At 33.5% G+C, this 72,089-nt stretch overlaps 1 protein-coding gene across 4 annotated transcripts; it reads left to right on the top strand.

The window, feature by feature from the left end:
* The first annotated feature begins 21,492 nt into the window (after window positions 1-21,492).
* LOC149571452 (protein TPR1-like) lies at window positions 21,493-47,445 on the top strand. 4 transcript variants are annotated; one of them, XM_089812966.1, is made up of 26 exons: window positions 21,493-21,801; window positions 22,856-23,013; window positions 23,123-23,302; window positions 23,422-23,535; window positions 26,082-26,240; window positions 26,416-26,593; window positions 26,713-26,833; window positions 27,288-27,406; window positions 27,599-27,728; window positions 27,887-27,996; window positions 28,119-28,191; window positions 28,321-28,394; window positions 36,285-36,380; window positions 36,473-36,568; window positions 36,678-36,805; window positions 42,898-43,132; window positions 43,250-43,420; window positions 43,517-43,624; window positions 43,812-43,964; window positions 44,064-44,174; window positions 44,278-44,457; window positions 44,589-44,717; window positions 44,985-45,080; window positions 45,165-45,347; window positions 46,549-46,721; window positions 46,811-47,445. In XM_089812966.1, exons 2-26 carry the CDS (start codon window positions 22,934-22,936, stop codon window positions 47,019-47,021), a joined length of 3,408 nt encoding a protein of 1,135 aa, XP_089669092.1. In that variant the 5' UTR covers window positions 21,493-21,801; window positions 22,856-22,933; the 3' UTR covers window positions 47,022-47,445. The 4 variants fall into 4 exon arrangements, with proteins under 4 accessions (XP_089669092.1, XP_089669090.1, XP_089669093.1 ...); XM_089812964.1 differs by having other exon boundaries at window positions 21,503-21,801; window positions 26,404-26,593; XM_089812967.1 differs by having other exon boundaries at window positions 21,507-21,805.
* The last annotated feature ends 24,644 nt before the right edge of the window (window positions 47,446-72,089 follow it).

The raw sequence follows: 72,089 nt of genomic DNA, 5'->3' as shown, positions 1-72,089 counted from the left end.
GACTTGTATCTTTTGATTCGGTCCTCTCTTTATCATCATTTGGCATAATATATTTTCTCCTTTGTTTCTTTGTAGGTTTTCTCATCTCAGCCTCTTCTCTTGTGCTTCTCTTCTTTGTTAGCTTTCTACCTTAAGTAGACTTGATAACCTTTGCAACTACTTTCTTAGGCTCAACCATTAGCCTAATAGATGCCCTTGTCCTTTTTCTTGTGACAATTTGTGTTGAAGAGACATGTTTGGTGACCTTATTGGTGCTTTTTATTGTCTGTGGCATGGAAACCACTATCTAGTCTTTACCTTTTCCTTCCCCTTCTTCCTCATCACTAGGCATATATTTGCCTTTACCCTTGGTGATTTGCAATGGTAGTTGTTGTTCAGCTCCTTCTCCAAGCGCTCTCTCCAAGTTTTCTATCATTCTTTTCTTTTCCTCTATATTTTGGGAGCATTTATTTGTATAGTGATCTTCACTTTTGTGGTTTCATATCTATTGAATGGCTTAGTATCCTTATCAACAAGTTCATCCAGTAAAGTTATAATAGTTGTTATAGCTTCATCTATGTTTATCTCATACCGTAATGGTCTCATCCATGCAATCCTTGATATAATTTCTTGAACATATGTTCTATTAGTGTCTACTAAGAAACATATATAACCATATCATTTGTCCACTAAGGAGTGGGGAATCCTTGACCCTTTCTTCATCTTTTTCTTGAACTTGTCAAACTATCCATCCATAACTATCTCAAAATTGTCTCCCAATTGATTAATAGACTCATTGATTTATTAAGTTACTGGTTTCTTCTTACTCCATGTTACATTACCAATGGTAGGGAAAGAATTTTGAACATAAAAGAAAATATAAACAAGTAAAGATCCAAACTTACACATTTTGTTCTTCACTTTTATGATGCTCTCTAGATTCTCAACTAACTGCCTCAATTGTAAGTCGGTAAGATTGTAGTTGTGATATTTCTTTACAATTATCCATGTAATATCTACAACAACATAGGGTACACTATCCAATCAACTAGACTAGTAGAATTTATGTGCAATGACCTTTACAAAAAACTCAATCTCAACATTTGTAATGGTGAAAATCATCATTCCCCACTTGTTCCACACTACCAATGTGTCTGACTCAATAACATGCTTACTCTAGCAATGAATTGTCTTAACCTTGTCTATGACAGGGTATCCAATGACATGGTGAACAATTTTCTTGGTAATCTCCACTAGTCCTCCTTCCAACCATAGCTTCATGTCATGAACTTGACTAAGCACAATCTTTATCCATTCCATTTTCCAAACCCTAGAAAAATTTAGGGCATGTGTTAACCCTTTCTTGGTAAAGTGTTACCATCAATACACAACTTCTCATAAGCACTTCTCAACTTGAAATCTCCAACTTCTCCAATCTTACACATATAGCATGCTCAAACATCATGAATTAAAATAAATCTTGACATGATCAAGGATAGGGAACCCAATGTATCTCCCTCCACCACAATCTTTGGATATGCTTTGAACTTAGGTCGATTACACACTTCATTTCTAATCAATTGAACACTACTAACCTTTAATTCCATCTTCTTCTCTATTGCAGACAAACTAGATGTCATTATGTCACTTAGGGTTTAATCTTTCAAAAATTTGCTTCACTTGGGTGCAACACAAGTCTCATTAATTTACTTCCAATGCCAACAACACAAAATATATCTTCTCAAACTCACTCAAATTTTCTCAAGCTCTATATGCTCTTGAAAAATTGAATACAATGTGATCAATATGATTGAAAAAACTTTCTATATAGGTCAAAATTTTGATTTTAGGGCCTCATTAGTGCTCTGTACCCATAGAGTAGGTGCATAACAATTGTCTTAGTCAATTTTTCAAAGCTCGACAATAATACTTCACAAACTTTAGTTTGAACTCGGTCACTTAACAATTAGTTCAACCACTTAACACTTTTCAAACTTCAATACTAACACTTGACCATTACTAACTTTTCAACTTGGCATCCAAACACATCCACTTTGCAAATATATCCTTATGCTGGTTTGGACTTTTACACTTACAATCTTAGGAACTGATGTATGATTTGACAATTTGAAATACAATTCCATGTCAAAAAATACAATTGGAGTAATTGCTATGTTTTCATTGATGTCAAACCTATTGGTAAGATAGAGTGTTAAACCTACTAGAGATGATTTGAAAAGAAGATATTATGAGATGACCTAGTGAAAGGTTGAGTGGAGTTGAGTTGTGTTAAGTATCATAGAAATACAATGGGCACTTGATAAGTTAGTCCTTGACAAGATAATGTGTTGTTCAATCAATACATGAAGTGTAGAAGATAGTTGGATGAAGCTAAGAGTTGAAACAGGTCAAAAGGATAAGCTAGACTAAGTATCAAAGTTGCACGATCAATAAAGGAGCTGAAATAAAAGATTAAGGAATTTATGTAAAAGTTGAACGAATTAGTTCAAGTAGAGTGTTAGTTATTGCCAAGAAAATGTATGAAGAAGAGTAGTAATGACCAAGCATAGTAATGACCAAGCGAACATGTTGATACGAAGTGAGAAAGTATAGTGATTACTAAGTTATACAATGTTAACCAAGCTAAAGAACACAAATTGTTGAGTGACAACAAAAGTTAGAGTTTGAGAAAGATTTGATTTTGAGGCCGAAATGGTTGGAATTTTGAATTAGTTAAAACACATGGAAGATAAGGATTGATGATTTGGCATATTTAATGCATGAGGATATTTCATTATGAAATCAAAGGGAAGGAGTTGATTAGAAGTTTCTAGAAGGAGAAGGAGAACAAAAGGATGGAAGGATTTGATGAATCTAACTTAACCCTAAGATCAATGATGATGTTTAAGAAGCAAAAGGTCAAAATTACTTATTTAAGGAGGCATAAGGAATGAATTTTAAGCTTGGTTCATTTTTTATTGGTGATCTTGAAGAGAAGCTATGAAGAAGAGAACAATAGAGCTGAAGTGTGATTTCTTGAGGAGATGCCAAGCAGATTAGTGATGGAGATGTGTATGGAGGCCAATCAATGAACCAACATATGAGTGAATGGAGATCTGAATTTGTAAAAGTGAGTTGTACTTTATAGATCAAACCTATTGTTACATTCTAACCATTGTATCAATCCAAAATCCTTTAATCAAGTTTGATCTAACAATCATTTTGTAAATCCTTTAATCAAGGTGGCATTCTAATAGAATGTTCTAAAGTCCTCTAACAAGGAAACTCCCAAAAGGGTGATTAATTCATTTAACTAGGTCACATTTAACATTTTGTTGTATAACCTTTAATAGGGTTTCTCTTAACCAAGCTCACTTTAGAAGACTGAAAAAATTAATGGCATGTTACTTGATGATTTTTCCAAAATTGGGTTTCCACGTCAAATCATGATGTCAAAAGTATTATTTTCATGTGTGGATGTTATTTTTATGCATGCTATATTTTATAGTAGTTTATTTACTAGTAGTCAGCACACACAGAGATAGAGAGTTAAGTAATTGCATGAAATGTTAAATTGCTAATAATATGCTATAGAGGCCAAGTGGATATTTATGATTGATTAATCTGTATGAAATGATTAAAAGTTGAATTGGTACATCTAGACCTAAGGATAACTAATTCCACCCCTCCCCCAGTTATTCTAAATAATTATAACAATTGGTATCAGAGTATTGGTGCTTGTTAGTAAAATTTGAAGGGACTTTAGTTAAAGATCAAGAGAGAGGTACCTAAGTTGAACAAGGAGAACTTTGCAGCATGGAAATGACTTATGAGATTACACTTATCTAGAATTGGAGATTGCACATATTACTACTTGGACAATGAATACATTGAGGTTCCTAGACCTATTACAATTGAACAAATGAAAGAGAAGAAGGAACATAACCAAATGATGATTAAACTTTCAATAGCCCTCAAATTATACATAATTTGATTATGTGAAGGAATGCAATACTGCTAAGAAAATATGGGACAAGTTGGAAAATACACATGGAGGAGACAAGAATGTGTTAAGAGCTAAGGTAGAAAACTTAAGAGGAAAATTTTATTACATGAGAATGTAGGAAGGTGAGAATATTGCATAGTATTTTAACCAAATCAAAGAAGTGGTGAATACTATCATAGGAGATGGAGGACATATAACCGATGAGATTGTGATAAGTAAGGTATTGAGGACTTTAATTCCCATCTATGCAATCAAAGTATCTATAATTCAAGAACTGAGATGTACACCTAGTAATGATCTAACCTTGGGTAGTCTGATTGGTAGACTTTTTGCATTTGAACTATCAAATTTTGATAATTACTCCCTTGCAAGTGTTAAATCTACATTCAAAGTACAACTAACCCTTGATGCATCTAATAAAAAAAAAAAATCAAGCATGTAGAAAGAGACAACTAATTTGATGATGACCTTGATGAACATGAAGAATTGTTGGCAAGAAGACTTCCTAAAGGAAAAGGAAAATACAAAGGTAAACTTTCTATTATTTGTTTTATATGTAACGAAGTTGGCCATATTGCAACTAGATGCCCTCATAGAGATGACAAAGAGGATAGGAAATATTTCAAGTACAAAGGAAGAAGAGATGATAGAAGCAACAAATACAAAAGAGGCTACAAATACAAAGGTTATAAATCTTGTTATATTATTGAAGGGGATGGTTTTTATAGTAATTTTGATGATCATTATGAAGAATTTGTATATGTTAAAATGAAAGATGATTCTAATGAAGATGAGAAAGCCGCATTGATCTTACATGTGAGTAAGAATGATAGATGGATAATTGATAGTGGTTGTTCACATCATATGACTAGTGATACAAATAAGTTTGATAAGCTAGAATATTATGATGGAAGTAGTGTTAAGCTTGGTAATGATGCACCGTGTTATGTGAAAGGTAAATTATCAATTAAACTGAATGAAATATCATGCGTGACAATGCATATAGTGTTGATGTTTTAAAATATAACTTGTTGATTATAGCACAGTTGATAAGTTCAAGGTATAGAGTTGATTTCCAAAACAATAAGGCAAATGTTTATGATGATACTAGTGAACTACTTGGAAGTGGAGAGCAAAAAAGAGGTAACTAGTTCTATCTAGACCTATCTGAAGATACTTGTCTATTTGTACAATGTGAAGATTTTTATTTATGGCATAAGAGACTATGTCATGTAAATTTTAACAACTTGGTAAGCATTAGTAAAATGAAAAGAGTTAGAGGGTTACCAAGACTAAGTGAACCCAATAAAGTGATGTGAAAATAATGTCAAATGGGTAAAATGACAAAGTTTAGTTTCAAGAGCAAGCCCTATTCTTCTGATGGAATTTTGGAGTTGGTTCATATTGACTTATGTGGTCCTATTGGAATATGGATATATTATGGTGATAAATACTTTATTCTATTTGTTGATGATTTTTCAAGAATGATGATTGTGATATTTCTTAAAGAAAAATCCGGTGCATTAAGTGGTATTTTTCTAGAGTTAAGAAAGAAATAGGAAAGAGTCAGAAATACTTGAGATCAGGTAGAGGTGGTGAATTCATTTTAGATGAGTTCAACATATTTTGCAATGACAAAGGAATCAAAAGGAAAATGAGTGCACTAAGGACACCACCACAAAATGGTAGAGCTGAGAGATGGAATAGATCAATTATGGATTATGCAAGAACACTAGTGATGGAAAATGATATTTCACAAAAGTAATGGAGAGAGCCTTTCAGCAATGTAGTCTATACTCTAAATCGAGTTCAAGTAAAGAAAGGAACAAAAAAAACACCTTTTGAACTTTGGTAAGGATATGCACCAAATGCAAATTACTTTAAAGTATTTGGAAGAAATTTTTATTTATTGAAAGATGCAAGAAAAGGTAACTTGGTGCAAAAAGTGATGAAGGCATATTCTTAGGTTATTCCATTACAAGAAAATCTTATAAGTGTTTGAATTTTAACCCTAAAAAAATTTTGGACACTACAAATGTTAGAGTTGATGAATTTGCAGAGAAAAATGAAGAATAATGTAAGAAAGAACCCGAAGATTATAGAAAGTTTGTCTATATCTATGAAGGTGAACCTAACACCTTACTTGAAGTAGAAAAGGTGGTTATCGAGCATCAACGGCTTGGCACTACTAAGGTTCTACAGAAGAGTTCTATAGAGTATTAGTAGTCTGTCGAGCATTAGGCTATAGGAGTTGAGTCATAGATTGTGACTATTGACCAACAAATAGAGGAAGTCGAGTTGCAACCCTAGACAATACAAGATGTTGAACATGTAATATCCAGTGAACAACAACAAGAGGAACCAAGATCTAAACTTGCATTGGAAAAGTATCTGAGAAGACATCATGTATCATATAAAATTATTGGAGATAAAGATTCAAGAGTCATGACAAGAAGAACATTAAAGAATGACACATACTTATTTTGTGAGTTTGAGACTAAATCTGTAAAAGATGCTTTGGAAAATGAAGATTGGATCAAGGCAATGAATAAATAAATTGAACAAATTGAGAAGAACAAAACATGGACATTGGTACCTAGACCAAAAAATAAAAATGTGATTGGAACTAAGTGGGTGTTTAGAAACAAGCTAAATGAGAAAGGTGAAGTCACAAGGAATAAGGCAAGACTTGTTTGTAAAGGATATGCATAAGAGGAAGGGCTTGACCATGGTGAAACTTTCTTCCCTTGCAAGGTTGGAAGGGGTGAGAACTTTTCTTTCATATGATACTTACAAAGGATTCAAAGTGTACCAAATGGATGTAAAATTTGCATTTTTGAATGGAATTCTGGAGGAAGAAGTCTACATTGAACAACTTGAAGGTTGTTGATCCAAAAAAAAGGAATATGCTATGTAAGTTACACAAAGCTTTATATGGTTTAAAGAAAGCCCCTAGAGCATAGTATGAAAAGTTACACATTTACTTGGTGAAGATTGGTTTTATAAGAACTAATGACAATAACAATTTGTATCTAAAGAGTGAAGCTAAAAACACGATATTACTAGCTGAAAATTTTGTTGATGGCATCATTTTTGGAGGAAAGGATTCATTGAGAAAATCATTTACTGATCAAATGAAAAAAAGGAGTTTGAAATTTCAATGTTTGGAGAGATTAAATTATTTGTTGGTTTGCAAGTTTATTAGATGAACAAAGTTATTTTGATCACTCAACCAAAGTATATCAAAGAAAGCTTGAAGACTTTTGGTATGGAAGACTCAAGACCAATTGGAACACCAATGGTGATTGGACACAATTTGTCAAAGAATGCTGATTCTACTAAGGTGAATCAAACATTATATAGGTCAATGATTGGGAAACTACAATATGTTGTACATAGAAGACCTAACACAACATTAGCTATTATAATTGTTGCCAGATTCTCATCTAATCCTAAAGAGAGTCATATGATGGTAGTAAAGAGAATACTAAGATACTTGAAAGGAACAGAAGACTATGGTTTTTGGTACAAGAGAATTGACAAATGTGAACTAAAAGTTTACTTAGATGTTGACTAGGTAGGAAATGTTGATGACAGAAAGAGCACAAGTGGAGGAGCTTTCTTCTTGGGAAGAACATTGATTGCAAGGACAACCAAGAAGTAGATTTGTATTTCACAATCTACAATAGAGGTTGACTATGTTGTTGCAACATTAGATTGTTCAAACATTGTATGGATCAAGCAATTGTTGAAAGGCATAAAGGAAGATATCATTGAACTTTTTGTGATTTATTGTGATAACACAAGTGCTATAAACCTATCAAAGAACTATGTGATGCATACAAAGACTAAGCATATTGAGATCAAGTATCATTACTTGAGAGATTTGGTACAAGAAAAAGAAGTGGGACTAATATATGTGAACAAAGGAACAATTGGCTGATGCATTCACTAAGGCACTACCTAATGATGTTTTTGAGTATCTAAAAGGCAAGTTAGGGGTCATCCCCCTACCTAAGGAAAAATAAGTAGGGATGTTTCATTGCATCGAATGTTGTAAATTAGAATAATATAAACATTGATGCATGAGGTCACACTTTAGGAGCTGCCAAAAGTTGTAAAAAAGAGAAGCAAGGAACTAACATATGAGTAGAAGAAGCTACAAGGAGTTAATGTTGAGATGACATTGCTATATTAGTTAGAGCAGTGTCATGTAGATGATGCAATATGATATGTCTTTGGCATTTTTGTCAAAGAGGGAGAAGTGTACAAGTGGGTTATTATACAAGGATGGCTATAAAGAGTAAGAGTATTATTGACCTACCATACAACATTTATCAGTTTAAGAGATGAGAATGTATGAGTAAGAGGGATAAGTTATGCAAAAGAAAAAATGATTATTGTCAAGAGGGATATATATGTTGCTACTATAAAAGAGAATGCATTGAATTGATAGAGGGAGCATCCTAAGATTGATTGGATGGGAATCAAAATAAAACTAAGAAAGAGAGATCACAAACACAAAGGGAGCAAACATTATATAATGTTGAAGCTTTTTGGATTGCATAGTAACTAGTACAGTAAGTGAAGTATATTAGGTGTTGTCATAAATTCCAAAGAGGGAGATTGTTGGAAACTATAATTGGAGAAATTATTATGTTGTCATTAATGTCAAACCTATTGGTAAGACGGAGTGTTAAACCTATTAGAGAGAAATTTTATCAACAGTGTAGACTGTCATATCATTTGAATGATGAAGAGGATTTGAAAAGAAGATATTATGAGATGACCTAGTGAAAGGTTGAGTAGAGATGTGTTAAGTATCATGGAAATACAATGGGTACTTGATAATTTATTCCTTGATATGATAATATGTTGTTCAATCAATACATGAAGTGTAGAAGATAGTAGGATGAAGCTAAAAGTTGGAACAAGTCAAAAGGATAAGCTTGACCGAGTATTAGTGTTGCATAGTTAATGAAGGAGTTGAAGTAGAATATTAAGGAACTTATGTAGAAGCCAAGAAAAATAGTTCAAGCCAAGTGTTATTGCCAAAAAAATGTATGGAGAAATGTAGTAATGGCCAAGCGAGCATGTTCATACCGAGTGAGAAAGTATAGTGACTTTTGAGTTACATAGTGCTGACTGAGATGAAGAACACAATGATTTCCAAGTGACAACATAAGTTATAGTTTTTAGGTTGACAGAATTGGAATTTTGAATTAGTCAAATCACGTAGAAAATAAGGATTGATGAGTTGGCATATTTAATGCACAAGGAGAATTTGTTATGTGATCAAAGGAAAGGATTTGATCAGAAGTTTCTAGAAGGAGAAGGAGAACAAAAAGATGGAAGAATTCAATGAATCTAACCTAACCCTAAGATCAACAATGATGTTTAAGGAAAAAAAGATTGAAATTAATTATTTAAGGAGGCATAAGGAATGAATTTTTAGGTTAGTTCATTGTCAAGAAGAGAACAAAAGAGGTGAGGTGTGAATAGTTTATGAAGTGTGATTGCTTGAGAAGATTCCAAGTAGATCAATGATGGAAATGTGAATGGAGGCTAGTTAATGAACCAGTAGATGAGCAAATGGAGATCTGAATTTGCGAAAGTGAGTTGTACTTTACAAATCAAAGTTGCTATTAAATTATATCCATTTTATCAGTCTAAAATCCTTTAATCAAGGTTGACCTAACAATCATTTGTAAATCCTATAATCAAGGTGACATCCTAATGGAATATTCTAAAGTCCTCTAAAAAGGTCACTTATAATATGATTAAATCCTTTGATAGTGTCACATTTAATAGTGTGTTGTATAACCTTTAATAGGATTGGCTCTTAAATGAGCTCACTTCTGAAGAGTAAAAAAATTGATAACATGCTAATTGGTGGTTTTTCCCAAATTGGGTTTCCATGTTAAATCCTAGTATCAAAAGTGTTATTTTCTTGTGTGGATGTTATTGTTATGCATGTTATATTTTTATAGTAGTTTATTTACCAATAGTCAACACATATAAAGACATAGAGTTGAGTAATTGCATAAAATGTTAAATCATGATAATATGCTATAGAGATAGAGTGGATATTTATGATTGATTAATCTGTATGAAGTGATTAAAAGTACAATTGGTACAACCCACCCCCCACCCACCTCGCCCTCCCCTGGTTATTCTAAATCATTATAAAAATTCCATACATACCTCTTTATTTAGTTCGTAGTGTTGGAATCACCTGATCCATTAGATTAGGTGATCACAACTTCATCATTTGCATTGTTTCCTCCTTCATATTTCTTCTTCTACGTTTAATTCATTTGGCTTCTTACTTCTTTAGTATTGACTTTTTCTTTTCCTTTTTTCTCTTCATCATTGTATGTTGGTGCTCACTTCCCACTATCTCTCCTTACATGACTGATCTTCTGACAATGGAAGCATATTGGACCAAAGTTCTTCCATCGTCCATATCTTCCTCTACGATGTATCCTAATGTAGTTTGTTGCAATATGTCCATACTATCCACATAACTAATAAGTAACCCAAGTATCATAATCCCAATTTATTGTATTGCCTTGCCTAGTTTCATTAACCTAACCTTTAGGTGTTCAATTGTTTTTTGCATTTGATATGCAATCTTATGCCTTGTGACCATACTTTTGACATGTGTATCAATAACCTTTAGATCTAGATGCAACTGGTATCTTACTAATCTTTGATCTACACTCATATGCTTGATGTCCATGTTTGTTTTAATTAAAGCAATAACCATTAAACTTAGGCTTGGGATTGCACTTACCATTTTTGCTCCTGTAAACATTTTCCACAATGATAACATGTAGGCTTCTTGTTCTTTGGTTTTTCATTTCTTTGTTCTCCATTCTTTGATGAATCACCTTGCTCGATAGATGATATGGACTTGGTATAACCTAATCTAGTAGTTTCATGAGGTCTTCTTTGTGCTCTTAATTGTTCATCAAGTTGTCTCATGGCATCTCCAAATATGTTCATTCTTTTAATGATTTCTTTTTTAGTTCTCAATTATTATTTTAGTTGATTATTCTCTGATCTCATATCTTTAATCTCTTCCACCTTCCTATAAATTTCATGATTGACACTTAATAATTGATTGACTATGTCAAATTAATTGTGTGTAAACCTTTGTACTTCAATAATCCTTTCATCATGTCTTGTAGTCATTTGCCTCTTGTCTTCGTCATCCATTTCCTTATCTTCTTCAACCTTTTTTTTTTAAATGTGACCTCACATCATCTTACTGAGTGTATTTCATAATCTCTCTTCAATACTCTTACTTCTTCATTTAGGGTGTTCTTCTTCTCTAATAGATGTGTTGTTGCTCCATCAGTTTCACCGGATCTGCCTTCATCACATATGTCGTGAATTCTTTCTTCCTAGTATTGTGTGTCATTTTTCTAGATTTCCATCTCCCTCCTTCTTTTCAAGGATTTCTTCAATTCCTATTTTCTAACCTTAACTTGTTCCAATGTAATCTACAAATCAAGCTTCTAATTCTCAATCACCTTTTCCCAATTTGTAGGCTTTAAGACCTTTGACTCTGAAGTGGTTAGAATTATTTCTTAGAGATCTAAGCTATGATACCAATTGTTGGAAATTTAATGGGAAAGTGAGATGCTAAAGGGGGGGGGGGGGGGTGTTGTGGGGGGTAAATCAGGATCTCAAAAACTTTTACCACTTTAAACATAAACCTTATTAAACTTAATTCACCAACTCCTCAATAATCTTAATCATGTAGATCATGTAATAACATGTAATATCAGATCTAATATCTACTTGTATGAATAAAATACATAAACAAGTAATCAACAAATAACACAAGATTTGACAATGTAGAAACCCTCCAAGGTGAAGGTAAAACTATAGCAGAGATGACACCCACAAAATATTAATTACTATAGTAACAAAGTGCCTGTTAGGGCTACAATTTGATCACTTCTAATGATCTACCTTGTGATGGTTCTACTATGTTAAAAGTTAATAAGATTGTTAATTCTACCTTTACAAAAGGATTTTAACATCACAATTAAGTGAGTACTCTATTAGGAGATTTACAATAGGCCTATTATGACCACTTTGTTAAGAGATTCACCTAATACACTTGTTAGAATGTAATAGTACCTTGATCCTTTAGTGTGCACTAAAATGTTGATAAAAGATATTCTCTATCCAAACTATAATCACCTCAATGTGATTGGTCTGCAATATCTCCTCTCTACACTGCTCAATTGCCTTACTTTATAACTTGTTGATTCTCCTTCATCTTCACATACACACATTCCTCTAACTCACAAAAACAATTTATATCTTAAAACCCATATTTTATAGCCATCAAATGAAACTTCTAGATCATAATCAACAATTAGGATTCATCCTTTTTTTTGGTTGACCTTTACATTTTTCTAATTGGTCCTACTACATAGGGATTAATGATACACAATCATTAGTGTAATTGTCTCCTTGGTTATCTCCTCGAACTTAGAAACACGATTCATACTCATTAAAACAATTTACATAGAATTTTGTGTCATTCCAAGCTCATATACTCAAACTATGTAACTCGACATTTATACCTTCTTGATGCTCAATCATGCTTGTTTCTTCATGTTGTCCCTCGGCATGAACTACACTCAGCTTGAACTATTTTATCTCTACATTGCTTGGCTCATATAACACTCCACTTATATGATGTGTTTCCCTCTGGATAGCTTAGAAACAACTAATTGATTGGTGACTTTTGATGTGCCTGACAACTATGTATTCCTGGGCACATACTAAACTTGTATACTTCTTCTCTTTGTAACTTGACATTGTGTGGCTCGATTGGAGTGTTGACCACCAAATCTACCTTATGAATGGCTATGTATTTTGCACTAATTTACAACACTAAGATTTCTTTTAAGCCTCGTTTGGTTACAGGAATTGAATGCGAGTAGGATAATTCAACTATGAGAATTCAAAAATTTGATGTTTGGATGCAAAAAGAAAAGTAGAATAGGAATATATTTATTCTATTTTTAGCCCAAAATGGGCATGGCAGACTTCCCACTAAATAGGTGGAATATGAATAGCCTATTCTATTCCACTATTTTCTAAACCAAAATTAATATTTGGTCAGGTTTGTTCTTACTTTTACTCTTGCCCTTGTTCTTGTTTCACCAATTGTGTAGGGTGAGATATATATTTATGTAATTTACTTGATTTTTGGTCATGGTGGAGGCCTACAGAAATTGTGTGAATTGTGTTGCTAGTTTTGGGGATACTTTTTCATTTTGTAAGTTCCCCAAAACATGTTACATTAAAGATATTAGACTTGCTTGTTGCGATAGTTGTAGAACACCCTAATAATCACCATTTTATGGCTCTCAAATATTATGAGATCTCAATAAATTTGGTAAATTGTTGTAGTAGATGGTGAAAGAATAGGTGGAATTGAAAGCAGGTAAGAGAATGTGTAGAGGGCTATAGATCAACATATATTCCTCTCCCAACAACAACAAGTCCTCAGTAAAATATGTCAAAACCATTGGAGATACAAACCTACACTTCTTGGAAAATCGGTTTGTGGCACCTCCTAATCCTTTGACTATGGATCAGATGGTAGATAAAAAGAATCACAACACAATGATGATTGATATTATTTCCTCTCTCAACTATTTTAAATTTGATGAAGTCAAAGACTTCTCTATTGCCTTTGATATGTGGAATAAACTGGAAAATATATATGGAGGAGATAATGATGTGAAAAGAGCCAAAGTAGAAAGTCTAAGAGGCCAATTTGATCAGATGAGAATGAGAGAAGATGAAAACATTGCTAAATATAGTGAAAGAATCAAGACAAAAATATCTGCACCTGGTACACCTTATTAGAATGGTATAGCAGAAAGAAGAAATAGATCCATCATGGATTATGCAAGAACATTGATGATAGAGAAAAATGTTGCATCCAAATCCTAGAAAGAAGCAATCAACACGACAATTCATACCTTGAACCAAATTCAATTGAAGAAAGGTACAAATCAAACACCTTATGAATTATGGTATGGCTATAAACCTAATGTCTATTATTTTTAAGTATTTGGAAGCAAATGTTATATCTTAAAATAGATAAGGAAGGGAAATTTTGATGTAAAAAGTGATGAAGGCATATTCCTAGGGTACCCCAACAAGAGAAAAGCATGTAAATGTTTGAATCTTGCTTCTCACAAGGTTACAAAAAGTGTACATGTAAAAATTGATGAGTTTGTAGATAAGAGTGAAGATCAAAGTAGCAAGGAACCTAAAGACTACAAAAATTTTGTTTAATTTGAACCTAATACTTTTCCAAAGGTACAGGAAAATGTGATTGGGCAACAACAGATAGCATCACTTCAGCAGTCAACACCACCCAAGTCACCTAAGTCTACAGTGCAACCCAAGTTGCAAATCGAGAAACAATCAGTGCAAACCGAGATGCAACCAGTAGAAAAGGAATCTAAGTCACAATCAAAAGAAACTGAGTCTTAGATAGTGAGACTTAAGCAAAGTTTAGAGTTTCACAGAACCTTTGAGCATGGTGAACCAAGTCCATAATCTAGAAGTAAGGAACCTGTACAGATATGTCAGAAGGAATCATGCACCCAAACAAATAATTGGAGATCAGACAGAAGGGACTCAAGACTATGGTCTATGGTACGAGAAAGGAGGAAGCCTTGAGTTGAAAGTCTTTACTGATGCAGATTGGGCTGGAAGCATTGATGACCAAAAAAGCACCAGTGGAGGAGTATTCTTTCTTGGAAAGAGGCTAGTGTCATGGACTAGTAAGAAGAAGGATTGCATCTCTTTGTATACAATAGAGGCAGAATATGTTGATGCACCAGTTAATTCTTCCAACATAGTCTAGATCAAGCAACTATTGTCTAGAATAAAGGAAGAAATCAAGGACCCAATGCTTATCTACTGTGATAACATAAGTGCAATCAACATATCCAAAAATCTAGTGATGCACTCTAAGACAAAACACATTGTAATCAAGTACCATTTTCTGAGAGAATCAACTCGAGATAAAGAGGTTAGATTGGAATATGTGAACACAAAAGAGCAGGTTGCTGACATATTTACCAAACCATTACATAAGGATGCATTTTTGTATCTCAAAGGAAAGCTAGGGGTCATTCCCCTATCTGATACTCACTAAAGTACATATTAGTGATGCATCAACCTAACTAAATTGAAGATCTATCAAGTTGATACAAAGAAGTCAGAGCTCATTGCATATGAATTAGTACATTAGGTACATTATAAATTCATTGTATAAAATCTTTGGCATTTGATTTCAAAGAGGGAGAGATTGAATATGTCATGTTCATATCAAAAGAATTGAGGGAGATTGATTTCATGAATTAGAGGAAGAAACTTGTATATCAACAAGAGGGAGAACTTGATTAGATGGAGTATGAAGATAAGATGTCAAGAGGGAGAATCTTAGAGGGAGTTCTCATGGATAAAGAATTAGAATGAAACTAAGGATATTATAAAAAAATTGATTGCTCTAAGTTTCCTTTGCTTATGACATGTTGTGTTGTCATCAATGCCAAAAAGAGAGATTGTTAAAAATAATTATTCAACTGTCTATTGTCATTGATGAACACAAATGTTACATTCTAACATAGCACTGCTAGTAGTAATTGAGCTTAGAGGACTCTAATATCAGCCAAGCAGAAGTTAAAAGTAAGTCAAGTTCAGTGATCAAGTGTTAATCGAGCTAGGCCATTCATTGAAGAATTCCTGTGTAAATTGAGTTGGTCGATTACCAAAGGGGTTCAATGTAAACTAAGTCGGGCCAATTACTAGGGAACTCAATGGTAACTGAGTGACCTAGTCTCAGTGTCAGCCAACCTACAATAGAAAATTTTTGTTTATTATTTTAGCCAACTTAATGGATGTTAATTTTTTATTTGTTAAGAGTATTCAATCCAACTTGACATTGGGTTTCATATATATGAAAGGTCAAGTTGAGGATTGAAATATGAAGTAGTGGAAGAAGATAAGATGCAAATAAAGAAGGATATCTGATTAAGGACAAAACATCCAAGGAGCTACAAAGAATATTCTAATTATGAAGGATCCAAAGGTTAAGCTAGAACAATGATCTGAATCTGCAAATCAATTGCTTTAATAATCAGGTCAATCATTATTAATCTCTAACAATTGTAGCAATGAAGAAATCTCTTAACAGAATTGACTTAATAGTCAATTTTTAAAATCCTCTAACAAGGTGACATTTCTAGATTGAAGTGTCTTAAAGACCTTGAACAAGGCCACTCCTAATAGGGTGATTCAAATCCTTTAATAGGGTCACACCTAACAATGTGTTTTGTACCTTTAATAGGGGTGGCTCCTAATAGGGCTCACTTCATAATAGTGAAAAGTTGTAACTAGTTGCATTGGTGGTTTTCCCAAATTGGGTTTCCACGTTAAATCTTGGTGTCTCATGTGTTCATGTTATTTCCTTACTGCTTTATCTTTTTGCAACTAAGTTATGAAAGGTTAATACACATTAATATCTTAAGATTGCTTTGTTAACTGAGTTACAGTGAATATCTAGTTCTAACCAAGTTGTGTAAGAATTTGAGTTAATAAGAAGTTTGTGTTGACATCTAAGGGATTAGGAATTATTTTAGTGATAACTTAGTCACCCCTCCCCTCTCAGTTACTCCTCTTATATTTCCAACACAGACTTCATTAAGTTGTTGTCCAAGAGTACTGGAGTTTGTAATACTTGTCATGATACAGACTGTGACATTGTGATTTCTTGTTATCTAATAGATATATTAAATTGTTTCCTAGAGTGTCGAAAATCAAATAACTCATATCCTTATAGGATATAACATATTCTTTTGGTAGGCAAATCAAGGATTTGATGCCAATGCACATACCAAAAGAATATAAGTATGATGAATATCATATGATTGATATTTCTTGTTGAGTCATACTTAGGATTATATTAAAATATAACATCTAAGTTGATGGATCTATGTTGATATCCTTAAATGTTCTATTCCAGGAATATCATATAGAGATGATATATCTTCAAATACTCAAGAGCATAATGTGTTCTATATCAATCCCCCCTAACTCAGACAGAGTGTTAAGTTTGTAGTTGCAGTCAGACTGATTCGATCTTGAGATACATTGTTGATGGTAAATCATCATTAGATAAATATCTTATATATAATATATATTATATTATCTTATATTTATATATATATATATATATATATATATATATATATATATATATGGTTATTTATATATTATTATATAATATAGAATCGATTATTTATATAATTAATGTATTAACTAATAATGGTGAACTATAGAGACATGTCTCTTCATGAGACATGTCTTCTCCTCTCATATTTATGAGTCATCAAATTTGCATTTGGAAGACATCAATTACATTGGTAATGTTAGTACATTTGTAGAAAGCGATCCATGTTACTCAACAATATTAATTTTTCATAATAGAATTTATTAATGGAGTTTTTTTCAAATGATTATTTTATTCATATATGATAAATTGAATATAAATAAATAAAATTTCTTAATATTATTTTACTTAAATTAAAAATTAATAATAATTTAATTTATTCACATAAGATTATATTTTAAAAATAATAATGATCAAACACCTTTTGACTTATTGTTGCAAGTACAAAAGCATGCAACTACTAGTATACTATCACACCATATACTTAACGATGATTAGTCCTTTGTTCAAGTCTTTAATAATCTTTACTTCTGATCTCCTTTGTGATGCTAATTATAATCATTCCTTAATTATTTCAAATAGAAATGCCTGACAGGGTATCATGCTACTCATAATTCACTTAATACCTTATTTCACAACCCTTCTTGTCTTCTTTGATTAATGGTAGTATTGATCAAATTTTATTCTTATATGTGGGTCTTTTTTTACCTTTATCATTCCCGATGGCACACTCATGCCCTCATACTACTCTAATGTCCCTATTTTTACCTTCTTCTTTTTTGCAATTTTAATAAATATCAGATTTCTTGCATATTCATTATTTTGTGTTAATACTCTATATAATTTCCATTCTTAAAGTTGTGATCTTCCATAAATAATATTATCTTTTTGATAATTATATTATATTAATAATATATTTTATATTTTCCATTTATTTTGTTTATATAATTAATCAACAAATTTATTTATTTATTTAATTTCTATATTATATTTCATATTATGATAATACTAAATATATGATTGTATGTAACATTTATATTATAATTGTATATTTATAATATTATTACTTCACATTTTCTTAGTATCATATATTATTATTAATCTTGCCTAATGTACTATTGCATTCAATTCTATTCAATTAACAATAGTTGTGCACTCACAAACCAATCATAAAATAGCATTTTTTTCCTTATTTGATTATTACTAAAGTTGTCATAAATATTTATTAATTTGAAATTTTATGTAATTGATTTATTTCAATTATGATGGGCTCAATCAATTTTCTTTTTCGGATGAGTACTCCATATTCATTATGTTGGACAATATTTTAGGATTGGTTAAATCTTTTAATGATTTTTTTTTAATATGTTGTTAAATGACTTTTCATTTTCATAAATATATTTAATACAAGAATTAGTTTTGTGCAAAGCATTGTATAGATGGCAATGAATTCAATTGGCAAATTCATAATGCCTTATCTATGTCATTTATCTATAATACTAACTTAGAATTATTTTGTGTAATAAAAATTACGAGGTCAAATTAGTTAAAAGGATAATTAGTTAATAAATTAATATTTATTGATTATATTAAATTAAGCTTAAATATTTATCTAATTATAATATTTATTCTTTGTTACTTATATTGTATACATTTTATAAAGTATTTTATTATTTTACATTACTAATAACCATTCTCATATTTATTAAATTTTACTAATTAGTAACGCTTAACACTATTAAAATAAAATAAATTATTATTACAAATAAGTTCAATTAAATGAATAAATTTATAAAGCTACTACTAGTATTTATATTCTTTTATCGATAATTTAATTATTTTTAATCAAGTAGTCAATAGAATAAAATAACATATACAAAATGATTTATACTATAATTATTTTAGTTATGTTCTAATTAATTTTAAAGTAAAATTAGATTATTATTAGTTTTTAAATTATAACGACAAGTATGGCACTTGCTAAATATTTCTTTAAGAAGACAGTGTCCTAAATTGGGGTCATGACAATCTATTATTTGCTTCAATTTACATTCACATTACATATCTAAGGTTAACAAACATTGTGTGAAAGAGGACTTACTTACATACTTTCTTAGTATAATTTGGCTTATGTAACAGAAAGGATGAGGATCCTTGGTTTAATAGGAACTCTTCAACTCCTTAATATTTTTTTTTTAAAAGTATAAAGTCTTCATTTACTTAACTCAAGAAAAATCGTGACAAAAAAAATTGACATTGATTTTTTTTAATATAAAATTATTATAAAAAAATACTTGACCAATATGGTCAACCCTCACATTATACAATCCTATAATTCTAGGTAACATTTATCTAATAAATTTAAGAAAAAAACACTCAATCTAAAAAATAAGACTTAAAAAAATTTGAACATGAATTATCATAAAAAAAATCTTTGACCAATGTGGTCAACCCTTATGTTTTACAATTGAACATTAAGTCCATCAAAATTACCAAATCAAAATTTAATCAATTTGAATGAGAACTCTTTAAAAAATAAATTGAATATCAATTATCATAAAAAAAATTCTTTGATCAATGTGGTCAACCCTTATGTTCTACAATTGAACATTAAGTCCATCAAAATTACTAAATCAAAATTTAATCAATTTGAATGAGAACTCTTCAATCTTTAAATTTGAGGAAAAATTTACAAAAACTTAGCATAATGAATCTTGCATATAAATTATCATGCAAAAATTAATTGAAATCCCACATTCTAGAATCTCATATTGAAATCAATAAAATTAACAAATCAAGTTTTTTAGTTGACTAATTGATCAACCTTAGTATTCTACAATTTAGAACAAAATTACTAAATTAAAAAAATCACTCAAATTTCATGAGAACTCTTGACTTCTAAAGTTTAAGCAAATAAAAAACTAGTCAAAGTGTATGATCTTAAGTAACAAAATTAACAAGTTAAAATTTAATAAATTTGAAAAGAAATTCTTCACTTATTAAATTCTAACCCCACTTCCCTCAAAAAAACAACTCTTAAAATTCAACATTTAAAAAATTGAATATAGAATATGATTTAAAAATATATATTTGACTAATCAATCCCCCTCAGACATTAAAAAAAGTCCAACAAAATGACGAAATCAAAATTTAATTTATTCGCATTAAAAACTCCTACAACTCCTCAAATTTAAGGAGGAACTCAAAATTTAATTTATTCGCATTAAAAACTCCTACAACTCCTCAAATTTAAGGAGGAACTGGGTGGGAACTCCAACTACTAAAATTTCACTATACAGGGGTCTTAAAATTAAACAAAAGATAACATTAAAAAATCTTGTATACAAATTATCATTAAAAAAATTGAAAACATTAAAAAATCTTGTATACAAATTATCATTAAAAAAATTGAAATCAACAAAATTAACAAATCAGAATTTTACTGGAGTAATGTGGTCAAATGTCATATTCCACAATTTAGAAGTTAAATTAAAAATTAGTCAATTTGCACAAGACTCATGACTTCTTTGAATTTCAAATTACTTGAATTATGTGACTCCACTAGACAAAATTAGCAAGTGAAAATTTAATAAATTTAGAGAGAAATTCTTCACTTGTTAAATTCTTAAAATTAAGATTTTTATATATAATTTTTTTCGATGGAAGGTGAACTACCAACCAACAAAGGCCACCACCCTCAAAATCACCACTAGTCCAATAACCCATTGACATATATATATATATATATATATATATATATATATATATATATATAATCTAATCACACTCAATTGACATAAAAGTCCAACAAAATGACAATGAAATCAAAATTTCATTAATATGCATTCTCAAATTTAACTACTAAAATTTCAGCAAAACAATAGCCCTTACTAAAACTAATATAAAATAAAATCAGGCCCTAATTAACCCCACCGGCAAATCTGGAAGAAAACAAAAACACGTTTCAGCAAATTTCGAGTTAGAATCCACGTGGAGTAGTCGACACGTTGAACACAAGTCAACTGAGAGAAACTTGAAAGACACGCCGGCGCCGGCGACTCATGCCGCGTCTGAAGAACATTCAATGTCCGGCCGGGAAAATTTCCCGGCGATGGGACCCGCACTTGACAACGATATATCTGAACATCGATAAGACATGCTGTTAACAATAGATTTATAACTCCTGCGATAAGTCCGTGTGCTTATAATTGATAAGCAACTGGGAGTCCGGGATGCCTCGGGAAAAGGATGATAACATGCTTTTTCTCTCCTCTTTTTACTTTCTCATTTTTTTCATTAAATTCTGCGCTTGGAGAGTCGAAGCCGATGGAGGAGATGATGATGATGATGATTGTGATGATCAAATGGCGAGCAGTTTTGAATAAATAATCGAGCAAATTTATCGTGTTCGCCCGAAACCCTTGCCTGCACGAAGCTTCCAAGCTTCACGGCTGTCGCGTGGAGACTAAGATTTTGTAGCGTCTATCGTTGTGTTCGGGATTTTGCAGTCTGCGTTCGAAATCTCGTTAAGGCAAGTGAGACTTCTTTCTTATTTTGAGAAACTTTGAAGTTTTTTTTTTTCCTCGGGCGCGGCTGCTTGCTGAGGCCCGCGTGGAAGAATTTGAGGTTTATTGCAAGTGTTTTGCTGTTTTTGACATATTTGTGCGATTTCGGTGCTTGCCTTCGCCGCATTTGTCCGATGCTTAGCTGCCTTTTCTCTTGTATGCGGTTTTTCTCTTTGTCGAATGGTTGTACGATGACTGTAAATTAGCGTGTTGCTGTTGAATTGCGGTCATGTGTCTAGAGCAGATATCTCGAAAAGAGTCTTTCAATTGGAAGAGCGCAAAATTGTGTTTTCGAATATTATATATATTATTTTTTATTTTTTATTTATCTTTAAATTCCAGCGAACTCAAAATACTCACTCTGTTTTGATGTGTAGAATTCTGTTGCAATTTATTGTTTTCAGTATTTATTTTGCAAAATTCGAAGTAATTAAAATAATAATATTTGTGTCGATCATAGTTTCTAAAAAAAAATGTATCGTTGTTTTAAATTTAGTTGAGGTTAGCGTACAACTCTAGATTTTTCTAGAACAGCTGAAAATGCTCTGTCCGAATGTTAATTTCTACTATTTGAATGAGGTTAAAATGTTATTTTTGCTTTTATATCCGTATTGCTTTTTGTTGGAGTAAAATAAATTTAGAGAGCTTTAAACGCTCGCCTTATTTTCGGATTGTGGAATTTTTCCCTTGGCTTTTTATTACTTTTTAGCCTAATTGCTAAGATTACTCATCTTTTTTTCTATTTTTTGTTTAGATTTTGTTTACTTAACCTTTTGGCCTGTTAATGTCTCTAGCCTCATATTTGTTTTTCTTTTCTGCTGATTAATGGCGTTTAACTTTCAGTTGAAAATATTGTTCGTTTAAAGGGAATTTTGGAGTCGCTAGGGTTTTGTTATTAAATATCAAATAATTTTCATTTTAAGATTAAGAAACCATAAGATGCTTATTTGTGTCAGAGAATTTCCAACTCTTTATTGTCCTTTGAGGTAATTTTGAACAAACCTGTTTTGACTGGTACAGGGGTCAGTGACAGATAAAACTTGAGTTCGTGGAACTCAATAGCTAAGCTTACAGAAGTATCAAACAAAATCGGGCAACATGACATCTCTTAGTAGAGAACTGGTTTTTCTTATACTGCAATTTTTGGATGAGGAGAAATTTAAAGAGTCTGTTCACAAGTAAGTCTTATATTCCTCTGTTATTCCTTGTTATTTTTTCCATAGCTTTAAAGTTTCTGTTAGAATCTGTTGTCAAGTTGCTAATCCAAAATTTGAATGTGACCCTTAGGCTTGAGCAAGAATCTGGCTTTTTTTTCAACATGAAGTATTTTGAGGACAAGGCTATGGCTGGGGAGTGGGATGAAGTTGAGCGCTATCTCTCAGGGTTCACGAAGGTTGATGACAATCGGTATTCAATGAAAATTTTCTTTGAGATAAGGAAGCAGAAGTATCTGGAAGCCTTGGACAGGTACTAATGGAGGGAAATAAACTGACATTTTTATCTGTCATTATTTTTCGTTTTCATCGTTTGAATGTTGCAGTACAAGCACTTTCTTGTCTTGAAAAATGGTTTTGTTTTTGTTGCAGACAGGACCGTGCAAAGGCAGTTGAGATATTGGTGAATGATCTGAAGGTATTCTCAACATTTAACGAAGAGTTATATAAGGAAATTACTCAACTCTTGACACTGAATAACTTCAGGTAACTCTGAAAGCTTTTGAGATTTTAATGCACACTGGAATCTGTGTTCCAATTTAGAGCAAGTATTTTACAGCTAGATATGACATCAATTAGTAATGAATGGCTCATAAGGCACAACAATTCCTGAAGGTTTTGCAAATGGGATAGCAAGCAAAGTACACTTGATTGTAGCAGAAACCCTATGGCTATGCGCCCTTAGCCAGATTAGTATTAGGATGAGTGATTTCTAGGGAAGTTCTGGTGCTTTAACCTATAAACATCACCTAGATGCAGTTAGTGCAATGTGGGCCCATTCATGCACACTAGATTGGTTCTAGCAAATCACTGCTCATAAAATATGGGTCAGTGAAGATTGACTTGAAACTGTGTTGCTGAATCCCAATCATAGTTGGAAAACTTGCCGAGTACTTGCTGAGTTTTTCACCAAAAAACTTGTGACTAGGCTTGGCAAAAAATGTTAAGTTTTTGCCAAAAGCTCTTTGAGCAATCAGCGAGTTTTGGGAAAACAATCGCCTGTGCAACGAAATTAGAGGTCAAACACCCAAAAATATCATTTTTTAATACCAGTTTCCATTTGCAGCATTGTTTAGTCATTTTAGCAGCTCAAGAGCAGGAGGATTTATACAAGTATAACATTTAAGTATAAGTTCTTTCTTATACTTCAAGTTATTTTTGTATAAACACTATTAGGATGCTTGAGATGGGTTTCAGCTTCATAGGAGTTAAAATGCAGATTCTAGATTTTGGGAATTTTCAAAAATTCCAAGCTTAGCCAAATTTTAGGATTCAGCATGCCTTCAGCAGTGTTATCTCCCACAAACTGTCTTGGCTGTTTGAGGTCAAATTGAAGCTAGAACAATGATTTTCTAATGATTTTAACTCATTTCTCACAAATCACTTGGTTTCAATTCTATATTCCCGAGTCAAACACCCAACGAAATTAGAGGTCAAACACCCAAAAATGTCATTTTTTAATACCAGTTTCCATTTGCAGCATTGTTTAGTCATTTTAGCAGCTCAAGAGCAGGAGGATTTATACAAGTATAACATTTAAGTATAAGTTCTTTCTTATACTTCAAGTTATTTTTGTATAAACACTATTAGGATGCTTGAGATGGGTTTCAGCTTCATAGGAGTTAAAATGCAGATTCTAGATTTTGGGAATTTTCAAAAAATTCCAAGCTTAGCCAAATTTTAGGATTCAGCATGCCTTCAGCAGTGTTATCTCCCACAAACTGTCTTGGCTGTTTGAGGTCAAATTGAAGCTAGAACAATGATTTTCTAATGATTTTAACTCATTTCTCACAAATCACTTGGTTTCAATTCTATATTCCCGAGTCCTGACAGACATAGCTCAACCACATGCTCACACCCAAGACAATCATTAACTTTCCACCAGGCTGAAATTGCTCAAACTCATGTCCATACTATTTTGCTATGATTTATTTACTTCTAGTTTTATAGAAACTATTTACTAAGATGTATATACTTCTAGTTTTAATATTTTATAGAAACTAACTACAATGATGTGTTTAGTTTTAGTTTTATAGAATCTATTTCCTAGTTTGCTTTTAGCAATCAGAATTCTGCATGAGAATCCGATTTTGTACCCACTTTGCATTTATATATATATCTAAACTCTGCTTATTTCTTTTGTGTTCTCATTAATTAACTCATTGGATGCACCTACTCATTGAATTTTGTTAAAAAATTACTTTTAATTAAATTTAAGCTGTTTTTAGGTTCCTGAGTTTTTTTCAAAAACTGGCTAATTTTTTCCCAAGTTTTTTTTTGGGCTTGGCGAGTTTTTGCCGAGTGAGAGTTTTCCAACTATCATCCCAATAAACTGTAAGTAGATATGAAGTCGTTTTGTACATTGTAGAGAGTATTTTATCTTCCAGCACATCCCCCGATTTTTATAAGTTTTTTGGGTATTACCTAGGGTTAGTTTAACTTAACTGCATGATGAAAATAGATGTTTATAATTCTAATTTTTATAACGGCATCTTTTGGTCGCCATTGTACCCTTCATGCGAGAATTACTGGCCCTAAAATTGTGTCTAAATGAAAACTAGTTTATTCTTTGGAGCAACATCAAACAACAAATGCTAGGATAAACCTGCTAAAATGTCATATATGTCATAGCAATACACTTATTAAATTACAACTCCTCTATGTATCATTGTATATCATCTAGTTTTTGGAAAGAGTGCAATGATTAACTCTTTTTGATTTGGTGATTCTTAATTTCATTGAAAAGTAGCACATCTCATGGTCATCATGCATCTGGGGCAGGGTCATTATGTCTGGAACCTGGATGTTCCTTGGATATCCCAAAAATTTGGAGGATTTCCCCTCAACTCTGTACCTCTGTAACTGAATAGCTTTGTGTAACATAGCTTACTAAAATCATGAAGTTGCTCACTGATTATTACTTGGAGATTAGCACTGTTGGTTTCTTCAACTTTCAATCTTCTTGTAGCTCTCTTCTTTTTGACAACATTCTTGTTACTTACTGCCTATTAATTTATTTGCAATCCTTCTAGAGAAAATGATCAGCTGTCTAAATATGGTGAAACAAAATCTGCAAGAAGTATCATGCTTCTGGAGGTTAAAAAGCTGATAGAGGCGAATCCTTCATTTCGAGAAAAACTTACATTTCCTAACTTGAAGGCATCAAGGCTGCGAACTTTGATTAACCAAAGGTGGATCTTTTATAACTAGGTTTTCATATTTATTTTTACTCTTGCATTATTGTAATCCTTTAAGTTGTAGAAAAGTTTCAAGAAAGCAGATTAAAAGATATTGTTCTAATGTTTTCTGTAAAATAATTGGAAACTATTGGGTTCATTCTGATTTGTGTTAAAGTGGTTTGAGCAGTTTGAACTGGCAGCACCAGCTATGCAAAAATCCTAGACCAAATCCAGACATAAAGACATTGTTCACAGATCATGCATGTGTACCTCCAAATGGAACCCGAACTCCTACACAGGTTACAGCTTCATTGGCAGGTGGATTACCCAAAACACCCTTTCCACCTATTGGAGGACCTCATGGGGTATGGCAAGTTGAGGGTATTTGATCAAATCAGCAAATAGTGTGCTGTAGCTTAAAACCAAAATGTTTATATGGATCATTTAACTAATATTAATCAATTGCTTGCAATATGTTCTACAGCCTTTTCAACCAGCTCCAACCACTACTAACACCTTGGCAAGTTGGATGTCAAATCCCAGTGTGGTTACATCTGCTCAACCTCCTGTTGCTATTGGAAGTATTCCAATTTCTATTAATCAAGGTAACATCTTAGTGACTTAGAGTTTGACTTCTTTCTTTATTAAAATGAAATTCATAAACTGAATGAAGAATTAATTATTTTGATGTCAAATTTGGGGAACCAAATGGACTTGATAATTAAGAGGTGGAAATTTAATCACGGAGGGATTTACTTATCGTCAACAGGGAAATAGGCTTTCCCTGATTGTTTGGATGGAATGTCTCTTTAATTAGCGACTAATTCTCAACTTTTTTTTTGTGGTTATCTCCCAGAGGTTATTTATCTGATTTATGAATGCTTTGTTTCTATTTATGTTAGAATGTGTTGGAGTATGTTGCTTGGATTAGTTGTTTGCACGAGTATCACTTGAATTAACCCCTCTAATCCAACTTGAAGTTTTGGCTATATTTCAGAGGTTATTTATCTGATTTAGTAATGTGTTGAATAATCTTTTGAGCAAGTTGCTTTTCTACAGCACCTCTACTAAAGCGTGCAAGAACTCCTCCAAGCAGTGCAACTCTGGTTGATTATCATGCTGCCGATTCTGAGCCTCCAATGAAGCGAGTGCGTCAAATTGCTCAGTCTGTTGAGGAGGTAAAAGTTTATTCTGTAATCATTTTCTCCTTATGCAACTAACCCAATGAGACTGCATGGTACTTTTTTATTGTAGTTATTTTCCTTTAGAAGCTTGCATGTTTGTCAAATGTTTTAAGCCACATGTTAGCATTTTCTTATTAATGTTGCCATCTCTTGTCTCAAAACAAATGTATTCTTCAATTTCTGCAGGTCACATATCCAGGTTGTACTCAACGATGGTCATTGGAAGACCTTCCAAAGACAGTAGCCCAAACACTTGATCAAGGTCATTCTGTTACAAGCATGGACTTTCATCCTTCTCAACAAACAATATTACTGGGTAAGAATTGTGGTTGTTCTTGCTTATACTTGATGCTTTATGGATGTAATGTTTTGTGTAATGATTGATCTGAGATATATTATGTGGAAATATGCAAAGTTTGAACAAACATTGTTAATGAGGTGACTTGCACGGAAACTGACAAATTATGCTGCCAGTTGGCACTGCAAATGGAGATATAACATTATGGGAGGTTGGGTCAAAGGAAAAGCTTGTTTCAAAGCCCTTCAAAATTTGGGATGTGAATACTTGCTCTAGTGTATTGCAGGTACAATGCCTGTACCCCTTCTGTTACTTCATTATAATTGCAGATTGTTTATTTCTGGAGATGAGGGTTAAGAAATCCTTTGATTTTTAACAGTGGGCAGTATATTTTCTTTACCTTTTCAGGATCCATATGCATCTTCAGCCTCAAGTTTTGCAGTCAATCGAGTGATGTGGAGTCCTGATGGAAGTTTAATAGGTACCTGACCTATTTCCTATGCATAGTTTGATGTTATATTTGCTTCTTCTATGTGTTTTTAGTGATATACGGCAGTGATATGTTTGTGATTTTGATCCTTTTTAATGATGATTTTTATCTCAATTTCAGGGGTTGCTTTTAGTAAGCATCTCATTCATGTCTACGGTTATCAAATGCACACTGATCTGCGACAGCATTTGGAGGTTCGTTAATATTTTGTCTTCATTCTGAAATGACTGCTTGCTAATTATGGAGTCAACAGTTGGTCAATATTTGTACATTTAGAAAATATGGTTATCATAGTATGCTGTAACTCATTTGGAATTGAAAGTGTAAAGAGTTGACACTGTATGGTTAGAAAACACTTATTACTTGCAAGTGGACTTCAAGGCTTTCTTGATCATATAGTTGAGAGACGTATTTCAGCCCCTTGACTCACATGCCTATTGTTCCCTTATCCTGCAACTTTGGATAAAGTTTTCCCTTTCCACTTCCACCTATTATCAACAATTTTGGTAAAATTCAATTATAGCTGTCATAGAAGACAATGCTTATTATTTAATTGGTTTCTTGATCACGACATCCATTTCACTATAACCTGTCCTGCTCATTGTTTTCGTCAGTATTCTTTTGTCCGTCATCACAACCCTTTTTTTGAATTAGATATAGGATATAAACACTGCAAATTAACAAATTCAAAACTGTTCTGTCTTAAGTTACCACTACTGATCACCAGTCTAGTTACATTATATGTTAGAATGACATTACAAAAGACAGTAGCTGCTATAGGAGCAGTTCATGATGTTCACATAAAAAAAATTGAGACATCACAAAGTCCATCTACTGGTTTTTGACTATCACTAAGAATTTCCATCTCTTATTGCCCCTTGGCTGTACAGTCAGGTCCACATTGGACTCAGTGAGCTCATCTGTGATTTTTTATTTATTTTTGATGGGTAAGAGGCCGAAGCCAAGATTATGTGTTGTGATTAATTATTGTTATTATTGATTTTGAGTACAAGTAGATTCAAACCCAAGACCTCTTTGATAAGAGGCTCACAATTTACCGTTGTGTTGTAGACTCTTGCCCAACTCATGCTGTGATTTTGACCTTTGCTGATTTTACTTTTATTAATAGATCTCTGGTTGTTGCCTTCAACTGGCTCCTTCTCATTGTATTTTCTAATGAACTCAAGGAGACCTGGGAGGAACAGTTGGTTCTCCTGTTTATTATTTGCCTATGTTTGTCCATATAGTGTCTCTGAAGTCTGAAGCACTGACTGTTACAAGTCGTTTTTCAAGCGATTTCTTGAACTTTCTTTTTGATATCCTTGTAGTAATTGCTACCCCTGAAGCAACATTAGAAAGGATGAGTTTTTTGGCAAACTCAGTAAGAGACCTCTCCTTACCTTGAAAATTTCTCCTCGTTTGAAAATCCAAATTTGCCACAGAATTTTAATAGATAACAACCACCAAAAATAATTCATCATTTTAGGGATATTCTGATCTTGCCAAATAATATAGCCAACCAGTTAGCATTGCTGTTCCAGCCATTTAGAGCAGAACAAAAAGTATTCTAGATTTCCTTAGCTATGAAGCAGTAAAATAACGTGTTTAACAGATTCAGGCATTTTACAAATTTTACACAAATCAACTTCTTTATGCATAATTTTATAAGGAATCTTTTGAAGAAGAAAAATCCACTTGAGACATGCTTTGGGTTCCATTTGCTGGTCCAGTAACCAGATAACATCCTTTGATAAGTAGGAGATATTTTCCACAACAAGTCAAATTGTGATATTGCTATTAGGATTCAACTTAGTATTTTTTAGTCAAACTCATTGTCCCATGTTTCATGAGTAGTGGCTCACATGAACATATCTCTTATGAAAGTAAATGAACCACTTAGCACTCATTGCATCTAGGTAAAGCACATGGACTTCTCGGGAGGTCACCCATCCCAATTCTACTCTAGCTTAAGCATGCTTAACCATAGAGTTTCCTCCAAAGGTGAAGCACCAGGACTTCCCGTTAGGTCACACGGTTTCCTCCAACTTATCTAGATGTAACGAGTACTAAGTGTTCCATTCATTCTCATGAGAGATGGGCTCTTGTGAACCATTATTTATGAAATATCGGTCATTGAGTTTGACTAAGAAAACCACATTCTTGATAGAAATATTACAATTGATAACATCTTGCCAAATGTTACTAGAAAAAGATTCATTCCAACAACTATTATAATGGCTAAACAGAGAATCAAAGTTAATCAGAGATCTGTAAATAATCTTAGGAGTGATCTTCAGCATTTTAGTGCCATAAGTCCAAGAGATGTCATGTAACCAGTTATTATCCGTGGGTTGGAAGTTCTTGGGGAGGTTAAGTGAAAATGCCTCTGTGAGAATCGAGTATGTCCTCCATTGGGTTCTAGGAATATCATATTCTTTGTGCAGATAAGGCCAAGTCTTTAGGTGATCATTGGTAAGGACTTTAAAATATTTAATGTGTCTGCTATTCCAGTTTTTAGCAAAGCATCCTTTTAGGAGGGCAAGAAGTTTGTCCTTATATTGTAGGTTCCACCAGATAGACTTGCCTATAGTGATTCTATAGTTGGTGTTCAGGCCATCTTAAGCTCTAAAAATAACTTAATTTTATTAACTTTCACACTGAATATATAGAGTTTAAAAAAGCTTAAACAAAAAAGCCAAAGTTATCTAAATAAAGACAACTAAAAATAAAACTGTTTAAAACAATATAAAATATAGAGCCTAAATTACCATTACCAAAAAAATCTAGAAGCTGGCTAAAAATTGCAAAGAAACCTAATGTACTATTCTTATACCCTTTTTAAATGGACATTCTATCAACTACACTAATTTACCCTAAACTTGACAAAATTTTCTGGACTGAGAGACTTGGTGAACATATCCACAGTTTGGTCCTCAGTGGGGCACATACTGCAATGTCATATATCCATCTCGACAAGCTTGTGGGTGAAATGACAATGAAGCTCAACATGCTTTGTTCGCTCATGGAAGATTGGATTTTTGGCTAGCTTCAGAACTCCCTGATCATCATAGAATAAAAGAGTAGGTCATGTTTGAAAATTGAGGCATGTGCATGTCTACCAGCATCCTTCAAAGCCAAACTGCTGCTACTTGCCCAGTCCATTGGACTGCACCGGTGCCCAAATTGAAAACGTACCCAGAAGTTTTGTCATCAACACAACTTGCCCACTCAGAATCTGTAAAACCAACAAGCCTAGGGTTTGTGCTTATGTTATACAAAATGCCAAAATTAGGAGTGCCCTTCACATATCTCAGCACCCGTTTCATTGCAAGCTAATGTTCTGCTTGTGGGGATGTCATGAAGCGAGAGATATAGCTCACATCATAGTTGATGTCAGGTCTAGTGGCAGTGAGAAAGATAAGGCTGCCAGACTTTTCTGCAGATGTGTAGATGCAGGTCTATGATAATGCATCTGAAACCCAACAGATTTTTGCTATACATTGGCTGAGAAATGAAGATGTAGTTTTCTATCTGTGAAATCTCCACAGCAAGACAATAATGGAGAAGTCCCAAATTTGTTATATCAAAATTCTGGCACAAATTTTGTTTAATCTGCTTGACTAATTGTGTTTCACTTCCGGTAATGATCAGATCTTCATTATAGATAACAAGGATAAGAATCTCACCACTAGCATGCTTGACATACAAATTGGAACCAAAAGGACCTTTTTGAATCTCTTGATCAATCAAATACTTAGGGTGTGGTCCTATGAGGGGGCCGCAGGATTTTTCTTTTGATGGAGCGAGTGGTCCCATGAAGCCAAGAAAAAGGTTTGATATAAGATAAATTGGAATCTTCTCAAAAATAGAAGCCTCTACTTTTTAGGGTGCAAATTTGAGCAGGTGGAAAAGGTGGGGGGCTAGAAATTGCCCCACCAACTTTGGCTTCTTTCCTTCCATTTGAAATCAGAAGTTCAGAAACCCTAGATGATTATTACAACCACAAGTACAGTGGGATAAATTTACAAAAAGAACAAACACAATTGTAAGGCATGCAGCTGGAAATTGTGAAAATTTGTGGGCAAAGAAATGGAAAAAACACGTGATTAAAAAGTGCAGCTAAATGATTCTTAAATTGCATAAAAATGGTGTATGAAGAAAAGCACGTTGAAATTTGCATGTTTGTTCAGACACTAAAAAAAGTGTAGTATGAAGAACCTGTGCACACTAGCAAACATGGAAAAATCGCGTAGAAATCTGGATTGCAGAAGAGAAAAACTTTTTCGCCTAAGGGTTACGGAGATAGAACGTGACCAAAGAATTTACCAAAAAAAAGCACATACAACACAAAAAAAAAAAAATCACTACAACACAAACACACAGGATTTAGGGAAAGGATTGTGAAAAATTCAAAAACCCTAGATGGGTTTACCACAAACAACCAAACTTGTTTCATGAATTTTTTTTTTAAAAAACCATAGTTGTGTCCCTTGAGAAAAAAATTCCCCCAAAATCTTGTCCTGCTCTGATACCACAAAACTCTTATAAATAACATAGTTGTATTAACTTTCACATTGAACATACAGACTTTACAAAAGCTTTAACATAAAAACAAAGTCATCTAAATAAAGATGAGTACAAATAAAACTGATTACAACAATTCAAAGATTGAGCCTAAATGACCATTACCAAAAAGAACCTAGAAGCTGGCTAAAAATAGCAAAGAAATCCAAGGTACTTAAGACATTCTAATAATTGTTACAGAGCAAAGTTCTCACCAACTCATTCCTTCCAGATGCTTTTGGAAACATTGGAACCCTCAAGAGACATGGGGATGTTGCCTACAAAGATATCACAAAAAGGGGAACTCCTAAGATTTGGCACATTTACGGACCGCATTACTTATGACAAATCAAAACTTTCCAAGGTTCATCATTTTAATAGCTTTATAGATCCATTTTACAGCTAGGGCCATACCTTGGATTTTGAGGTCTTTCGGCCCTAGGCCACCCCATTTCTTGTCCATAGTACACCAACTTCGTTTGACAAAATGTTCTGATATGCTTTTGTATTTCATTGATTTGTTGCCTATTGATGAGCCAAACAAAGGAGTATATATTGTTAGAGGGCAGTATTTATTGGCACACCAGAATCCTAACAGCCGAAGATAAATTGAAAATTTTGTTTATTCCACTTGATAAGTTTGCAGATTATTTTATTTTTGATCTATTACTACATATCTTTTAAGCAAGGGTGAATGGCAAAAGGGATGTCATGGCACCTTACAATTTTAGAGGGCCTCCCAAACAGCACCTGAATTTGGAAAACTAGGGAGGAAGATCTTCATTCCAACTTGAAATATTGATTTAGATGTGGAGAGTTTAGCACCAGATGCCAAAGAGAAGGTATTCATCTTCTGCATGAGAGAATTCATATTATTTTCAATTCAATTTACAAAGAGTGCAGTGTCATTAGCAAATTAATTGATTTTTTCGTGACTAGGGAGAGTAATACATTACACTTTTTGGGAGAGGTGGGAGTTCCCAAGAAGGTAGTGCAAAGCACCTGATGCAATGACAAAGAGGGAGGGGGCTAATGGGCACCCCTGCCTAGTGGATATCTATAGTTTGAATTTGAAACTCTAAATCAAGGAATTTCAATTCCTGCTTCTGCATCTTTCATTAAGATTTGGATCCACGCGCAGTAATTGTTGGGAAAACCAAAGGCTTACAGGGTCATAGTAAGGAAAGACCATTTAATTCTTTCATAAGATTTTTCAAAATCTAACAGGAACATGTCTATTTCTTGATTGTATTTCCTGGCTCAATGCATGGCTTCCTAGCAAGTTATGAGGTTTTCAAGAAATGTAGTTGCCTTTGATGAAACCTGTCAAGTGTTACTTACAATCTTGGGGAGGATGCGAGTCAATCTACTAGGCCCTTAGGTAATATCTTTATATTAAACATTCAGGATAATTACAGACCTTCAGTTCTTCAATAAGGCTTTATCACCATCTTTTGGCAGCAACTTAGTAATGCCTCTGTTAATATCTTTGCCCATGGATCCTATATTTCTTACTTGATTATAGATATCCTGTAGATCTTGACTAGTCCATTTTATTTTGGTTTTATAAAACTCTGCTGGGAATCCATCCTTCCCTGGTGATTTATCATTCTGCAGATCTCTAATAGCATTTTGAATTTCCCCTATAGAGATATCCTTTTCCAGGGTAGAGGAGTCATCACTAGAAAGTTTTCTACGGATGATGCTTTTACAAAAATATCTCACCTCCATGCAATTGAACCTATTGTCTAAATCTTCAAAATGATTACCAATGTTCATGGACCATTTTGCTACCATTTGAGATTTTTGGTAATTCTCTTTTTGAATTGTTTTCTTTTCACGAGCTTGAAGAAGAAATTTGAACCTCTTAACCCAGCTACATTTCTTTTTGAAACTTCTGTCCTGGAGCACCATAACAGTGAAAAAATGATCAGTTGTTTGTTTATAGAGTCATTTTCCCCTGACATGTATATAAAAAAATGATAGAGACAGTTAACAATTAGAATAATAGAAGTAAGATGTATAAAACTTTGACAATGAATAGATTAAAAATAACAAATTTGAAATTTCCAGTCAAAGCTGAAACATTGTCCTGGTCTTTTTTTGTCTGTCTTCCTTTCTTTGTCCTTGCAACCCCTTAATAGCCTTTTTTGTCCATTTGCTAGCTATCTTGCATACACATGTTGCATCTGTAATGACCTACACACATTTTAGCATACCATTCATCGACTTCTATCAGGATGCGAAATTGAAACTTAGCATTCATAGGCCCCACAACTGAAGCATCCTTTGCAGTAGAATAATGTAGAAAGCAAATTGAGGTTCAAAGTAGTTCTAAGAAAATCAAGCAACATGCCAGGATGCCATTACTATTTCTATCTAGCAACATCCTCATCATTTGTAGCTTGCACATTGAATAGATATATAATTGAATTTTGTGATGTTGAACCTATGGGGCTTTGTATTCCCCATGATTCCACCTAACACACTTCAATTTTTGGAATTACAGGTGGCTTGCCTCACTCCATCGAAGAAATTGTTCGTGCAATAATGCCTATGAAATAATCTGATCATCTTAGTCCTCTCCTCAAGTGTGATTAGTTTAGCATAAGGTCCAAGCCTTGTAATGCTGTCTTTGATCCTCATAATGTGGTCTTTAATCCTTGTAATGCTGCCCTTCCAGTCACCTGGGAAGATGTTGCATTTACAATGTTGACTTCCACCTGAATTAGTTGTCTTGCCAGTGTTAAGCAATATTGCAAGACACAAATGTTGCATGTACAATGTTGACTTCCACCTGAATTAGTTGTCTTCTAGTGTCCAGCAATATTGCAAGACACGAAGGTGTTTTACTTCTTTTAGTAAACAGGTGTTTGACATATATTGTCAACAGCTTTGAACAGTTTTTGACATTTTTTGCTTGTGTTCCTAGCTGAACCAACTGTGGACAGGGTTTTTCTGAACTCAGTTGATCCCCCTGCTGTTCATTGAAACTCACTATCCAATTCAATGTAGACATTGCTTCTGAATGAACTCATCTTGACCCTTAAAAAAGATCAATAAAATTGGAGCAGAATGATAATATTTTTATGTTGGGAACCTCCTACGGTACTCTAGGTTTATCTTATTTTATTCTTTGAAGTGAACTTTTTTGCTAGCCTAAAATTGATGCCTGTGGGGGACATCATGACATCATGGGGATGTGAGGGAATCAGGACACCCCCTGAAATCCCCCCTGTGGTGAACATTCTGAAGGAGCCTGTCCTTGTTCCCAAACCTTGGAAGAAAAGAAAATTCTATTTCCACCATCAGTTTCTCATTGCCAAAACTCAATGTAAACTCTGGGAACTTGTTCCTAAGAAACACTGCTTTTGTGTCATGAAATGTATATGTATTCTGCTATGTGCATCATATATAAATTACAGATAATGTATGTGTGATCTGTAATTTGATTTGGCCTGTTGTATATTATGCTATTAGTATTATCACTTGTTGGGATGCTAATCTTAGAAGTGTTGCAGATTGATGCTCATGTTGGTGGAGTCAATGACTTAGCATTCTCTCATCCAAACAAGCAGCTTTGCATTATAACTTGTGGAGATGATAAGATGATTAAGGTGAATTCCTTGTGGAATCATAGTATTTGAATTGCGTCTCATCCTTAACTATTCAATTGGTTGCATTTATTGATCTCAAAAAATTGCAACAGGTTTGGGATGCCTTAAGTGGTCGCAAATTGTATAGCTTCGAGGGCCATGAGGCAGCTGTATTTTCTGTGTGCCCCCATCACAAGGAAAATATTCAGGTATAATATGAACATGTTGCTATGGATAATTAATTTAATTCTTTATAGACAATTATTGGCTTATTTATCCTAGTAGTGGGGTGTCTGACAAAAAGGATTCATTTTGCAGTTTATCTTTTCCACTGCCATCGATGGAAAAATCAAAGCCTGGTTATATGACAATGTGGGTTCACGGGTCGACTATGACGCTCCTGGAAAATGGTGTACGACAATGATGTATAGTGCCGATGGGACAAGGTAAATTACAAACAGAAAATGTCTTATAAAGCATGTCAGCATAGGAGCATGAACAAACATATATGTTTACTATTGGTTGTGTCATATAATAATTTCTGTTTATGAAGCTAAAACACATCAACATATACCAGTCGATGCATCAGTATGATCCCAGCTGTTAAAACCACTGCGACAGAAGCTTGAAACCTTGACAACCTGAGCTATTAAAATCACATTTAACTTCAATGTTTTAAATTCCCTCTAAAATTTTATTTTCTTTGTCCAAATCTGATACAGAAGTTTCATTTTTTTTATTTTGTTAAGTCAAAGGTTTAGGTTTGCATTTTAAAATATGGGAGAAGGTTACAAATCACATTTGTTGTACAAGTATGTCAAACATTATATTAGGAAATCATTTTTTAAGTGGACGGCCACGCTTGATGAGGTATGCCAAATGAGGATTATTCATACTATTTGTTCAATGTTATTTTTTAAGCATGCTGTCCTTAGATGGCAAAGTTGTGGTGAAAAGCTTCTTCTGCAGACAAAGGTTATCTAGAATTCACATCATCACATCCAGTGTCTTCTGCTGGAATGGATGATTCTGGGCTCAAGTTGGAACTTGAGTGGAACAAAAGTTGCCCACACGTGATTCTTTAAAGTTGTAATAAATTGTTGGCCAAAGATATTGAATAAATAGAAATAATTTAAAAGAAAAACAGACCTTGGGAGCCTCATGGTACAGAGGAACTCATCACCAAACAAAATGAACATTGAGAAGCCCCATGGGTCCCACACAGGTCTTTCTCCCACATCGTAAACTTCTAGATGTGTATTTTTTAAGAATGTCACTATTTTAGCATTGAATGTGATTTTTCTGTTACCTTTAATTTGATTTTTATAGTATTATCAGCAATACATAAATGTTTGTATATTTTCCTTCTTAGCATTTGTAAACCTTTTTTGTAAGCCTTTCAAACTTTTTCGGAAAATTTGGGCTTTTGGTTAACCTTTCCCTTCTAAGGCCTCAATATTTTTTTCAGACAGGGTATTTGTGTCTAATTCTCTGCAGCATTAAGATGAGTTATCTGAAACAGTGGATCACTTGTCCCAACTACTTAGAGATACATTCTAGTAATATCCCCTTCATGAAATAAAATAAAATAATAACTTTATTTGGGTTCCTAATTGATTTATGTATATCTCAGGTCCATCCTTGGTTTCTCTTAGGTATTTTCCATGTCATGTGTCGACATGTTTCTCCCTTAGGAGTTATCCTCCAACGGGGTATATATGTCCGTTAGGTTAGTTGTTGTAGGTATGCGATTTGGATTATTTTTATTGTACTATGAATTCCCGTTGGAGTTTAGTATTGTTCACCATTTCGGAAGTGCAAGACCTTCCCTACTTGGCTATCACAGTTTTGGTGGGATTCTCTCACCCTATTCTATTCTCTGTATTACTTTACTTGGATCTGGCAAATCCAAGTACCGTCATTGTTTGCAACTATATTCTCTCTATGATGAATTGTGACTCGCTCGTGTATTTGTTATGAGCTGTACTTCTGTGTGCCAGCAAATAGATGTCTTCTCTGATTCGTTAATAAAGGATATTAAAACTCCATATTGATCCACCTCCATCTTAGATACCATATGCTAGGCAACTTACTACTGGGAACTAGAAGCAACTTCCTGACTGACAACAACTAGACAACTTCCTAATAGGAACTAGAAGAAACTTCCTAATAGGAACTAGAAGCAACTTCTTGGTGGGAACCAAGCAACTTCTTGTCAAGAAGTAGAAGAACTTCCTATCGGGAACTAAAGGCAACTTCTTGCTAGGAACTAGAAGCAACTTCTTGACAGGAACTAGAAGCAACTTCTAGTAGGGAACTGGAATAGAACATTACTATGGTATCAGAGCCAGTGATTCTGCCAGCCTGTAGAAATGAATGCAAGTTTACTCTCAAAGGAGAAGGTGACATCACGTCTTTGTTAGAATGGGGGATCCATAGGCGCCTATAATAGAACTCATGAATCTTTGAGAGCTCAGTAGCAACCAAATGAAAATCAACGAAACCCAAAGGCTTGTGCAGGAAACATTACAAAAGTTGGGTGAGGGAAAGGCAATGGGAGAACAAAATGGACATAGTGACAACTTTGTTACGGGAAGAGCAAACCCTCAACCCTCCTACTCTCGACCTTCTATACCAATCTTCTGTTACATCTCATTTTTTGCCTAATTTTAAATTGCTTATATAGCTGTTGTGCTTTCATGTGAAGTCTGTTGACAGTTAAAATTAGTTATAATCATGTGAAATGGTAGGATGGTTAATCGTTAGGATTTCATATTATGATGACATTTTTGGTTATTCGTTATAATGTTATTATTTTGTAATTTAGAAATATTGGAAAGATGGTTACTCATTCATGAGACGTGGAATGGTAGTTAGTTGTTATGATGTTTAATAATCAATAACTTGTTATAGTAAATAATGATTATTCGAGGACTATGATATTATCATGTTGAATTTCATCTTGGAGGAGCATGTCCAAGGGGGGAAGCATTGCCAAGAAAGGAATTGGGCAAGGGACACCACTTCACCTATGAGTCGATAGGTATGAGTTCTAACCACTAAGGCTAAGGTGCAAACGGCTAGGCAAACAAGAGTATACTAGGAACTACCATGAGCTACCTGGTCAATATACATACATTAATAAAAAAGATCACTAAACATTTAATTAAAATATGTTACCTTATGAAATTGATGATCTCAAAGCTTCATGTGATATTTGCCATGCCTTAGTACAATAGTACCATAACATCCACACATAGTTGCATATATGCGCGCACACACACACACACATGTGCATATGTATGGGTGAATTAGGAGTTTGTATACGTCCACACAATATAAGACGTTAAATACGTTTTATAATATACCATGCATATGTGTGTGTGTGTGTGTGTGTGTGTACATACATACACTTTGATGATATCAAAGACCTCAAAAGTGTAAAGTAGATGTGGGATACCCTAAACATCATCTATGGAGGAGACAAAAATGTAAGTATAGGTAGGTGGTGAATGACACTATTGTAGTAAGGTAGTAAGCATGAATTAATATTCCTTGGCAATGAGTTTTTCTTTCACCTTGAGCGGCTATATTTCTTAAATGTTCTTATCGGCCTTATATTATTTTGTCATGGGTGGCCACATTAATATTATTTTAATTGCCACATTGGACCGATGGCCATGTATCTTCTAACTCTTGCCACCCATGCAAATCTTGCTCATAACTAAGCATGCAGCCGAGAAGGCTAAGTCTTTTGTATGGTAGCTCTTGTGCACATATAACATTTCCTCATCTTGGCAAAGCATACCATGGCAAACAAAGTCAGTACCTCCTTTCGATCTCTTTTTTGTTCTCATTATTCCTGCGATTTGATACTCATTTCTATACGCGTTGCATTCAAACACATTCTTATTTCAGTGCATTGTCAATCAATTGCATCTAGCCTTTCGGAGGTAAGGCATTACGTGCATTATCAAGTGCTGCTCATACCGTGCAAGTTGATTGACAATTAGGTCATGTTATTACCTCTGTTTTTCATGTGAATATATGTTTCAAATAAATTGTGAGACATAGCAAAAGTCGTTGGGAAGTTCTCATAATGCTATTGTATTGAATATGAATGAATCGATGTCCACTTCTTATGTACACACTGTATGAATGTGCTGAACTGTAACATCTCTCATCTAAGGAAAGATTTTTCCTAAAACATAACTAGCGAGTGTGCAACTTATACAGGGGTATTTGAAATATACTTCATGCGATAAGAGATCTGCACCATGTAGATTAAGATTTGTAAATATTCAAACTTCAATACGAAGTGTAATGGCAGAGTTGCTTAGATATTTTAAAAGGAAATTATCTTTAAGTTGCCACCACTAGAATGGTAGATATACTGGCTGTGTATATGGATGCTTAAACATTTCAGATATCTTTTGTTATGCCAATGCCAGAATGGCACATGAGTTGGCTATGCATATGATGTTTTTAAAATTCAGAATTTCCTTACAATGCCAAAGCCAATTAGGCAGATTTATTGGCTGTGATTACAATTATTTAGACATCCACCTGATGGATCATCTAGGAAGACCAGCATGGTCGAGATGAAGGGTGTGAGAAAGAAATCTTTGATTTATGATTACTCCTGCATGATAAAAAGAAAGAACCATCAATAACTAAAACAAGCAGTGTGTTTTGAATAAAAACCAATGTCAGCTCATTATAGTCCCTAATGTAGTCTTGTTGTCAAGTGAAGCATTGGGTGATCAGGTACATAGTGCCCATACAAATCCTTGGCCAAGGTAGGTTAGTGGCATGCCTGCTGATGTGATCACTAGAGGTCAGAGTGCTAACAACTAGTAGAAAGGTGGAGGGAAGGTATCCTAAGCCTAGCTAGTTGTATAGCCAATGCTTCAACACCAGGATGCTCAATGGCTAGACAGTGGTGCCCCAAGCTTGATTCCCAGGGTAGGGAGGGCCTTTCTCAGTAGAGATTGTGTGGGGTACTTAGAAGTCCGTGGTTGGGAGGTGGCAGGTTAAGCACAATGGCAATTCTTCTTCTCTCCACCAATAGCCAAGTCTTGTACAACTCAGGATCAAGGTCAATATGCAATCCATCTATAAATCGAGTACTTTACATCTACGTCGTGCATTTTCAGTTAAGAATTTTAGTTAGATGAAATGGTTGGTTTCACTTTATATAGATAAGGCAGTTAATTCAGCTAATCGTTTACTTGTTTATGTTTCAATGGAAGGAAAATGATATAAATGCATAAGTAGTTATAACTCTCTTTCATGCTACATTGAAAAGAATGTTATTTTAGATATTTCCAATTTATTTAATCAGTATGAATTTTTAGTATGTTACATCTTCATTCCAAGGACGGAAGCACCACGCAAAGAAAGAGAGCCCACTTTCTAGGAAATGCAAGAAAAACTTCGAGAAGATTGGACGAACCAAATATGGAAGGTGATATATCCTACAAAGACTATGTTGATCTAAGACTATGATATTCAGGTGGGGGGAATCGTGATTATTTTAATGATGATCTCAGGAGAAAGATTAGAAAAATAAACTTATCATCATTTGATGGATTTGGAGCCATCACTGCACAGGTATGGGTTCTGAAGGCAAACACCTATTTTGAGCTCAACCTGATGCTCGAAGTGAAAGAAATCAAGTTCACAGCACTCCATCTAAAAGGAGTGGCACAGGAATGGTGGCACCACAAATTGGTCCCTCTTGACCACAACCAAGTGAGCTCTTATGTTGAGTTCACTAAGAGAACTTATCAATTGTTTGGATGGGAAGGATCTTGAACTAAACTTCAAAAATCTGGCGCACCTAAGGAAAACAAGTAAGGTAGACAATTACATCACAGAGTTCCAAGGGCTATCAATACTAGTCATAGAGATTGTTGAGAGACATTAGATCGTGTTATTCATGGATGGGCTGAGCGATCCTGACGGGAACTAGAAGCAACTTCCTAACAGGAACCAAGAACTTCCTGAGGGGAACTAGAAGCAACTTCTTGACAAGAACTGGGCAACTTCCTACTGTGAACTAGAAAAAACTTTCTGACGAGAATGAAGGAACTTCCTGACGGGAACCAGGCAACTTCCTCATGGAAACTAGAAGAAAGTTCCTATCAAGAACTAGAAGCAACTTTCTGACGGGAATCAGGCAACTTCCTAATGGGAACTAGAAGCAACTTTCAGTTGGGAACTGGAACAGAACATTACACTTCTATTGTCTTATTTGGTAATCTGATTATATAGACAATCTGCATGAGCCTTTAGAAGTTTAGACATCAAGCTTGGTTATAAGCATATGTCTTGGTTAAAACAGAAAGCCGTATTTTTCATTTTCACTCTCCTGTAAAATATTGTGATCATGCCTCTCAGGTGATTTATATTAGTTACAGTTTCTCTATTCTACACTTGACCAAACATCAATAGAACTTATATATCTAGCCAAGTAGGATAGGTAAGTAAATTTCAATAGCTGTATATTAATCTGATCTTATTTTCTCATGTTCAGGCTTTTTTCTTGTGGTACAAGCAAAGAGGGAGAATCATTCCTGGTTGAATGGATGGAGAGTGAGGGAGCGATCAAAAGAACATACACTGGGTTCAGAATGAAGAGTACAGGTGTCGTCCAATTTGATACCACACAGAACCACTTTTTAGCCGTGGGGGATGACCACCAGATAAAGTTCTGGGATATGGACAATACCAACATTCTTACAGCAGTTGATGCTGATGGGGGCCTACCGGTGGGCATTCCTTGTATGCTTTCTTTTGGTGGGAGTGATGTCAACCACAGACAGACTTAATTTACGATGCCCATATTGATGATACTGATTTTTGACATTTTTTGTCTTGAATTTCAGACCCTTCCTCGTCTTAGATTCAACAAAGAAGGATCTCTTCTTGCAGTTAATACTGCAGAAAATGGAATAAAGATTCTTGCTAATGCAGATGGATACAGACTATTACGGGCAATCGAGAATCGTCCTTTTGATGGATCATCAAGGTTACCCATGGATCCAGCCGCAATTAAGGTTACTTTCTTGTAACCCTGTACTTTGGCCATAAATGTATGCTAGTTGCTCCACCAGATTGAAATATATTCTCACTCTACTTGATTTGACATGCAGGTATCTGGTGGTGTTCCGATTGTTGTAACAAATGCAACTACTTGTTCAGCTACTGATAGAAAAGAGCATGTTGAAAGAGTCTCTCCAACTGTTGCTGTTTCTGGAATGGTAAGATGTACTATGAGAAGTTGTAGAAGAGCTTTGGCTTTCAGAAACTTAGCATTGTACAAAAAAAAAGGTTTTGATATGAGGATGTTTATACAATTTAAAGATTTTAGTAGAGCTGGCATGTTTTCCCTGTCTATTGCTTGATCTATAGGATGATAAATTTTCCAATAAATATTCCTTGTCACAGAGTGCGGTTGATCCAGCACAAAGTGCAGAGAAACCAAGGGTATCAGATGATGGATCTGAGAAAATTAAAACCTGGAAGCTTGCTGAAATCATTGATCCTACACAATGTCGGTGCATAACACTACCTGAAGCGGTATCTGAGTCTGCTTGCAAGGCATGCCACAAAGTTTACCATACATATTCTACAGTATACTTCATTTTGTCAGATTTGCAAGTTATAAAAAATTTCTTATGGTAAAACTCTTTTGTGTAGGTTTCCAGGCTTCTATACACAAATAACGGAGGTGGATTATTAGCACTTGGATCTAACGCAGTGCATACATTATGGAAATGGATGCGGCATGAACTGAACCCCAGTGGCAAGGTGTCTGTTAATTTAAAAGAATTGCTGTTTTCCTGCTGGAATGCTTTAGGTTAGAATGGATTGTATTAAAGTAATTGCTGAAAGAATTTTCTTTTGTGTTTAGGCAACTGCTAGTATTCCACCACAGCATTGGCAACCAAATAGTGGTCTTCGAATGATTAATGATATAACAGATACAGATCCAGAGGAGGCTGTTCCGTGCGTAGCTTTGTCAAAGAATGATTCATATGTAACGTCAGCATCAGGTGGCAAAGTGACCCTATTCAACTTGATGACATTTAAGGTACATAGATCTTGCATAAGAAATTTTTTCAGTGTTTAGTAGTTTTTAAAACCATTTGTTCTGAAAATGTAAAACATGCAGGTAATTATTTTAGACTGTTCATTCAGTGTACATGTTTGTTATTTTGTCAGGTTTTAACTACGTTCGTGCCTCCACCCCCCACACCAACATTCCTAGCATTCCATCCACAAGACAATAACATCATTGCCATTGGAATGGAAGATTCAAGTATCCACATATATAATGTCAGAGTAGATGAGGTATGTAAAGTAAAATTTGTTTCGGTGTAGAGAGCATGTTCTATAACTGTGGAAGGCCTGATTGAATCTGATATTTTGGATCATAACAAAGAGCCCAAGTTGGGCCATGCATTCAAAAGAAGCAGATTGTTAGTAGATCTGATTTCGGAGTTTCTTGATTTGTTTCATCTGCTGGAGACATGTTACATGATTTCTATTTAGATTAGAAATACAGATCCAACAGAGAATCTGCAGAAGACGTTCTAAACATCTTAATACTTGTGGCAGGTAAAAGCTAAGTTACAAGGTCATCAGAAAAGAATCACAGGTCTTGCATTTTCCATTGCACAGGATGTTCTGGTGTCATCTGGTGGTGATGCACAAGTAAGTTTCTTGACATTTTTTAAGTTTGTCATTTTTCTCCATTGTCCTTTAATAAAGCATGATCAAAACATTTGGGGTTTGCAGCTCTGTGTATGGAGCATAGAGACATGGGAAAAGCGTAAAACAAAGTTTCTCCAGCTGCCAGCTGGAAAAGCAGTTTCTGGTGATACACGAGTTCAGTTTCATTCAGATCAGCTTCACATTCTTCTTGTTCATGAAACACAACTTGCTATACATGATGCCTACAAATTGGACCGGCAACGACAGGTAAATGCTTATATTCTCGTTTTATACATATATAAACATAAGTCCTTCATAGTAGCACACTGCTCTGCTGGCTAGCTCATAAAGCCTCTGATGTTCTACCATCACTATTAGGTCTCCTTTTTTTGGTTGAGAACTGGGAGGGAGTTTAATCATAATTTTAAAATTTGAACACTTGAAAAGCTAAAAAGCTAAGTTACCATGGTTCGTCCCTAGACCCCCCGAACCTGCAGAAGTTTGAACTGGTTCGAAGTTCGGGTCCAGTTCGCAGTCCAATTTGGGCGGGCTTCCAATTTTTGCCTGCTGGTTCGAACTGGGTGAACCAGGCCAAAAATATTGAACTAAGTTCAAACCCAGTTCGAACCACATGCTTTGTAGGCCCCGTGGACGGCAAAGAAGTGCTTTTTTTTCAAATTTTATTAAGTTGTTGGCATCCACAACCCTAAAAGGTTGTTACGAAATGCTTTTGGTGGCCTCTCATTGTCATTTTTTGAAGAATTTGATGCCAACAGCATTGTCGCTGCTACTGATCCCATTGGCCTTGGCTCTATTGCGGAGTCAACTAATGCCAAAGAAGAAGAAAATGAAGGAGGAGAAGAAGATGAATATGAAGAAGAGGATAAAGATTGAAGAACTTAGAATATTAATAGATTTTTATTCCATTAGTTGAACAATGAATGTGAAACAATGATACTTGAACTTGATGCTACAATTTTTTTTTATGTTTTGAATCTTTGATGTTGAACTATATGATGTTATGAGCACTATGACTATATGATGGTAAAATCACTATGATTACAAGTTTATGGTGTTTTTGTTATTTAAATGTGTTTATGCTACTATGCTACATTCTAATTTTAACTCATACTTCATAAATATGTATATATACATTTTTTTTTTTTTTAAATTATATGTTTTATACTAACAAACCCAAACGAACCCAAATCCCTTTCCAAAATTTTGACGAACTTGCGAACTGGTACTCGAACTTCGAACTTGGAACCGAACCCGAACCAGTAACTTAGCTAAAAAGCACTAATTCAATAACGGTTTAGTGAGTTTATGGTCTAATGGGATTGTTGTGTGTTCTATATGTTATTCTGTAAGGTGATATATAATATCCAGTTTGTATTCCTCTCCACATATGAATTTGTGCAATATTTATTTTTCTGATCAAACTTATGTTGGTTTAATTTCTCTGCAGTGGTTACCACAAGGCACCCTTAGTGCACCAATATCCTGTGGAACATTTTCACATAACAGCCTGCTTGTTTTTGCGTCATTCCAAGATGGTAGTATTGGTGTCTTTGATGCTGAAACACTGAGGCTAAGATGCCGTATAGCGCCAACTGCCTATTTGAATCCAGGAATCAGTAGGTAAGTGTTTCAGTTACTGTAGTTTCCTATGTATGCAGAAATTTATGCAAAAAATCTGTTTATTGACGTGAAGTTCTGTCCATGCACAGTACGAATGCTTTACCCTTGGTTATTGCTGCTCACCCTTCCGAACAAAATCAATTTGCCATTGGATTGGCTGATGGAACAGTTAAAGTGCTAGAACCATGTGAAGCAGGAGGACAATGGGGTTTGCCCGTGCCTTCTGAAAATGGAATATTGAGTGTTGTAGGTGCTGGTCCATTAGCTAGTAATCAAGGCTCAGATCAAGTTCCAAGATGACCACATTCTCAGTATTTTCTTTAATCGTTCAGTTAGGTACTTCTGTTCACTGGCAAGTAATTTCTATTTTTTCCCTCCCCAATAATGCAGAATAGCAGGGTCAAGGTAAATGTGTTTTGATCCTTGTACAAATACTTACGGGTGGTGATTACATAACCATTTTACTGGGCAAGTCACTGAAAGGACAAGAGTGAATGAGTCGTCAGGGCATGTATTTTATTTGTTTTCTCCTGGAGATGAGAGATTATTTATTGTTGTAATGAGTTATATTCCTTCAAATTTGCTTACATCATTGGACAGGTCATGCAGTTTTTTAAAGATTATTTTGTAAGCTTTGATGGCAATTATGCTTTTTGTTTGGAGGAGACATACATCAGTTCAATATAGTCAATATACAGATTTGACTCTGGATTTTGTCACGTTATATATGTGTTTTTTTCTTTTTAATGGTTATGAGGCAACATGAGTATGGATATGAATCCAATTTGAATTAGAATGGACCGAATTTGTACTGAATCTGACGCAATACAGAAAAAAACTGTACACAGAATATGTTTCTTAAATCTCAAGTGGGAAATACATTTTGGTATTTATTGTTATCAAGTATAGTTAAATACTTCATTTCAACATTTCAAAATGGGTAATGCTATATGACTTCTGTTCCCGTAGATAGGCATTTGTTTTCCCTTGACATTTCAAAGTGCATTAAAAAGGTGCAATTTTAAATCAATAAAAAACTAACGAGTTTGAAACAAGATTTTTGAATGTGGACATATTCTTTTATTAGATCCCGTGAAGCAGCTGAAATATATAATTTTTATGAAAATCATATAATAGACTCAGTAAACTTGTTGGGTCACTGTTGTTTGCAGTAAGGCTATTGTGATGAGTTGTTTTTCAGTATTCATTAATCATTTTATCACATTGGAAGCACTGTTTCACAGTTGAAACCTTATTTACCAAGGTTCGCTATGTTGCCCTGTGGACCATGTATTGGTTCAAACCAGTACCTGGTTTGGGTCCCATTGGCCAGAAACTTGGCCAGGGTTCCATTTTTGGGACCATAGTTCGAACATGGGCGAATTTGCCTTGACAAGTCAAATTTCATGTGAACCCCGTCAAATTTTGCCCTGTGGACGGCATTTAAGTTGCAATCAAAAAGAGCGGGGAACTTGGTATTTGTGCATTACAACTTGTGTCTCCTCTTGCACAAGACTTAAGAATACGAAGAAGGGGAGACAAAGAAGTGGGATGTAAATGCATAGTTGGTGGACTTGGATGCTTCTGCTTCTCAGCTTACAATTGAAGATTTTGATGCCCATACTATTATTGCTGTGGCTGATACCATTGGCCTTAGCTCTTTTGCTGAGTCAACTAATGCCAAACAACTAGGAGGAGGAGCAAAAGAAGAAGATGATGAAGAAGAAGAAAATGAAGATGAAGATGATAAATATTAAATAATACATTTTGAACGCATTAGTTGAAACTTGAACTTGAAACAATGATACTTGAACTTGCTGTTATGATTTATGAATCATGATTTAATTTTAATGTTTTGAATCTTCAATATAAAATATATGATGGGATGATCACAATTCATGATACTATGGTTACAAGTCTAAAATTTATGGTGTTTTTGTTATTTAAAATTTAAATCATATCATATGATTTAATGATGCTATGTGACATTCTAACCTATGCTTCTAGAGTTCATAAATATGTAATATGTAAATATACAAGTTTTTATAATTTTTACATGTTTTTAACAAACCAACCCAAAACCCTTTCCAAAAAATTCCTTTACCGGCGAACCGGTTCTTTAATATGTTTTCAAATCGAACTTGAACCGGTAACTAACCTAGCTATGTTCCATATGAATGTATCGGCGCCCCTTGGTCCATATCACCATTTCTTTGTTCTGACACCCATGTTTCCTTTTACGGGCCTGTCTGAATTTCTGATTCAAAAAACCTTTTTAAGGTATTTGGGTATAGTTCTACGTGTCTTTTTTTTTTGGCCTGCTTGTACAGTGAGTAAGTTTCTTAAATCTCAAGTGGGAAATACCTCTTGGCATTACTGTCATCAAGTATAGTTACATACTTAATTCCAAATGTTCAAAATGGGTAATGCTATATGACTACAGTGCTTGTAGATACAAACAGACATTTGTTTTCCCTCGACATTTCGAAGTGCATATAAAAAGGAGCAATTTTAAATCAATACTTATTTTTATACCAAGACATTATGCCTATTCGTTACTCGGTTTGAATCTTTAGAGTTGTTTCCCATGTACCCACAGTTTGGAAGTGCGGTATTCTAGAAGCACAATCTGCAACACTTGATCTCAATTTATTACTAGAAAACGATTCCAATTAAATAGCGAAATATTGTAACGGAGCTAGAAAAACAAGTGTAAGCCATTGGGACCGTTAATATTCTGGCTTACATGTCAATTTTGTCGACTTGTGGAACACAAAAAGCCTTGCATTTACATATAAATGCGTTTAAAAACAGTTTTCTATTTTCATGATTACTTTTTACCTGTATATGATGCCACATTTTATTCAAATGAATTATTGCAATTAGTAGTACACAAAAAAAGTTTAAAACATTCTTTTCACCACTGCACTAGATCTCATTGACAGGCCTACAATTTGTCTATATATGCAACCTGCAGCGTTGTCCATTTTTAGGAAAATAAGTTGGGTAAAATTCCCTTTCATTTTGACAGGTTTGGCAGTGGTGAAAAATTCTGCAATCTGCCGTGCCCGTGAAAGTGTTACGATCTCTGAAATCAAACTTGCATCCTGACATGTCCGTAACAAGACAAATATCTGGCAAAATAAAAAACATTTTCCTTGAATATAGTCAGTTGTAGCAGTTGTCAAATTCGTGACATGCGGGCGCTTTAAAAGGGTCCATGTTCAGCGAATAATAAACATTCCTTGCCTTCCAGACGGCTATAGAAGCGGTCAAATGGGCAACCTGCCGTGTTCTTCACAGCACACACTTGTCTAGCAAGAGACATATAACAGCATTTTTTTATTTTTTTAAAATTATATTTATAATCCGGTCGCTTTAGCGGTAGTCAATTTGGCAGCTAGCCATCGCTTTAGAGGGCCCAATTCATATCTAGACAAATTACATTAGGAAGGACAACAATACATGTATAGAGATGCGCAGATACATAATTAGGAGGGTATGGACAAATAACAGTGGCTTTTTTGAAGGTTGTGAAGGCTATGCCATTGATCTGGCAAACTAAAATAAATAAATTGTGAAGACCACTATGGAGAGGCTTTCTTTGCTTGTTTACGTTTGCAGCGATGGCCTAAGATAGAGGAAGGCTTTTGAGTATGCAATTAACAAAGTTGGTATGGTGGGAAAGCTGTTTCATAGCTTGTGGACGTTGAAATCTCATCTATCCGTCTTTAGAATATTTACGTTGCAATTTCCCTCAAAGACATGTGGTTAGAATTTGATACTAGGTCAAAAGTCATTCCGAGTCAGAGTTTGTTTTGAAAGAGAGTGAAAGAATTTGTTTTGAAAGAGAGGTGATGCCTTCAAATTAAGGATATGTACATCTCATATTTGCATGGTGGGAGTTATATTTCAAGTTTCTATATGGTGGGAGTCTCATATATTATTAAGCCAAAAACTGGCCAATATTATGGATTATAAAATAAAAACTAGCTATATATACCTCTATATATATTACGCCGAGAGTAATCGTTCTCGAGGCGCCTATTTTTATATAATCTCAAAGTTATTTTAATCGAAGTTGGGATTAATGAAAATAAAAATAGGCGCCTCGAGAACGATTACTCTCGGCGTAATATATATAGAGGTATATATAGCTAGTGGCAGTCGCGGCGCAATAGGAAAAATATTTACTTTTTATTTTTTATTTTGATAAGGTTACTATAAAATTGTTAATTAATTTTTAATTAGAGTTGTATGAAGTTAGTATAAAATTATGCTTCAAAATATTTTTAAAAATTTAATATAAGGAGTTTAATATAGATTAAAAATATATTTTTTATTTTTGAGATATTGTAATGTAAAATGTTATAGTCATACATAGATATATGGTTAGGGACAAAGTTACCATTATAGTTAATGTTAACCTTAAGGATAGAATTAGGGTTAGGGTTAGCATTAGAGTTAGGGTTGGAGTTAGGGTTAGGGTTTGAGCTATGGTTAAGGTTAGGGATAGAGTTATGGTTATGGTTATTGTTAGAGTTATAGTTATGGTTTAGATTAGAGTTATGTTTATGGTTAAGGTTAGGGTTAATGTTATGGTCATGGTTAAGGTTAGGGTTAGAGTTATGGTTATGGTTATGATTAGGGTTAGTGTTAGGGTTATAGTAAGGCTAACGTTAGAGCTATGCTCATGGTTAAGGCTAGGGTTAGAGTTATGCTTATAGTTAGGGTTAGGGATAGGATTAGAGTCCAATTATGGTAGAGTTAGAATTAGGGTTAGAGTTAGGTGTAGAGTTATGTTTATGGTTAAGGTTAGGGTTAGAGTAATGCTCATGGTTAAGGTTAGGGTTAGGGTTAAGGTTTGAGTCAAATATTATTTTAAATTTAATATAAGGAGTTTAATTTAGATAAAAATATATATTTTATTTTTGGGATATTGTAATGTAAAATGTTATAGTCATACGTAGATATATGGTTAGGGACAAAGTTAGGGTAAGGGTTTGAGCTAGGGTTAAGGTTAGGGTTAGGGTTAGATTGTAATTATGGTAGAGTTAGATTTATGGTTAGAGTTAGGGGTAGGGTTAAGGTTAGTGTTAGGATTAGAATTAGGGTTAAGATTAGGATTAGAGTTAGGGTTAGGATTAGGGTTATAGATAGGGTTAGGGTTAGGGTTAGGGTAAGGTTCTAGGTTAGGGTTAGGGCTAGGGTCAGGTTTAGGGTTAGAGTATGAGTTAGGGTTAGAGTTTGAGTTAGGGTTAGGGTTATAGTTTGAGTTAGGGGTGGATAGAGCATTATAATTTGGGTTAGGATTAGGGTTAGGTTTAGGGTTTGAGTTTGAGTTATGGTTAGAGTTAGGGTTAGAGCTAGAGCTAGAGTTAGAGTTAGGGTTAGAATTAGGGTTAGTTTTAGGGTTTGAGTTACCAATAGAGTTAATTTTATAGTTGGGTTAATGTTAGAGTTAGGGTTAGGGTTAGAGTTTTGAGTCAAGGTTAGGATTAGAGTTAGGGTTAGGGTTAAAATTAAAATCCAATTATGGTAGAGTTAGATTTACAGTTAGAGTTATGGGTAGGGGTAGGGTTACGCTTACAGTTAGGGTTAGAGTTAGATTTAGGGTTAGGGTTAGGGTTAGGGTTAGGTTTATATTTAGAGTTAGGGTTATATATAGAGAGAGTTATATCAATGTTAAGGTTAGGGTAAGGGGATTGAGTCAGGGTTAAGGTTAGAGTTAGGGTTAGGGTTAGGGTTTCAGTCAGGATTAAAATTAGGGTTAGGGTTAGAGTCTAATTATGGTAGAGTTAGATTTACAGAAAGAGTTAGATTTAGGGTTAGAGTTAGGGGTAGGGTTAGGGTTAGGGTTAGGGTTAGAGATAGGGGTAGACAAAGGGTTAGGCTTAGGCTTAGGGTTAGGGTTAGGGTCAAGGTTAGGGTTAGGTTTAGGGTTAGAATATGAGTTACGGTTAGAGTTTGAGGTATAGTTAGGGCTATAGTTTGAGTTAGGGGTAGACAGAGTATTAGAATCCTAGCTACGATTAGGGTTAGGTTTTGGGTTACGGTTATGGTTACGGTTAAGGTTAGAGTTAGGTTTAGGGTTATAGTTATAGTTAGGGTTAAAGTCCAATTATGGTAGAGTTAGATTCAGGGTTACAATTAGTGGTAGGGATAGGGTTACAATTATAGTTAGGGTTAGGGTTAGGGTTAGAGTTAGAGGAAGGGTTATATTTAGAAGTTTTCTTATGGTCACAGTTATAGTTAGGAGGGGAGTAAGGGTTGGGATTTTAGATTATATTTATTATTATATAAGGTGCCCTATATAATAATATGTATATTCCCACGCTCATGGATAAGGTTAGGGAAAGAAGTAGGACTGTGGTTATTAGTGTTACATTTAGAATTTCATTTAGGAGGGCATTGTGTGCTATTTTTTCCCCCTATTCAACCCATCACTGATGTCTAATCTGAGAGACCTTAAATGGGATAGCTTCTTTGCAGAGGGTTAACATCGCTAAAGTTGGTGGCTAACATTTTGTGTTGGCTCAGTTTCTTCATTGACCACGCTGGATCATTTTTTCTTGGTCGGGTTGATTCATGCTGCGAGATTCGATAACTCTTATTTCTTCACGAGCTATCTTCCCATCTTCCCAAAAGTGCAAGATGTTGCCATGCATTCCCATTCTAACATTTCTTTATATGCTAGTGTCTTCAAAACACTCTAAAGCCTAGAATTGCACAAGATGCTGCCATGCATCTCCATTCTGATGCATCATCATGCTACATTGTTTCTTCAATTCTCTGAAGCCGAAAATTGCATCATGCTACCACGCATTGCCTTTCCAACATTTCCTCACTCCACAATGCTTTCATGAGTCTTTAAGACCCAAAATTGTGCCACATGGAGGGGGTTCACACCTTTTGTGCTATCTACTTCGTTTGTTGGGAGGAATCTCTTCACTACATCTTAGTCATCCATTGGAAATAAAGCCAATCTTGATCGACGAATGTGACTTAATCCTTCATTGGGAGGAGTTTCCTCATTGCATCTCAGTCATCCTTTTTGAGGGGAGAATCTACATCGACGGTTGCGACTTAATCCTTCATTGGTGAGGATTCACGATGCATCTATGCCGTCTATTTCGAGAGGAAGACCTTCATCGATGACCATCATTCATTTTTGGGGAAACCAAATTCCCCCTTGGGATCAACCTTGCATTTTTTGTGGGAGGTTAAGACATCATGTAATCTCTTTTCATAGTTTTTTGCCAGCGACATGAATGTCTTTCCTCTTCTTTCCATGAGTCTCCATTCTAGTGCCTCCTTAAGCTGCATTGTTTCTGCAATGCTCTAAAACCCAAAATTGCATCATGCTACTACATGTCACCTTTATGACATTTCCTCACTCTGTAGTGCTTTCGCAAGGCTCTAAGACCCAGAATTGTGCCATGTAGCGGGGGTCCCCACCTTTCATGCTATGGTTACAATTTAGATTTTAGGGTTATGGTTAGAATCAAGGTCAATTCTAGAGTTTATAGAATATTTAGAGTTAATATTAGGGATTAAATATACATGAGGGTTAGCATTGGGTTGTATGATAATTATAGTTAGGATTATAGTTAGATATATCATTTAGATTAGGTTTTAGTCAGGGTTTAATTAGACTTAAGATTAGGGTGAGGATCAAGGTGAAGTCTATATTAGGGTTCATATCATGGTAGGATTGAAACTAATGTTAGGGTTAACATTGAAATTATGATTAGGGGTAAGGTGAAGATTTATATTTGGTCATGATTGTGGTTTGTGCTAGGATTAGGGTCTAAGCTATGATTAATTTTATGATTGTACCTTTAGGGTTAGGGTTTTGTTTAAGTTTATGATTATGGTTACAACTATGGTTTATGGTTCAAGTTTAAAGTTGGGAATGTGATTAGGATCAAGGATTAGTAAATTTTTTAAGAGTTCGGTTATAGGTTTACACCATGGTTAGGACCTTGGGACTGGATTTAGAGTTTAATATCATGGTTATCCATATAGGTAGGTTTAGGATTTTGATCAATATTTTGGAGTTTTTTTTTACATTATGGTTAAGGGTTAGATTTTAGGGTTAGGACTATAACCAATATTAGTGTGTAGGTTTTTGGTTTAGATTATGGTTTGGACTAAGATTTTTGTTATATCAATAGGGATATGTTTTAGTGCTATAATTATAGTTTAATGTTGGATTATAGTTATATTGTACATCATTGTTGGGGCTAGGGCTAAGGTAGGGGTTGTTGTTAGGGTTAACTAAGGATGACAATTAGGATGGTTTATCTTTTCAAGTAGAAAAAAAAACTCATATTGATTCAAAAACAAAGAAATTATACTTCGAAAATATTTTTCTACGTCATAATAGATTCATTTATTTTAATTATTGTATTAGTTAATTAGTTGTTTGATGTTTCAAAGTAAACATGGCTTATTTTATTTAAATTTAAATAATATTATTGTTTTGAATTGAATTTAGCTTAATTGTTAATGATCATATTTATATTTCTAATATTAACTCCAATTTGATCAAAGACCAAATATATTTTTGGTATTTTTGTAAACGAACTTGCTTAACAATTCCCTATTTCAAAGTTAATAAAATATCATTTCTATTGTCTTAGATTTGAGAGTAAGTATATTAAAAAGTAATAATAAATGAACATTATGATTAATATATTTCTAAAATAAAAATATATTACTTAAAAACTTGTTTACTTTAAATGAATAAAGTACTCATTTACTTGTAAATTTTAAAAATAGAAATTAATCTACATATATATAAAATATTTATTCTTTTTCCTATTTGCATACAAATTAATTAAAATCTAAACTTTAAACTACATAAATATTTTTAAAATATATATCCATCAATAAATAGTTTAGAATAAAGTAAAATCTAAAAATTAGACACATATAGAATCTTTTTAATTTCTAGATACATGTTTTTCTAATTTATTTCTACAAACATGCAACTGATATTTCTATTATCCATTTTTTTCCATTCTAAAAAAATCAAGATGTAAATAGAATTTTTTTAGATGCATGCAATCTTTCTAATTTTTTCTACATAAATATATTAACATTTCTATTTTATATTTTGTTTTTACATTATGGTTATTTCAATCAAAATATGTAGATGTAAATAGAATTCTTTTCAAAAAAAATTATTTAAATTTAAATAACATTATTGTTTTGAACTGAATTTAGCTTAATTGTTAATGATCATATTTATATTTCTAATATTAACTCCAATTTGATCAAAGACCAAATATATTTTTGGTATTTTTGTAAACGAACTTGCTTAACACTTCCCTATTTCAAAGTTAATAAAATATCATTTCTATTGTCTTAGATTTGAGAGTAAGTATATTAAATAAGTAATAATAAATGAACATTATGATTAATATATTTCTAAAATAAAAATATATTACTTAAAAACTTGTTTACTTTAAATGAATAAAGTACTCATTTACTTGTAAATTTTAAAAATGGAAATTAATCTACATATATATAAAATATTTATTCTTTTTCCTATTTGCATACAAATTAATTAAAATCTAAACTTTAAACTACATAAATATTTTTAAAATATATATCCATCAATAATTAGTTTAGAATAAAGTAAAATCTAAAAATTAGACACATATAGAATCTTTTTAATTTCTAGATACATGTTTTTCTAATTTATTTCTACAAACATGCAACTGATATTTCTATTATCCATTTTTTTCCATTCTAAAAAAATCGAGATGTAAATAGAATTTTTTTAGATGCATGCAATCTTTCTAATTTTTTCTACATACATATATTAACATTTCTATTTTATATTTTGTTTTTACATTATGGTTATTTCAATCAAAATATCTAGATGTAAATAGAATTCTTTTCAATAAATCTAGATGTATATAGAATTCTTTTAATTTTTTACATACATAAAATCTTTCTCATTTTTTTCTACATACATAAAAGAATAATTTCTATTTTCTATTTTAAAAAAAAAGCTATCATAAAGATTGATAAAAAAAATTGATTGCATATGCATTCTTTAGTTTGTGCACTAAATGCACAAAATAAATTGTATAGATTAAAACTTCCCGTGCTGGGCACGGGAATATACAATAGAAATATCAGTTACCAAGAATAGTCGGCCATAAGCAATCAAATCTTAAACTCTGCAAAATTTCTTGCAAGCAATCTTTGTTCTGTCTTCGGCTGAAAAGGAAAAAAAGAATTTCAGATCTAAGATTGTTTAGATTTCCCTATTCGATTCAAAAAGCCATGGAAGTCACCGCAATTACATCTCCAAGAGGCCTAATGTGCCTTGATTCAGTACCCACATGCTTATCTCCATGAAAAACTCTGGACAGGTCCTCCAGTGGCCTCAATTTCGGTCATATGAACATAATTCTAAATCTAAATGAAATTAATTAAAATTGAAATATAAATCAAAGTAGAATATTATAACTAATTTTGAATTTCAATTTACTTATACATCTAAATCTAAATGAAAATGTAAATAAAAAATAGAAATCTCACCTGCAAAAATGTTACTCCAAAACTTCAATTTACTCCTATTCAAAAACTCCAATCTAATCCTCCAATAACCTCCACCTCTTCCTTCCTGCAAAAACATAAAATGAAAATGAAATGAGGAGCCTTGGTTTTATAACTTCTGAGAGGCTCCTCATATCCCCCAACAGACGTCTCTTCACATTCCACGAATTTGTTTCAAATTCCCCCACTCCCCACAAAAAAAAAGCATGAATGTGCATGCAAAATTATATTTAACAAAAAAAAATCATATTGAAATGATTTCGCCCCTATTTTTCCGGGCCCTATTTTTTCGGGTCCTACTTTTTCGAGCCTATTATTTCGACCTCCATTTGGCTTCCTATTATTTTGGCCAGCTATTATTTCGGGAATTCTTTTTTAATATTTAATTTGGAAGTTTGTAACTGCTCCCAATTCTTTTTTATTGACAAAGAATCTTGGCATATTCCCGTGCTGGGCATTTGTGCTGCCATTGTATAGAACGCCTCTCGGCGTAATTATTAATTTAAATATCCAAGAAAAATATGTGAATGACTAGAAGTCAAAAATTATAAAATAGATATTATAAATTTAAGTATTGAAAAAGAATATAGAATGATTAGATTTATCTCCATAGTTGCTTTTTGTAAAGTTTGGATTTAATTATGCCATTATTTGCTCAAATTAGAGAGACTTTTATATATTTTATGGATCATATAGGTAACATAGGCTCAGAAATTGTGTCTTACATTAGAGAAGATTACTAATGGTAATTATAATGGCATATGATGTGATTAATTGTAGTTTATCTTTTTGTTTATATGTATTAATAACTTTATTTTATTTAAGCTAACTAGATGGATTTCAATGTGTTTACTATTGAATTATGGAGCATTTTAATAATGCTTGTGGTTTGTTTTAGTCATAAGATTTAACCCTTGTTTTGACACGTTTAAATAATTTTTGTATATTTATTTCTATGTGTTGTCCCTCAAAATTACTAGAACAATAATAATATAATTTAATACATGAACTTTTGGTTTTGATTGTGCATGTATCTTTAGCATGTATGAATTTCTTATGTATATTTTATGTTAATATTACATACACAATCATTAATGTTTAATATTGCAAGGTTCCTCTAAATAAAATATCTAGGTATTCTTATCAAATACTTATAATTGTATAGAATTATAAAAAATCATCTTTCCAGTAAGTTAAAAGCCCCTTAATTATTCAATGTGTTTATCCTCTTTGTATAGTCATGACAATTATTTGATTAAGTATTAATGGATGGGGTTACTAATATAGTTCAATTGTTTCAATTGTTCGACTATCTTGGTGAGGTGGAGGGATGGTGCTACCAAGTACAAGCATGATGTGGAACATATGCTTGTTGACTATGATAGGATTTGGATGTCAACATGTTTGATGTGATTATAGATTCATGAATGTTCCTTGTGCCTTTGAGACTTTAGCATGCCGAGGTTTATTATGTAGGTGTATCGTTTGTTGGTGATGTTGGATAGATCCTAAATTTTTTGTGGTTGTGAATCTTTTTGTTTCAAGACCATGGTTTTACTTTTCCTTTAAAGGTCTCTTAGTTTTGTAGTTGAGTTATTTGACACATAAGGTCCTTTGGTTGATCTTCATTTAGGAGATTGTAACATGATGACATGTATAGCATGGTCTAGTGGGATAATTTGATAGTGATGTTTTGGTTGTTTTGTATCTTCTTGGCTTGGAGATTATGGATCTATCTTACCCTTTGGAAAATTTTGTGGTCACATGTGATATTTACATAGGACGAATTCATTAAATGCCTTGGTATCTGAATATCCTAGTTCAATGAGAGATTTTGACTGTGATGTGGTTTTGTCATTTAGTAATGGATATTGACAAGATATTGTTGGAATTTACAAGTGGGAAGATTTACTTCTGAGGGGGGGGGGGGGAGGGGCTGTGGGGGGAAGAATTAGAAGTAACAATATTTAAACTTTAAAACCTTTTAGCTAAAATCATTCACATGCATCTAATTCATCTAATAAACATGAAAGTAAAGACATGCATGAAAATAGATAACACAAGATTTTGGTAACCCAGTAACCCTCCAAAATGAGAAGGTAAAACTGGGGTGGGGATGACACCCACAAAGTATCACTACAGCAATATGTAATTGTTTAATGTTACAAAGTTTGACCACTTCCAATGGTCTGCCCTGTGAAAGGTCTGTCCTGTTAAAGACTTTACACTCTGTTAAAAGCGACCTGGTTAAAGGATTTACAAACACTCCCTTGGAATGTTACCTTGTTAAAGGATTTAGTACCTTGTTGAAAGGCTTACAACATGGCTATTAGACCGACCTATCATCATAGGATTTTCATTCCTAATACAATGGCTAGAGAGTATTAGAAAGTCTTGACCTGATGACTTGCAATCTTCAATTGTTGATTCCAGATCCTTGTTCTACTCTGTCTGTTTTGATCCTTCCTTTATCTGATATGTCTCTCCTCGAAATAATGTGATGAAAGGGTCGCACTGATGAAGGGCCACACCACCCTTACCCACTCACAATCAAGAAAGCAACAATATGGAGACCAATAAAAAAAAATGCTTCACAAGAAATTTTATTATACTTGAAGATCCTTACAACAGCCACAAGATGATATCAAGCTTCTCCTTGAGCTTCTCCTTCCACAACTTCTACTTCTCAAGTTTCTACTCCTCGAGCTTGATTACAAATGATAATAAGCCTTGCTTAAATAGGCACTTCTAACCCAAGACATTACAAACACAACCAATGTGGGATAAAAGGTAAATACAACTATTTTAAAATAAATATTAAATTCCCACCCAAATACAACTAAGCACCCAACAAATATTAAATGCATGATTTATCCAAAACTTTCTAGAATTTCCACCTAGACACCTCGATTAATGGTATGACAACTATTTTCCTATTTTTCTATTTATGCCACCTACGCACCTTGAAAATAGAAATTCCTCTTTTCCCTTTTTTCCTATTTTCTATTTTAAATTATTTTTCTTCCTATTTTCGTCACTTTCTCTCTCTTCCACAATTTCTTTTTTTCCAATAATTTTCCAATGCAAGATGCTCCTGCATCAGACTCCCCCGGTAGATAGAAAAGTGTGTCCCACACTTGGATGCCAAAAAGAAAATCTACAACCATCTTCATCTTCACCAAAGGCTTCCACCTCAATAGGGACAACAAAACCACCATGCAAATCTTCCACACCAACATCTCAACCATCCAATCAACAAGCTCATTCCTAGGAACAAACTGAACATAATGCTTCATTAGCAAACTTCCATTCACATCAACAACTAGTGAATCCACACCAGCAGCAACAAACCCCACATCAGCAACAACAAACTTCATATCAGCACCAACATGTAGATCTCCATCAATACATGCCAAACTCTCAAAACCAACAACTTGATTGCTCACAACAAGATGCTCTGCAATACATAACTCACCTCCAACAACTAGATCATCCATGACCAAGTGTTCTGCAACATACAAGTCACCACCAACATCAACTAGATCATCCACGACCGAGTGCTCCATAATCTCCATGTCAGTCTCAACCATTTCATCATGAAAACCAACCTCCATCCCAACATTAGCAAGGTTAGGAATATCCTCAGCAACAACCTCTATTTGCTCTACAGGTTCTACATCAGACTCCACAGACTAATCAGCAAAACCAACCTCTTCCACCTCAACCTTGTGATGCCATCTTCTCTCACGAACCTCCTTAACTTGATCAGTCAATCTATCATCCAATCGAGAAATCATCTTAGAAAAATTCCTCTCCACTATATCATGGATTTTGGAAATCATCTTAGGGTCCAATCCTCTTGGAGCCATCTCCCAAGATTTTCGTAAACCCTCTGCAACAAATCCTTCCCACGCTCCTTGTGACAACCAAATTGTTTGCAAGTCAAATCGCAACTTGCCACCTCACACGAACAATCAAGAACCACATCACAAGTCTAGGACAACAGATTTGCAGTCCACCAGCTCTGATAAACTTTGCCCAACCAAGGTCCTAGTACAAACTGCCTCACACTTCGACGATCTGCTTGTACACTCAGGATCTCCTGCTCTGATACCACTTGATGAAAGGGTCGCACTGATGAAGGGCCACACCACCCTTACCCACTCACAATCAAGAAAGCAACAATATGGAGACCAATAAAAAAAAATGCTTCACAAGAAATTTTATTATACTTGAAGATCCTTACAACAGCCACAAGATAATATCAAGCTTCTCCTTAAGCTTCTCCTTCCACAACTTCTACTTCTCAAGTTTCTACTCCTCGAGCTTGATTACAAATGATAATAAGCCTTGCTTAAATAGGCACTTCTAACCCAAGACATTACAAACACAACCGATGTGGGATAAAAGGTAAATACAACTATCTTTAAATAAATATTAAATTCCCACCCAAATACAACTAAGCACCCAACAAATATTAAATGCATGATTTATCCAAAACCTTCTAGAATTTCCACCTAGACACCTCAATTAATGGTATGACAACTATTTTCCTATTTTTCTATTTACGCCACCTACGCACCTTGAAAATAGAAATTCCTCTTTTCCCTTTTTTCCTATTTTCTATTTTAAATTATTTTTCTTCCTATTTTCGTCACTTTCTCTCTCTTCCACAAATTTTTTTTTTTTCCAATAATTTTCCAATGCAAGATGCTCCTGCATCATAATGATACTTTGTTCTTGATTCAATTGAATTCTGCAATGTTGTTCTGCTTTTTCTAAGTATTTACACCCCTCTGCACTTTGCTAGCATTCCCCCATAAACTCTCACACATACACACAAATAATGGGGTTTTGTCCCCTTTTAAAGATTTTGAAGACTTAGGGTTAGGTATGAATCTACGATCAATATTCATTCTTCTTTTCCCGCTTAATTCTTTCACTTTTCCTATTGGTTGCATGCCTTATCCATTTTTCTAATTGGTTGCATGCAGATTACATAGGAAATATAAAAGATTCGATCTTATCTTCAAGATCCTTCAAGATTCATCTTAAATCGGCTTTAAAAATGGTTTACATTTGAGTTTGTGAAGGCACAAACTCATATGTTGATTCTATGTTACTCGACACTTACTAATTGTTGATGCTCGACACATATAGGAATTTTGTCTCACTCGGCTCCTATAGTAATTATGTTTCGCTCGACATCTATACTTTTCTTGGCACCTATAGTGACTCGACATCACTTATCACTCGGCACTTGATACTTGCTCGGCACTTAAAGTTCACTCAGCACCTATTGAATTCCTAGCTCGGCACATACTATAGCTCAACATCTGTATTATACTCAGCATCAACTTGAGAGTTGGTTAAGTCTGTTGACACTCAATTGTCAAAACCAATCTGAGACCAACAGATATGGTTATCTTCATGTTGTATTAGATATTCTTGTTGGAATACAAACACTACTTGGTGGGGGGGTGGGGGTGTGGTGAATCAGTGGTTATTTGAAACTTATTATTTTCAAACTTCTAAAAATTACAACATATAGTTATGAAACATGAACGAGAGATGCAACAAGAAAAAATTACACCATGTTTATAGTGGAAAATTCCTTAGGGTAAAAAAGCACATTGAATCTGAAACTTTATTAGCCTCTTGTGCAAATATTTTGGAGCTACAACTCTGGGAAGCACCAACACCCTGTTTTAGAAACAGTAATTTCAAGGAACACTGATCCTTTACACCCGAAGCACCAACTTCAAGAATATAAGAAGTACCAAATTCTAAAATGAAAGAATGAGATACAAAATCAAGGGGTCATCTCTATTAAAATACAAATCATGAATCAAGAATTTCAACTTCTAGTTGAAAACATAATGTAGGATATACTTCTCTTCTCTCTCTTATTGATTCTTTTACGTCAACAAGTTTCACCAAAGTAGACAGTCCTTCTCACAATGAATTTACAAAATTATAGAATGTATAATCAAACCCAAAATAGTAGATTTGAATGCAAAAATATGACTTCAATTCAAGTCTTTCAAACTAACAACTTTGTTTAAGTGATAGAACCTTGTTTCTCTTCAAAACACCAAGTATTCAAGCAAGTGTCCATTAACCTTCTTGAACATCTGATATACTTTTGCAGTAAAAAAAAATCATAAATAATAAGTTTGAATCAACAACCAATACCTTCTCCTTTGTTGTTTTGTAGTTTGCATGTAATTTATTCGACCTGTAGCACAATCCACTCAAATCCTACAACTTATGTCAAAACCATTTGTACCAATGTTTCAAGGGATGAATCCCCTACTATCATTTTGTCATTATTTAGCAACACAAAAACCTGCTCAAAATGGATTTAGACCAAAATTGAGTATAATTGTCAAAATAGCTAGAAAATATTGTGGTCAAAATCACTTTTTTCTCCACCAGAGGTATATGCAAAAATTGACTCCTAATTTGATACATGTCAGTTACCTTTCAAAAAATGTATAATAGTTGGGGTCTTGTTTAACACTTAGTATGTACAAATCCATTTCGACCATAAGTAGGTAGGTATGGGATTATAACTAATTCAACCTTCATAATGAACATTTAGTGTTATATATTTAAATCTTCATCCACCAATAAAACAATGAATTATCCAATGTATGAGGACATTGCACATGATTTTAAAAACATTCAAATCATATCAACTTGGTATTGAAATATGAGCATTAAAGTTGAATTCTTGTATACCAACATTTAAAAATTACATCTTGTGTACCACAACTAAGATACCTAACATATATGCCTTATTGACAATAATGACAAAACCAAATACCAAAGGTTCAATACACTTCCCCTTTGGCATTAATGTCAATGTCAACCTCTACATGAACCTGTGTCACCTATATATCCATGTGTACCTTTATCACCTGTATATTGATTATCCTATCATATCAACTTTATTAATCAAAATCAACATTGTGTAATCATGCTTTTCTCTCCCTTTGACATCAACGAAAAAGGAGATATACCAAGTGTCCAATTGTAATTTATCATAAATGCCCTCTGAAACATATCACACATTGATTAACTTATGCAAGAGAAGAGAGGGATAGATTCCCTAGTCTTGTTCTTAACTTTTTACAAACAACATTCTTTGGCTTACTTATACATGGAATAACTCTTATCCTTTGATTCTTACTAAGTTTTACCAATTTATTAAAGCTCAAATGCGCAATCCTTTTATGTTGTATATGTTGTCTTTAGATCTTTTACCTAATGCAACCAATGGTCCTAATTTTATTTTATTTGACAACCATCATCATTAACACAACTTCATATCCATTATCATAAATTTCCAATTATACTAAATAAAAAAAAGTATAGCTCTATAACCTTTTTAATATATGTTCCTCTTCTCGAGCGTTCATATAGTTTTAACTCACAAGTGCCCATTAGAGCAACATGGCTCTATTCATATAGCATACACAATTGCAAAAATACATTCATTGTGATAATTCTTACTTGCATCATAAAGATAGTATTACCTAATCTAATAAAACATTTCTAGAAACCATTGTAGACCATCCCTGAGAGCCTGAGTGAACAACAGGTGGCAATATTGTTACTAGAGTTGTAGAAACAAGAGGTCCTTTGTTTTCTTGAACAAGCCTTCTGGTCTCCTTCATTGCTTGGTCAAAGGTGGGTAGTACTCTAGGGTTTGCCTATTTTATGTACCCAAACTTGATTTCTTTCTTCAACATGGTAGCAACAACATTTTGTAGCAGTTGTTTGAACTTATCCTCCTCATGTTTTAGAAGTAAAGTAACTTGCAAGGATATGTTATAGTAAATGAGTCCCCTGAGAAACCCAATAAGATTTCTAGAAACACTAGAAAATATGTTATCATTTATTTTTCACAAAAGCCATAGAATTTCAACTAAACGTACAAACCATAAAAGATTACAACTATTTTTGAAGCTCAAGATCTTTCCTAATATGACATTATGCATATTAAAATTCTAATCAATATTAAAACCAAATAAGGCCAAGATTTCTTTAGAAAAAATGCAATCAAAGAAGATGTGATAGAGGGTTTCATGCTTCCTATAACATGAGCACATGTTGATTTCCATATCTGGTTTAATAATAGATAACTTGTGCAAGAGGAATCACCAAAAGAAACATGGTTTTTTAGAGGTTCAACTAGTCTATGCCACACGTCCAAGAGGATAGTCTCCTACTCTTTAGGCTCAAGGGAGCTATCATAGGGCACATTGAGATGATCAAATATAAATGGGCTTGCAGATAAAAATTTATAAATGAGCTTGGCTTTAGTGCAAGGTAAAGGAGTGTTATCTTTCCAAGATAAGGTTGAGCATATGTCATCTATGATAGAAGTAGGTCTAGGTAGAAGCATAGGTCTTAAGGAATTCTCAATCAATGCAAAATTTCTCTTATGAGTAGTTGGAAAATTATATTTAGAGCATAAGCTATCCCAACTAGTGAGCCTCCCTTAATGATATCTTTGAATGAGTTGATACCCATGTTGTCCCACTTATTAGCTAAGAAACCTTGTACCAATGCTAGGGTTTTTTCCCCATGTTTCAGGTTATAACAAATAGATTTTTCCCACATATTGTGTTATCCTTCCTATTTGCTCTACTAACATTAATATGTGATATCACCATCTCCCAACATGTCCATATTTCTCTGAAGACATTAGAGCCTTTGACTCTCACTAAAAAAATTTATGATAAGAGGTCACACATGTTTAATTTCTTCCAGTAGGAAGATTTGGAAGGATGCCCTCTTAATATATTATTTATTATCAGCACCTTCCAGGGTTTATTGCCTTCAGTATCCTGGAAATCCATTAAACCGCTAGAGTTATACCTTGTAATATGAGGTCCTTAAGATCCAATCCCTCATTTCTTTTCTCATGATGCACCATTGCTACCTAAAATGCATGTGCTTTCTTATTGCCTCACCCATCTAACCACAAAAAGTCTCTTATGAGCTTTTAGAAGTAATTAATTTAACTTTGGTTAAACATCCAAGCTAAAGCATAGTATATAATATATGAGGAAAGAACCTTCCGACACACCTAGTCTCTCCCAACCAAAGAGAGGTAACTAACATTCAATTTGTTGAACTTTTTATCAAGTTATTATCACAAATTTGACTAATACTTAGAATATTATACTTAAATCATTTAGCATAATACACATCATGAATATACATTTTGTCACTAAGCATTAAAGAACCCAACCTTTAATTTGCCTCAAAGAATTATCACCAAAACTCACATTGCCACCTTTGTAGTTAATCAATTTGTCAAATTTTGTCTTTTCAATTGTCATGTATCTAGAAAAACCATTATCAATTAACCACAATTCATTTATTTATGAATGTAAATCCATTTGAACAAACATATCTTATTAATCTTAGGCATCCATTACTTAGTTATTGTAGTATCATATTCTTTGTAAAATTGTAGACTAATATATGATTGATTATTTTGAAATGACTTAGTTTCATAATTCTTCATAACATGACCAAAGAGATTTCATTTGTAACATCTTATACCATTCATTTTATGAAATGAATAACTAAAATGAAGCTTTTAAAATCTCCTTGACATATTTTTGCAATCACAATTTTGTGTCTGTATTGATGAAACGTGAAAAAATACCCATTAAAGAAATAATTAAACATGTTTCAAGACCCTTACCCATGAATGGAGAACTTAATATAACCTCCCTTTTATCATTATAAATTTGATTAAAATATACTTTTTCACATGCATTTGAAGTGGTAATATTTTGATCTATGTCCTGACTTTCATATTTGAATATCTCAAATAAAAATTTATCTTTCTTCTCATCATAACATTGTCCAAGTTCAAAACTAATTCATGTAAGATTATCATTTTTTCCTTTAATTTCTTAATATGTCATCCAAAGTAGTATTCTCATATTTTTCTAAATTCCTTTAATACTATACTACTTCACTCATTAACCTTGCACATTCTTGATCTTTGGAGCTTAATTTTTTCTTAGTGACAAAATAATTCTCTTTTGTTCCTCAACTTGTAATTCAAATCTGTAACTTGTTGACTTAATTCCATATTTTCTTTTTCAAAATTCTCTTTTCCTTAATGAATTTATTTTCTTGAACATTCAAATTCCTATTTAATTATTTTATCTTTTTAATGACATAAATAAACTCACATTCCAAATCAGACTCAACAAGTTCAACACCATTATCACTATTTGATTCTTGACAAGTGGTTTCTATAGCCATAAATAAAGCTTCATTTCCATCATATTAAGAGAACAACTAGATTCAATAATTGATATATCAATAGTTAAACTCTTATTCTTCTTAAAGAATCAACATTTTCTTTAGTGGTGACTATTCACCAATTGAAAAATTTTGCACTTTGGCCTATGTCAATTTGGCAAATTATTTCAGCATATGAGGCAAGGCGCATCACCTCACCTTTACAAAAAATGGGTCGCACCCCCAGGCCCATTGCCTAATGATTTATGTCATTGGCTCCTTTTTCACTCAATATAGCCAATCCTATTTACTTTTTGCACACAACTAATTCAAAATATTCGCCTACAATTTCTAAAGGGAAATTTTTGGACAACCTAAATTTGCCAATGATTTTATAAGTTTTTTTAGAGGAGGAATAAAATTTTCCCCACATTTTGAATACATGTGTCCCACACTAATGTCATTTCTTTCGGCTATATTATTCATGTTCATATATTGGACAAACCATAATCACCTCAAAAATTACATAAGATGTGTTTTTATTACGCAAGCTTCACCAAAACATTTTGTATACACTATAAGCTTCTTGTTCAATTCGCCAAAAAGGATTTCTATAAATGCATTCATAGATCAATGTTAGTTTTCACAATTGAGGTTCTCTCAATTTTGGTCGATACCAAAGTCTAAATTTCTCAAATTGCCAAGAGCATTGGTGAGTGGTGACTACAATTGATGCAAAGGTGATAACTCAGACCCCTATCTATCTATGATTTTTAGTTCATTCTTATTTAGTAGGTACAATTTAGACTATTAGTGGCCAATGATCACCTGGGAGACCTCAAAAATCTATATTTTATATTACAAGTTTTACAACCAATCAATAACATTTAGATAAATATGTGTAATAGTTGATTGTCTCTTCTTCAACAACTTGATTTTTTTGGCAACTTATACTTCTTTGGAGATGTCAAGAATGAACAAGGGTGAGATCCCTACATGTGGGGAAAGCCATGAAAGGCCAACAAAATGTAGAACCTTATCATCATATTTTACTGGAAAACATGTTTGTGGCCAAAATTAGGAAGCTACACCATCATCACTATATTTACAAGATTCCTAGCCATTGCTAGTGCCACTATCACATATTGAAGAAGTTGGTGAACTTGATATCTTTGACCATAATGAACTTGAAGAATATTTTTAGGTAAATACCTAGAGTATCTAGAAAGTTATAATTGACTTGAATGATAATTCAAAAGATGGTGATGGTGCATGACCAAGTAAGGGAAAAAGGAAATACAAAGCAAAAAATGATATAAAATCAAAAATAAATCAGAAATGGGATCTATCGATTAGGAATTTTAAAATAGAACAGGCCTCAAAGTATCCCTTCATTAAACCTATGGATAATCCAATTGAGGGTGAGCCTTTGGTACAATGTAGATGTAAGATATGCACAAGGATAAATAAAATAAAAAAGAGGTGTAGCAATTAATAATAAGATGGAAAACCAAAGGGGGATGTCAACATGTTAACAAATACAAAAATATTTGAATTTCAAGAGAAAATACTAATGAAGCCTCTTAAAGTAAAAGGCTCAATTGAAGTTTTCCTTGGAAAAGAAATGGAAGTAGAATAAATGGGGAAATCTCTTTAATTAAGTGTTTTCTTATATATTTTGAGAAAGGGGCATGCCATGACAGACTACCCATCATTGATTTCTTTATTACACTTTCTAAAAGTTTATAATTATTCAAAGAGTCATTGGACAATAAACATCAGATGTGAATGGGCAAGTTGTCTTGCTGAGGTTGAAAAGGAAAATGTTAAGGAAAAGATTAAATTGTCAATTGTATTGCATTGTCTTTAGATGAGGTTGTAGCAATAAATAATAATTCATAGATATGCATGCATGTTTATATGGTACACAATTTTGTCCACCAACCTAATCTCCTAACTATTGTTAAAATGAAGGATAATTCAACAATAGAAAAAATATTTGTAGTAAATAGTTATCTAATTGAACATGGAGGTATAGATGACATTAAAATTACCTAAAAGTTTGTGTGTTGGAGCAGTTGGAGCTTCTGTAATACAAGGCCACAAGAATGGTCCTGTCATAGAAAATTTTACTACACCTTATGTTCTTGGAATTCATTGCATGACCCATAGAATGAATCTAGCTTTTGAAATTCTCAACGACTATTTACAAGTGTACAAAGTTGAGGCTTTAATCAAAAAGATCTACCAACACTTTTGTCAAAGTCCTAAGTGATTTGGGGAATTTCAATAATTTGTTGAAGGACCAACTAATGGTAATGTTGAAGAGGTTAAGAATTTAATGAAATGTGTTCCACCCCTCGAAGCCAAAAAAAGAGCTCTAGATCAGTTGATAAAATATTTCCAGAAAAAGATAGATGGTTTGGATAACATAGTGGTTAATGTGGAGAAGACGGTAAAGAAACTAGCTAATCAAAATTACTCTATCCTGAAGATAGTGGCTAAAAACATTAACACTCTCCTGAATAAATTTGAATAATGAAAAGGTCAAGGTTCCAAAGAAGTGAAAGATGATCAAGGGCCCAACAAGCGCACTGGGGCCAACTCAAAGAAGATAGAGGGTGTTGAAGCCAAAGAAATAGATGATCTGAAAGCCTCTGCAGAAAACATGAATATCCTTGTAGATCAGGCAAAAAATATACTGAAGACCTTGTAGTTGGTTTTGTGATGTCTTTTTGCTGTCTTTTCCATCTCATTGTTTTTAGCTACTTGTTTTAGCTTGTACTGCTCTTGGTGTTGATGCACAGTTCTTCTGCGTTTCTTAGTTTTTAATTCTCTACTACTCTATAAAATGTTTTGAGTCCTTTAAAACCTATTTTTACTTAATCAAAACTAATGGGAACAAGATTCTTATTGATAATGCTACTAGATTGATCTCTTTGGATGAACCAACGCATCAAGTTTTTCCTGAATATCCATTTTTTCTTGGTAAAATGGAGTCAACTCATGACAAGGATGGCATACAGAGATATGGTGAGCTACTTTGAAATCTAAGCAATGTAGAGATACTCTTAATGTTAGTAGCCATTCTCCCCATGATAGAGGAAATGATAAATATAATGAAAAAGATCTAACAAAAAACCATGTATATTGTAGAATATAATATGTTGCATAAAATGATATGTGTGTCTCTCGATAATCTCTATAAACATCCAACATTGCTTTGTGATGATGAATTTTTTTGGGGGTGGATCAGAATTACAAATTTGGATAATCCTAATAAATTTTAAAAGATGGATGTAAATGGGGATTTATGTGCCAATATACATGTTGTTGGGATACCAATGCACTATTATGGAAGGCTCGAGTCTATGAGAAGAGGAAAAAAACCCACGAAGCACATTTAACTATTATAAAGGAAATATTTCCCAAAATTGTGGAGTCTGTAACTAATTATTTGAAGGAAATTTCATGTGATATTTCTATGTAGATTAGAATAATATAACATCCACACAAATTACTTGAAGCCATGTCTATTGGGTTTCCCAATTATTCTATTCTCAAAACTTTGAAGCATTTTAGAGATAAGTTACTGGTTTAGATAGATAAATTTTGCAAAACCAAAGTTATCAAGGGGCTAACTATAAAAGGAATTTTAGATGAATCTCATTGGAGAGAGAAATCATGTCATTTTGTAGATACAATAAAGGAACAATATGATCTTATGTAAAACCCTATAGAAGAAGGATCAATAACCAAGCTTTGGATAAATCTAGCTCAGAGTGAAGTTTTAAAGGATTCAATACCAAAAAAAATTTAAGCTTATTGATTTATGTTTGACCAAGGTATTAGGGTCGATGGAGGATTAGAGATTTTTTAGTTCTTTGTGGTTCCTAAAGTCAAAGATAAGAAACAAACTAGTCAAGAATTTGGAAAATTGCCTGAAGCTATATACATCTAGGTATAAAGCCTGTTAGTTAACAACGTTTCTCGTTGCTCCCAATAAGTGATTTACTAATCAACTCTAAGACCATGTATGTGAGAAAAACTTATTCCTAACAATTGAGCTCATTACCTCAACTAAGCTCCTTGTATTTTAAAGGTATAACTCCCTTATACAATGATAATTAAATTAAACCTTATTGAAAAAGAATAGTTTTCAAGTTTAGACTTTTGACTAGAATGTATTAATGGATTTTAAACATCCCTCCATAAACATGTAAAGAATGTCATAGCTTTAGATCAATGTCACTAACGAAAGAAGCCAACTTGCTATTAGGGACAATCAATTTGATCGACAATATAGAATACTTCAATTATGAAACACACTATCTAATGTTGTCTATTACCTAACAGTAAAAGCAACTTAGTACCACACATGATCTTAGTCCACCTGAGACAAAATCTAATGGATAGATAAAACCACACAATCAAGAATGTAATGGCCAGATTTAAGAAGCCACACAATCTCCAATATTTACTATTAAATTTTAACAATGCAAAAAATTAACA

Source organism: Cupressus sempervirens, chromosome 2 (assembly GCF_028749045.1).
Source record: "Cupressus sempervirens isolate cs-2001-9-10 chromosome 2, ASM2874904v1, whole genome shotgun sequence".
Classification (NCBI taxonomy): Eukaryota; Viridiplantae; Streptophyta; class Pinopsida; order Cupressales; family Cupressaceae; genus Cupressus; species Cupressus sempervirens.
This window is presented reverse-complemented; position numbering and strand designations above follow the sequence as displayed.

Coding starts and splice junctions, on each gene's coding strand:
- LOC149571452 (XM_089812964.1), top strand. CDS start 22,934: ATGACATCTCTTAGTAGAGAACTGGTTTTTCTTATACTGCAATTTTTG. Junction 43,625..43,811: donor CTGTTGCTGTTTCTGGAATG/GTAAGATGTACT, acceptor TCCTTGTCACAG/AGTGCGGTTGATCCAGCACA. Junction 45,348..46,548: donor AATTGGACCGGCAACGACAG/GTAAATGCTTAT, acceptor ATTTCTCTGCAG/TGGTTACCACAAGGCACCCT.